The sequence below is a fragment of the Spinacia oleracea genome, chromosome 6, assembly GCF_020520425.1.
Source record: "Spinacia oleracea cultivar Varoflay chromosome 6, BTI_SOV_V1, whole genome shotgun sequence".
Taxonomy (NCBI): Eukaryota; Viridiplantae; Streptophyta; class Magnoliopsida; order Caryophyllales; family Amaranthaceae; genus Spinacia; species Spinacia oleracea.
Window position 1 is genome coordinate 83473411 of NC_079492.1, and position 72089 is coordinate 83545499.

A 72089-nucleotide genomic window follows, 5' to 3' on the forward strand; every position below is an offset into this window, starting at 1 on the left:
GCATCTAAAACTTCATCCTAAATCGAGCAACTGATAAGTAATCTTCAAGTCTTACAGCCAACAGCCCAAGTGAAAGATTTCGGATCCGATATAATAAAAAGAGACGGTTGACCTCAAATTTATACCGAACCATACGACCGCATTGTCATGCGACCTCATTGTCAAATGACTTCCTTTAAAACTAATATTCTCAATATGCTTTTAAATATGGACTCTACTTCTTGTTTACTGTTTTCAAAACCTTTTCGAAAAAAACACAGTTGGATATGAACTCTATCTTAGTAAGTTCGTTCATGTCCTTGTTAAGCGATCAAGTCTGGACACACCTTCCCATAATTTAAAAGAAGAAAATCCTTTGCTCTTCTTTATACTGGAGGCTAGCTTAGCTACACAACCATTTTCTTCCTTGACAACTGATCGAACATAAAAGAATTTTCTGTTGCGAATAATTTGGAATTAAACCCGTAAGTTCTAACTGATATCTTTCTACAGACATAAAACCGCTAAATCTGCAAAAAAACAAAAGACGTTGTCGACCCTAAACCTAAATTATGCATGCTGTCATTTTATATCTGTTTCTTCAAGTACATGTTAGGAGTTTCCTCACTCTGACTAAAAAAGAGTCACCCGAGCCTTGGTCCGGGCAGACTTCAGCTTATTTACCACCTTGACCATGGCTCTGTTGCCTAATACGACATGTACAAAGAAAAACAAGTAGAAATTACTACTTGTTCCTTGGACATACCTTGCATTAAACAAGTATGTTTCAAGCTATTCATGAACTCGGTAGCCAGATGATTTATGTTCATCCTGGACATCACGAACATGCAAAACATATGCCAAGCATCATAGCACGAAGGAAATCCCGTAGTTATGCTTGGGGGCTTGAAGAAAGCACCTCAAAAATGCTCTGAATATCGATTTTATTGCAAATTCTCGATACTAATGCTACACATATGTCATAGGGAGAATATCCTAGTGTTCAGTTGAATAAAATGAACCTTAATTTTCTAATCTCTCATCGCAGCTCTAAGCAAGGTTAACTTCTTAGAACTTAAAAGTCGATCCAAACTAATAGGGCAATAAAAAATCGCGAGATTATGAGAACTTCGATCATCCAGCTGCAACAAACACGCATGATAATCACTCTGCACGTATCTGTTTGTACAGTTTAACCGTTGCTTCAGAGGACTCTGAAAAGCCATAAGAAAACTTCTACCATAAGAAAAGAAAGCAATGGTAAACACTCGGGGGCTGAAACCCTAAGTTCTTCTACAAAAACGGGGTACACACGGCAAGTTCTTTCCGCAAATTAACCCCAAGTACCCACGAGGCATACCCCTCATAACGCTACATCTTACAGACGCTCTTCGCATCTACAACATTGAACAAAAGACAAAAATGGACAGTCAAAATGTCGCATAAAACGAGACGATACAAAGTAAGCAAATCATTACTCTTACCTGAGTAGGACTCATAGTCCCGAATATCTCATGCAACACCAATAGGTTAAGCGGCCTCTTCAGTCGTGGACTAATTGTGTAATTGGAAGTAGTGAAAGAATTTAGGTGGTTATTGTTTAATATGTTGATAGGGGTTATTATATGTAGTTACTCTTAGTATTATTTGTATGTTATTACCTCAGGTTCATGCGTCCTATGTCTTTGGGTTTGATAGGTAATATATTTAGTCTTTTATGTGGTCAATTGATAGTTATTCTAGTGTCCTGGACTGAAAGTAGCTTACAGAGAAGAGTATTTGTAATTTGTGCCATTGGTAGTATAATGGCTATTTGGACTGCTGTCTTGAGTGTCTTCACATAATGAGTAGCTTGGGGATTGGGCCCTGGGTACAGGTTCTAGGTTAGGATAAAATTACGTTGTTGAGGAAGATTAGTATTTGGAAGCCAGAATTATCTCGTTGCCTCCCTTAATGCAACCCAAAATATAATATTTGGTGATTGGAACATGTTATCAGTTCTTCCATGGTTCTTAGAGTTCTCACCAGTTTTCCCATAATATTCTTCCAAATGAACAAGAAGTTGCTAATATATTTTTTCTGGACCAGGGGGTTTGGAAAACACTGTTCATGGTTCATATTCAAGTACTTATATATAAAAGGAGTGTCTCCAACATGCAGGCTCATCAGAAATTATCATACGCTCTGGCTCATTGCCATCTTGACCACGCAGCCAATATAAGGTTTTGTTTGCATACCCTTTGCAATATCTTTAGTCTTGATAACTTGTGTCACTTGTGAATTAATTTGTACCAATAGTTCAAGAGATATTCCTTTTTCTGCAAGCATAAGGCATATTTATTTTTTATTGTGCTTAAAATGATTGGCATGGTTCTGTATGCATATTAAGATTAAAACGGTATAGGCAAATTCTGTATTTTGTTGTTTTCTTATCACGACAAATTTGTAACTCGCGCTTATGCAAATTAATTTGTTTATATATTGACCTTTATGCCAAGATTATTGAGATTCAAGTTCCCCTGCTCTCTATCTAGCACTTAAATTATTCTATTGCGCAGAAGGAATTCCTTCTTTCTATTATGTATTTGGGAAATTCTCATGTCAACGCTCCATTTTTACTTATTTTGGTGATTGAAAAGAGAGTTGGTTTTTTTACAGTGTGGTTGCTCTATTATCTGGCTAATTTTATCATTATTAAACCGGTCTGGGTTCTGGTTCTTTTGCGGCAGGGAAAGTTTCCATTTAGTTATTTATCATTTTCTTGCATTATTTTTATATGCTTCTTTTTCTTATTTATATTGGTTTCATGAATATAAAAGGATGATCCTGAATTATTTGATACTTGTATAGCTTTCAATAGGAATCTTGCCTGGAGAATTATTGTTAGATAAGTACAATCTTCTTGAGGTGAAACACATTTTGGTTTCTTGCCTTTTTCTTTTTGTTGCTATTTCAGTTCTTCAAATGCTCTCCATATTTAAAGGATACAATCTAGCAAAGAGTATTTAATATGTAACTTGTGCCTGCAAGTTTATGAAAAGAAAGGCATACTCCATACTTGGTCAAATATGCTAACATAATGCACCAATTGAAGTTCATATTATTGTTGACATATCTGATATGCATGATTGTTACTCTTCTGTCATACATTCTGATGTGGCATTTGCATTTTGCAGTATAGGCATACTCCATTATTTGATTTCAAATAATCTGTTTTTTAGTTTCATTAAGTTGGAGAAATTTTCATAAACTCTTTGAATTTCTTAAACTGGAAGTGCTACAAGCATGCATGAAGCTTCTGATTCCTTGATTCTTTTCTAACTCCTCTCTGGTTTTCCACATACATTCAAATGGAGAGATATTGGTGTGGCCAACCTGGCTGGTGTGATACCCCTTGCATCTGGCATATTGATGTGGGTGACCTTCCTGGAGTAAGGAAGTGGACTCCATCTGTGTAATATTTGGTGCAATATGGGGCTCAAATTCATCAGTGTACTAGTCACTGATTCTTTTATAGAAAATTTAATATCATCAAATCAATTATGGCTTCCAATTAATTTTCAATTTAGTAGTTAATTTTCTCCTAATCCTAATAAGTCCGTGAAGAATAATTTGTTGTACGACCACCTATTTTGGTACACTCTTTATCCTTATAAATGCTTGGCGATTAGTGTTTTGGCATACTTTTTCCCAAAATAAAGTTTGGAAGGTTGACTCATTAAGAGTTGCACATTTTATTTAATTTGCACTGTATAGTGCGTATTATATAAATGTGCAACAAGGTTTTTAATAAAAAATGAAGTCATTTGTGTCGCATTTTAATAAAAATGCGAGGCAAATGACTTTAATTATTTTAAAAAAAGTCATTTACGTCGCACTTTTATTAACGCAAATGTACCTAAATGTGCGAGGCAAATGAGCAGTTTTCTACTAGTGGATTCTTTCCTAATATATCATTAACCGCATCATTATCTAAGCCAAACAACTTCCTTATTGTAGCACAACCCTCTTCAGCCGTGGCAGGTGTGACAGGAATAGCCTTAACAGGGTAACCAAGTATCGCAGTAAACTCATCAGGCAGAGGCATTATCTCATTACTTCTAAAAACAAAGATATGGTGATTAGAAGCCCAGAAATTCAAAGCAGCATGGAGAAAACTAAAGTCAATTTTTATCTGTTGCAATCCTAAAAACGAATCTAGATTATATTCCTTTAGCAGAGATTTCTCATTGGGACTAAGTGCACGTAACCACTTCCCTACAACAGATTTCAGAGACATGGCGAGGCAGACATGATGAAAAAACAACTGGGGGCATAAGATTACTCAAATAAACACAGCAAGGAAAACAAACAAGCAAAGGTGAAGAGCAAGGAGCACAACAAGGCGATATTTAAACAGTCGAGCAAAGTACGTCCTAAACCAAATAAAGAAAAAAAAATCCGAATCCACGAAAATTGAAATTATCAGTTTCTCTATGGTCGAAATGACCGGCGGCGAAGAAGACTTGTACGGATTCCAAATGGACGAAACAGTACAAGTCATCAAAGAATATGATCCAGCATTCCTGGACCCATATGTATCTCAGATCATTCCGAACATACTATTATCTAAGGGGTATTTCCCGGGGATGCCGCTAGGCCTAAGGGAGAAGGATTGCTCTTACCTCCCTCTACCTAGCGTATCAACTTCCTTTGGTTTGGGTTATAAGCCAACAAAAAATGATATAATCAACGCTAATCTCAAATGCGCCCTGAAAGGGCAAAGCTAGGAACGGACACGAAACTCTTTTTCCACCTTACCAACAGACTCTAAACGGTATGTTTGTGCTCGAAGGAGAAAACCACACGATGAGTGAAATTTATGTCACTCTTAGGGGGTAGTTTTTAGGTATTTTTCTAGGTTATTTTTATTATATATTTAACTAATTGTTATCATTTTTAGCCTTTATTTATTTTATTTTATATTTTGTAGCTTAATTAGCGTAAATACTAATTTTTCTTTGTTTTTAACTTTTAATTTCGTAATTTTTTTATTTTATTGTTTTGTTAATTGTATAATCTAATTAGTTATTTTTAAATTTATTCCTATTTTTATTTCCTTTTAGTTAGTCATATTTTTATTATTTAATTTTCGTTTTATTTTATATTTCCATTTCTCTCCTTGTCTTTGTTTATTTTGTGTAGTTAAGAATCAAGGTCCAAATCGAGTTTCAAAGGCCGAGTTGTTTGGGCGGTAAAATAACGTCCCCGTGACGTGGCAAGGGAGACCCATTCAAAGGGTCATATGACAGCCATCAAGACAGTAATAAAGGCTATGGGCGTTGACCAAGGGAAATGCCTGAAGTAAATGAACGGTTACAAGCGATTGAATGATATGGGAGTTATACCCAATTACTCCTTGATTAAATGCAGCGGTTACGAACCATTGATAAGCAAGCCATCATTACTCATTTAATGCCTAATTATGTACAATTAAGTGTGAACGTTACACTCTTATTGTGAAAAGCCTATAAAATGGCTTAGCTTGAAGGAAATAGTGCCCTTGGTCCAAGTATGCATTCTATGTTAAGTCTAATAAGTGCGGTTCAGTATTAATTAACAAGTTAATAATTCAGTGAGATCAAGTGAGCTGAATGCCTAGCTAGAGGCCGCTTCAGTTCAAGTGGAATTAATTATATTAATCCACAGCTTACTCTTGACTGAACCCGTAGGGTCACACAAATAGTACGTAAACGGAACAATTATTTAATGACATTAAATACTCCATCTATGGATATTCGGAATCGACGGATCTTGGTTTCAGTGGGAGCTGAGACCGTCATAAGCAAGAAATGAATACTCCGGAAACGATGATATTGCCGGAAACGGAAATATGGATCGTATCGGAAATATGAATATTATCCAAGTCGTAGATGATGCCGGAAACGGAAACATGGTACGTATCGGAAAATATTATTGGAAATGGAAATATTGCCGGAATCGGAAATATTGCCAGAAACGGAAATATTGTCTGAATCGGAAATATTATCGGAATCGGAAAATAATTCCGGAAACGAAAATTTTAAATATTTGTTCGAAACGGAAATTAATTCCGGAATCGGAAATATTAAATATTGGTCGTATCGGAAATGAATTCCGGAACCGGGAATTTAATCGGAAGCGCATCGTACGAATTAGCATCGGACGAGGCTTGCCAGACGAAGGCCCAGCACGAAGCCAGGCCCGCGCCCAGCAAGCCGAGCGCCCAACACGAAGGCCACATCCTCGCCAGGCCCAGCGCAAGGCCAGGCCCAACAAGGTCGTAGGCGCGCGCGCTGGAGCGTGTGCTCGTGGGATGCGAGGCAGCGCCCACTCGTGTGGGCCGCAAGGCCTGCGCGGGTTCGTGCGTCCCTCGTAGTCGTGCGACACTCGTGTTCGTAACGAATCCTAATCCTATCGGAATTCGTGCAATGATTAAATTCTAATCCTAATAGATTAAATTTATTATTTAGAGTTCAAATAGGATTCTAATTAATAAATCCATATCCTAGTAGGATTATAATTCCTTTTCATAAACTCTATAAATATAGGCCTAGGTGTGGGAGTATATGGATATCATTAATTCCTAAATTAGTTATATCTAATTTAAGAATGCTAAGAAATGTGAAACAACGAGAGAAACATAAGGAGATAATAGAATGTAGTTTCTATTTTTATTGTTTAGTTAATTATAGGAAACAAGATTGTCGGTGAAACAATGTAAACCATTGTTTAATTAGTTTTCTAATTCATCATAAATGTGTAGAAGTGTAATGTAAAATTTATTCAATACAATTCAATAATTCACATCATTAAAGCTTAGTTTAAGAAAAGATTATTTTTCTTACGTAACTTTATTATTTCCTTCATAAAGGGTTGTTTGTTTATTCACAAAATATTATTTATTTGTGAGGTATCGATTTCATATTATCTAGTAAAAGACAAATTTCCGCTGCGAGCTCTAACAATTGGTATCAGAGCCAACGTCAAAATTTTAAGTGGTTAAATTTTTTATTTTGAAAATATTTTTATAATGGCTTGTACTAGTGGAACGGTAAAAGTTGGGAAATATGAAATTGAAAAGTTCAATGGGAAAAATGATTTTTCCTATTGGAGGATGCAAATGAAAAATTTGCTAATTTCGCAAAAGCTACACAAAGCGCTAGCGGGAAAAGAACAAAAACCCGGAGATATGAAGGATGAGGATTGGGAAGAGTTAGATCTTGAAGCACGAGCAGCCATAATCTGGTGCCTTGAGAGGGATGTTGCATTCTTGGTAAATGAAGAAGCAACGACTGTTGGCGTGTGGGCAAAGCTAGAGACAAATTTCATGACGAAAACTCTAACGAACAGGATCTATCTAAAATCCAAATTGTATACATGCAAGATGGAAGAAGGCACCTCAATTCGGGAGTATATCAATAAGTTTGATAGGATTATATCAGACTTAAAGGATATAGATGTGAAGATAGAAGAGGAAGACCAAGCGCTCATGTTATTACTTTCATTACCAAAGTCCTATGAAAATCTAGTTCAAACATTGATGCTTGTGGGTGATACTCTAACCATGGATGAAACTAGAACATCACTTTTAGCGGATGATCTTCGAAAGGTTGCTATAAGTGGGATGATGTCTAGAAGTGGAGGAGAATATAGGGAACAAGCTCAGGGATTGTTTACAACTAGAGGAAGGACTAATGAAAGAGGAAGAGGCAAGGGAGGAAAGTCTAGACCAAAATCTAGACCTCTTGCGGAAAGACCATGTTTCAAATGTGGTGAGCTTGGTCATTTTAAAGTAAATTGTCCAGATAAGAGGGCTACATTCAAGAGGTCGGACAACAACAACAATTCCACAGGAAAACAACAAGAAAAACAAGAGGCAAGTTTTGTCTCAAATGACGAGGAAGATTATTGTTACTCCGTATCAGAACAATGCACTGAAATATCTGGTAAGTGGATGCTTGATTCAGGAGCATCACACCATATGTGCCCAAACAGAAAGTGGTTTACAACTTATCAAAGTTTGGACGGTGGCACGGTTTTGATGGGAAATGATCATGCTTGCAAGACTGTCGGGTTAGGTACTATCCGAATCAAGATGCATGATGGAACAATAATAACCTTGAAGGATGTGAGACACATCCCAGATTTACGGAAAAATCTTATTTCTCTTGGGTAATTAGAGAAAATGGTTGCAAAATATCCATGGAAAATGGAGTATTAAAAGTTGTTCGTGGTTCCTTGGTAGTGATGAAGGGGATTCGTCACGGTAATCTTTATCCTCTTTTGGGCACAACTGTTACAGGTGATTTAGCAGTTGGAATCAGTGGAAGTAAAGACCAAACAGAATGCACTAGGATATGGCACATGCGCCTTGGGCATATGTCGGAAAAAGGTCTATCATTGCTTTGCGGACAAGGTTTATTGAAGAACATGAAGAAACCACAAATGGAATTTTGTGAACATTGTGTGTATGGAAAAACACACAGGGTAAAGTTCTCTACAAGCAAGCACAAAAGTAGAGGGTTGTTAGACTATGTGCATACGGATGTTTGGGGTCCGGCTAAAGTCTTTTCCAAGGGTGGTTCCAGGTACTTTGTTACATTTGTTGATGATTATTATAGATATGCTTGGATTTATTTTCTGAAGCATAAGAATGAGGTATTCGACATTTTCAAGCGGTGGAGAGCAATGGTTGAGAACAGAACGGGTCGAAAGCTAAAAACTGTACGGTCTGATAACGGTACATAGTACACAGAGGGAGCTTTCAAGGAGCTTTGTGATCAGGAAGGCATTGTAAGACACTGGACAGTTAAAGACACACCACAACAGAATGGAGTCGCGGAAAGACTGAATCGTACACTACTTGAGAAGGCTAGGTGTATGCGCTCTAATTCTGGTTTAGGCAAGGAATGGTGGGTAGAGTCGGTTGCTACAGCTTTTTATATAGTGAATCGATCACCACATTCTTATTTAGATGGAGACACACCTCATAGGGTGTGGTCAGGGGAACATGCAGATTACAAGAGACTTAGAGTCTTTGGGTCCACAGCTTATTATCATGTCAAAAATAACAAGCTTGATGAAAGAGCCAAGAAAGCAATATTCTTGGGGTATCCCAAAGGCGTTAATGGCTATCGTCTTTGGAGTATAGAGGATTCTAAATTTGTAATCAGCAGGGATGTGACATTTGATGAAAGATCTATGATAGCTTTACCCAAAGTTATGGTGTCAAATAATGGTGATGTCGGGACTACTTCAAATAATCAAGTGGTGGAGATAGAATCTAGAGACCAAACAGATTCTAGTCATGTTCAGGTGGAGCATCCTAGTGTTAATCAAAATGATGAGGAGGATGATCTTGAACATGAGGAGATTCAACGGGAAAATGTACATGTGTTACAACAACAGCAGAAGGAATCTTTGGCAACCACTAGGCCAAAGAGAAATTATAAATTAGTTCAGAAGTTTGGGTCAGACAAACCTCTGAGGCATTACGGGCAGGTTAACTTGGTAGAATATTCACTCTCGGTGGAGGATGATGAGCCGATCACCTTCAAACAAGCTATCAAAGACAAGGATAGAGAGAGTTGGTTGGTTGCTATGGAGGAAGAGATGCAATCTCTTCATAAAAACAAGACATGGGAGGTAGTCTCAATGCCCGTGGGAAAGACTGCTATTGGTTGTAAGTGGGTGTATAAAAGAAAAGAGGATCCTTCCAAGACCGATGGTATAAGATATAAGGCTAGGCTAGTGGCCAAGGGATTTGCACAGAAAGAAGGTGTTGATTACAATGAGATATTTTCTCCGGTGGTAAAACATACTTCTATTCGGGTGCTATTAAGTCTCGTTGCTCATGGTGATCTTGAGCTGGAACAACTTGATGTGAAGACAGCCTTCTTACACGGTGATTTGGATGAGGAAATCTATATGTATCAACCCGAGGGATACATGGTTGAAGGTAAAGAGAGTCAGGTATGTCGCTTGAGGAAATCACTTTATGGATTGAAGCAATCTCCTCGGCAGTGGTACAAGCGATTTAATTCCTTTATGTTAAAGCAAAGGTTTTCTAGAAGTAATTATGATTGTTGTGTATACATTCGTAAACTTCATGGAGGTGATTATATTTATCTTCTATTGTATGTCGACGACATGCTTATTGCTTCAAAAAGAAAGGTGGAGATAAATATTTTAAAAACTCAACTTGGTGAAGAGTTTGAAACAAAAGATTTGGGCGCTGCAAAGAAAATACTAGGTATAGAGATTAGAAGAGAGAGATCAAATCGAAAATTGTTCTTGAGCCAGAAAAGCTACATTGAGCGGGTTATTGAAAGGTTTGGGATGAAAAGTGCTAAGTAAGTGGTAAATCCATTGGCTCCACATTTTAGACTCTCTAGTAAACAATCTCCCACTATAACGGAAGATAAGGCATACATGGATAATGTACCTTATGCTAGTGTAGTTGGCAGTTTAATGTACGCCATGGTGTGTACACGTCCAGATATTTCACATGCGGTTAGTGTTATCAGTACATTCATGGCGAATCCAGGAAAGGCACATTTGGAAGCTGTGAAATGGGTTTTAAGGTACTTAAAAGGTACTGTTGACACGGGTTTGTGCTTTGGTGGAGATATATGTCAGGTAAATGGTTTTGTGGATTCTGATTATGCCGGTAATCTAGATAATCGACGATCTACTACTGGTTACGTGTTTAAAATATATGGTGCTCTAGTTAGTTGGCGATCAATGTTACAGGCCACGGTGGCTCTATCTACTACAGAGGCCGAATACATGGCTTTGGCAAAAGGAGCCAAGGAAGCATTATGGTTATGGGGACTTCTAAATGATTTGGGGTTGAAGCAGGAATGTGTGAATCTGAGTTGTGACAGCCAAAGTGCAATTCATTTAGCAAAGAATCAGGTTCATCATGCTCGTACCAAACATATAGCTGTGAGATATCATTTTGTTCGAGATGTCATAGAGGAAGGTAGTATTTCTCTTATGAAGGTGCATACAAATGAGAACCCCGCAGATATGTTAACCAAAGTTGTGTCAGGAAGCAAGTTCCAACATTGCTTGGAATTACTAAACATTGTCCCATGTTAGGCATTACATGGAAAGATAAAAGGAACTACGATTGGTTTGATCCCGGTCGAGGGTACGTAGGCAATCATTGTCAAAATGGTGCAACCGGATACGATACTACAATTTGTTCATCCAAAATTTGAATGTTTTCAAATTATGGACGAGGTGGAGAATTGTGGGAGTATATGGATATCATTAATTCCTAAATTAATTATATCTAATTTAAGAATGGTAAGAAATGTGAAACAACGAGAGAAACATAAGGAGATAATAGAATGTAGTTTCTATTTTTATTGTTTAGTTAATTATAGGAAACAAGATTGTCGGTGAAACAATGTAAACCATTGTTTAATTAGTTTTCTAATTCATTATAAATGTGTCGAAGTGTAATGTAAAATTTATTCAATACAATTCAACAATTCAAATCATTAAAGCTTAGTTTAAGAAAAGATTATTTTTCTTACGTAACTTTATTATTTCCTTCATAAAGGGTTGTTTGTTTATTCACAAAATATTATTTATTTGTGAGTTATCGATTTCATATTATCTAGTAAAAGACAAATTTCCGCTATGAGCTCTAACACTAGGGTCACATATTTAACAGACGATTATTGAAGTATTCAAGGTAAGATTTTTAAGCAAAAATCAGACAAACACTTGCACCCACATAGCCGAAAATCTAAGGAACCTTAAGGGCGATTCTAGTTGGTCAAGCTTAAGGCGGATCCGGACGTGCTGTGGACTATCTACGGAGGGACGACACATGGAGTCCTAAAGACTTGTTCTTGTTCGGTTCGGGCGCAGCTAGGGAGGGCACGCTACAAAGTGTATGCATCTGAATTATGCTAAATGATTATGTGTAAATAATATGTTTCCTGGCTTTATGGTTTTTCCGCATGATTTATATTTATTCATATGTATCATAACCTAACATACACAACCAGCTTATCCTACACTCCACCTTATCCCTATCCTAAACCACACTGCCATCTCATCTCCCTCCACTTCTCTGCCACAGCAACGCAGCAACACCAACGACAATGACGGCCCTCCTTCTTCAACTCGCACCACCACCACCTGACCTCTAACACCAACAGCCATGGCTGTCGCCACGTACTTCGCTGCTCCCACCCCAGCACCGCCACCATCACTTCTCGCAGCCAGCCTACCACCTTCTCGCCTCACCAACACCTCCCACATGCATAACCACCAAAATCACACAGCAACCACCAATTCGCACCACCAGCAACACCAAAACAACACCAAAATGCCCAAAAATCGCAGCCAAGGAAATAGAGAAAACAGAGGAATTTGAGTTTGGTCAAACCCGTATTAAGTTCGACCGAACCGAAAATTTAGTGTTCCTGCAAGTCTAGGGTTCGGCCGAACCTCCATTGAGTTTGGTCGAAAAATTGGGCGCAGATTATTGGTACGGAATTAATGAAGCTCGACGGCTACGATTTGATCAATGATTCGTTGGCTGCGATTAATCGTTAGTGACTTTATTCGACGGTGATGATGAGCGATAGAAAGTGATGGTGGATGATGATCGTTGATGATTAAATTCATTGATGATGATAGATGATGGACGGTGATGATGACGCTGATGAGATGAAGCGAGAAGGAGGAGCTACGAAAGAAATTGGGGGCAGCGAAGGAGAAGAAAAGGACGAAGGAAGGAGGAGCAGAAGATGGTTGATTTCTTTTTTTGAGGGAGGGGGTAAACAACTAAACACGGGGCTGACTACTTTGATTTGGGGGTTTTATTCTCCTTGTTTTTCTTTCCCTTTTTTATTTATTTATTTATTTATTTAATTTCCTTCTTTAAGTTTTAGATTTTCTTTTCTCCTTTTAATTCCCTTTCTTTTGTTTTAATTCTTTTTTATTATTATTTTTCTCTTTTTTTTTTTAAAGGGAATAGGAAAATTATCATTAATAAATCGCCATATGGCATCTACAATAATAATTAGCCCTAAATAAAATATAATCTAAAACATCAATAGGAAAATTTTCAACCAATTTACTAGTATGCACGCTTCGGAACCGCTTCTTTGATATAGTAGTATTCCAACCATATCCGACTTTCGATGACTCAACATCTTTAATGCCTGATGTTAGCAATTGAAATCTGATCTTCGTCTTGATGTTCTTGATCTTCAACCATTAATGTTTTTCTGTCATACACACGGATCTACGAAATAACCTAAAAACAAATTTCCCTGAAGGAAAAGAAAAGCCCTATTTTTCAAGGGAGAAAGGTCCTCACACAAGGAGGCACGTTATTATAACCTAAAAACAAGAAGAATTAAATGAATAATCAACGAAAGAACAAAGATTGGGGTTTCCACCGATAAAAATCGATGGAAGCCCCTACAATATTCGCTAAGGAGGCTAGGGTTTGATTTAGAGAGAGGGGGAGGCGTGAGGCAAGTCTCAAACTTTATATTATGTTTTTTTTTTTTCTCTTTTAATTCTTCTTTTATTAGGATGTAGTATAAATGCCCCATATTTGGGGGAAGCCAAAACTTACCATGTACATAATTAGTCTCATTTTCTAGGGTTTTAGTTTTAGGGAGAGAAAAGTGAGAAAATCAATTGGGTTAAAATTGGATTTTGAAGAAACAAAGATGGGGAACTTGATGATTTGGAGATTTCCATCATTTAATCAATGAGATTTTCTTCACTCTTCACTCTTCTCTCTTCATTTATTGTTTTATTTATTGTTTTATATGTTTCTTTGATTAGATTAGTTTCATGTTTCGTTTTATAATTTAATCTTCAAATTAGTTGTTGTTTTTGCTTAGTATCATGCTATTAGTTATTAAAGTCTTTAAATTTATTATTTTTATGTTGATTGAGTAGTGTTGTTGGTTAGGGTTTGGGTGAAAACCTAACAATGATTGATTTGGGTAAATGAGTTTGAATTTGATGATGTTGCATGATTAAATTATTGTTTGTTTGAGCATACTCAAACGTTGTTGTATGCAAATTAGCTACTTGTGTATGACTTAGATTTTGGGGTAGTTGCCTTAAGAAAATCGAGGGATCGTGACCTAAGTTGACTATTGTTTGGTTTGTGCTTAACCGTAACCTAAGGGTAGTTGTGTGTAGGACGGGAGTTCGCATTTGACCATTCTGAGAATTGATTTAAGGCGGGAGTCATTTGGGGATCTATTTCTAACCAATGCATCATTCATACTTTGCTTGTGCATCATCATTCTTAATTGTTGCTTGTATACTTGTTTCATTATCATTGGTGTTTGATCTCATTCCTTGACCATGTTTGTCCTTTGGTAGTTAATTAGTTTAGTTTTAGTTGGTTAGTTGACTTTTTCAACTCGTTTTGACCTAGCTTGTTGTTCGATTAGCATAAATTAGCGCACCTTAGTCCTTGTGGGTTCCGACCCTTGCTTACTGCTTTACTTGTGTTTAGTGGTTAGTTTAGATTTTTGTTTGATTAGGAGAGACTAGTAACGACCTAGTTTTCCCTTTATCAAAATGGTGCGGTTGTCGGGGACTACGGTTTGCATTAGTTTGTGTTAGTTAGATGAGTCTAGGTCATTGTGTATAGTTATTTTTGTTTTTCTTATTTATTTTTTTCATTTTGAAAATTAGAAAAATGCCAAGTTTCTCGTTTCCTCAATTTGAGCATGAACTGTTTTGGAGGTATTTTTTGAAAGACTTGAGGAATCTCTTGGAAGTGATCATAGGTTTGACTTGTGGGAGTTATGTGAAATGATTTATGATGGTCTTAATGAGCTTACTAGGGGAATGGTTGAGAATATGTTTCATGGTGGGTTTCGGGCTAAATCATTGGATGAAGCTTGGAATTTTTACAATTGGTTAGCTAGAGATACTTATGATTGGGAAATGACTAATCATGGGACATGTGTTAGGGATTTTCATGTTTCTAATGTTGATTCTAGTTTTTGCATGAATTCTCTTGAAATGCCGCATAATTTCAATAGCGAGCCAAATATGCATGATTCTAACCCCCTTTCCCTTTATTCTCATGTTGATGAGTTGCATTCTAATGTAAATGTTTTTTATGCTTCTTATCAAAGTCCTTCAATTATTTGCAAGAATTCGCATGATCTCCCTCATATGCTTGATTGTGACTCTTTTTCCCTTGTTGATTTTCAAAATTCTATGCATTCGGAATCCACGGAACCTAACTTAGAGCTTCTTCTTAAGAATTGCATCAAAGAGTTTAATTCTAGGGCCAACCAAATAACCGATCACATGACCTTTCTTGAGGCTAAAATCAATGCTATTCGGAAACCCATAGATCATTTTGCTATTATTGATGATGATGATTTGATGAATGTTAAAAATGAAAATCAATTGGGAAAGAGTAGTCTAAATCTTGTTGATAATTGTTTTGATAATGAAGATGAGGAGTATGAAATTGAGGAGAGTGAGGTAGCCTCTTTTGGTGATTGGTTAGTTAATGGTGTAGAGAATAATGAGCCTTTGTTGATCGATTATCCAATTTTTTAGTCTCTTATTCCTAACTCAAGTGACCTTAATTTCAATCCCTTTCCGCTATCTTTAGAGCACCCATCCTCTCGTATCCCCCCTTCCTTGAGTGAATTCTTTGGTCAATGTGTAATTAAGACATCTCATTTGGTGGTTGAGGATGATTTTGAGGCGAATGATGGTGATTTGGATGAAATATCCTTGATTGAGGACCCTTTGGTCGAAAAAGCTTACGTTTTGAAGTCTTGTGATGCGGGAGAAGTTGCTTGTGAAGCCCTTGTTTCTACCCCTTCCCCTTATGTCCCATTTCCAAGAAAGCTTGGCCTAATTCCCTCATTTCCCATCTCATACCCTTTTTCTTTTCCAAACCACCTCCATTAGATGATAATCTTGCCTCCATTGTTCTCGAAGTTCCCAATTCGATCATGTTTAAGGAAAAGAGTGAGATTGCCCCCCAAAAAGAGTTTGTTGAGGAGAGTTTGCCGATTATTTCTTCTTTTTCTAATTCTTTTGATTTTTCTTCTTATTATTTTCTAATTTTCCCTTTAGATCCTACTTCTTTTTGGCATCCTTTTCCTTGTTGGCTTAGAATGACACTAATCTTTGTACATGTTTTTCTTTTAAGCATTGCATATGTTTTACTCCTTGAAATGTGTGCCGATGCATTTGACAAACTCTTGCGTTCTTTGTCGGGTTATTTACTAGAAAGGTCGTGCTTGGGACCTTAAACAAGCCTTTCTCGGGAAGTAACCCGTGCTTTATTGCTTTCATTTTCTTTATTTTTGTTCTTACTTATGTTTCTTTTCAATTTTTTTTAGGTACTTAAGTGGAATAAACGTTCATTCTCGATAGCTTATGGAAACAAAGCACGATTTTGGTGAAAGTTGATTTCAAATGGAGAAATTGGATCATTTGCGGGTATTTACACCCACCTACTATCTGGTAGTGTCCTTCCTCTCCTTCTTTTCGTTACTCCATTGGTTGATTGGGCGTATGAATTGATGAGGAATGAGGTTAGATGGTTTAAAATGTTGATTTGGTTGCCTCTATTTCTCTTTCTCTAATGTGTTGTGATTCGCGGAACTATGTATATTGGTTGAATGCATGTTTTCTTTCCCCCCCCCCCTCCCTTCCCACCCCAGCACCGCCACCATCACTTCTCGCAGCCAGCCTACCACCTTCTCGCCTCACCAACACCTCCCACATGCATAACCACCAACATCACACAACAACCACCAATTCGCACCACCAGCAACACCAAAACAACACCAAAATGCCCAAAAATCGCAGCCAAGGAAATAGAGAAAACAGAGTAATTTGAGTTTGGTCGAACCCGTATTAAGTTCGACCGAACCGAAAATTTAGTGTTCCTGCAAGTCTAGGGTCCGGCCGAACCTCCACTTAGTTTGGTCGAACAATTGGGCGCAGATTATTGGTACGGAATTAATGAAGCTCGACGGCTACGATTTGATCAATGATTCGTTGGCTGCGATTAATCGTTGGTGACTTTATTCGACGGTGATGATGAGCGATAGAAAGTGATGGTGGATGATGATCGTTGATGATTAAATTCATTGATGATGATAGATGATGGACGGTGATGATGACGCTGATGAGATGAAGCGAGAAGGAGGAGCTGCGAAAGAAATTGGGGGCAGCGAAGGAGAAGAAAAGGACGAAGGAAGGAGGAGCAGAAGATGGTTGATTTCTTTTTTTGAGGGAGGGGGTAAACAACTAAACACGGGGCTGACTACTTTGATTTGGGGGTTTATTCTCCTTGTTTTTCTTTCCCTTTTTTATTTATTTATTTATTTATTTAATTTACTTTTTTAAGTTTTAGATTTTCTTTTCTCCTTTTAATTCCCTTTCTTTTGTTTTAATTCTTTTTTATTATTATTTTTCTCTTTTAATTCTTCTTTTATTAGGATGTAGTATAAATGCCCAATATTTGGGGGAAGCCAAAACTTACCATGTACATAATTAGTCTCATTTTCTAGGGTTTTAGTTTTAGGGAGAGAAAAGGGAGAAAATTAAATGGGTTATAATTGGATTTTGAAGAAACAAAGATGGGGAACTTGATGATTTGGAGATTTCCATCATTTAATCAATGAGATTTTCTTTACTCTTCTCTCTTCATTTATTGTCTTATTTATTATTTTATATGTTTCTTTGATTAGACTAGTTTCATGTTTAGTTTTATAATTTAATCTTCAAATTAGTTGTTGTTTTTGCTTAGCATCATGCTATTAGTTATTAAAGTCTTTAAATTTATTATTTTTATGTTGATTGAGTAGTGTTGTTGGTTAGGGTTTGGGTGAAAACCTAACAATGATTGATTTGGGTAAATGAGTTTGAATTTGGTGATGTTGCATGATTAAATTATTGTTGGTTTGAGCATACTCAAACTTTGTTGTATGCAAATTAGCTACTTGTGTATGACTGAGATTTTGGGGTAGTTGACTTTAGGAAAATCGAGGGATCGTGACCTAAGTTGACTATTGTTTGGTTTGCGCTTAATGTAACCTAAGGGTAGGTGTTTGTAGGAAGGGAGTTCGCATTTGACTATTCTAAGAATTGATCCAAGGCGGAAGTCATTTGGGGATCTATTTCTAACCAACGCATAATTCATACTTTGCATGTGCATCATCATTCTTAATTGTGGCTTGTATACTTGTTTTATTATCGTTGGTGTTTGATCTCATTCCTTGACCATGTTTGTCCTTTGGTAGTTAATTAGTTTAGTTTTAGTTGGTTAGTTGACTTTTTCAACCCGTTTCGACCTAGCTTGTTGTTCGATTAGCATAAATTAGCGCACCTTAGTCCTTGTGGATTCTGACCCTTGCTTACCGCTTTACTTGTGTTTAGTGGTTAGTTTAGGTTTTTGTTTGATTAGGAGAGACTAGTAACGACCTAGTTTTCCCTTTATCACCACCCTTGCTATAGCTTTCCTGAGTCGCTCATTCAGGAAGGCATACGAAAGCCAGGGTTTGAGGTTTTCTATGACTGTAATATGTTGGACGAGGCACCTCTCCTTACCAACACTAAATCTGCCACCGATGAAGCTTTGGATGGCCAATCTTTACGGTTACTTTTCAAAGAATTGAGGCCAATAGGAGATGAAGTTGTTGTCGCCACCCTAGCCCTGAAAGACGAAGGATTGGATCCAACCTAGCTAATCGTCCCGTCACCCACTATGGTGAAAGAAGTCAAGAACAGATGGTACAAATAATTTCAGTGGATCAACGCAAGAGGGATCGAGTTCAAGATGGCCACCGGAGAAGGACAAAAAATCTTCAAGAAACAACCCAAAGTCAAAGTTCAAGTCTAGGGTAGCTATTATATAAGACCCGTTCCTTTATTGTTTTATCAATAGGCCCGAGTCTATCATCCGGATAGTTTTAAGTTTTCCTTTGTCAATGTAGTTTTTTTTATTAAAAATAAAGTCAACAATTCGAGTCCACACTATTTTCATTAACCAATGATAATTTAAACATGCTCGTGAGGTAAGAAAAATAATTATGGGTCCACTCTAGGCCCGCCAAACGGAGATTCATTCAGTCATCCGAAGTGATTTAAGATGGTAAAATAAACCTCATCCTTGTCATTAACCAAAATAAAGAGAGCCAAAAAAATAGCCAAAAGAAGAAAAGAAGCAAAAAAAAGGGGAGACAAAGAAAGCATAAAAACCATAACCCTAACTCGTACCGCCCTTAAAAGTACGGAGAGAACCAAAATGACAAAAAGCATCAAAAAGGGAAGCCCAACATTACACCCATACAAAAAAAAACAATTCAAAAAGGCAATCGAATGTATTGGACCACAAAAATAAAAAAATACTAAACACAATGGAAACAAGGGACATCGCGTCTACCCAATACCTATACAAAGAGAACCATATCCTATCCTTACAAATTTCGCCCACAAAACTGTCTTAAGTCACAAATAGAAAATTATGTACGGACAATTAAACATTTCACACTTAAGGTCCAAAAAGCTTCGCAGAGCATCTAAAATATCGTTCAAAAGTCTATAGTGCACGACCATATTTGCAAATTAAATTATACAAAACAACACGGAAAACAAAAAGGAACAACGCGCAGTATCAACCAGAGCGTGAGAAATTTCTTAATCAGACATCAGGGCGCGAGAATTTTCTCACACCTAACCACTGGTGCGAGAAATGTTTAACGCATGTGCTTAAAGTGTTCAAAAAATTTCTGCACACTTACGGAAAAATTGTGAACACTTGGGGGGTACGTATATATGCGAGTTCAATGATTTTCGTGTAACTTTAACCAAATTTAAAAATAATGTTTCATTCAAACTTATATGTTTAAAAATTCGGCACCTAGAAATCCTTTCTAGCTAGAACTACGACAACCTGATTCCAAATTAAGTTTATTTAAGGCGGATCCGTAGGAAATCCAACCCGGATTCTGTCTAAATAATTTGCAAAAATTTTATAAGTCTGCAAGCAATGAAAAAAATAAAATAAAGTTCTACAAGTCTGCAAGGAATGACTAAAAAATAAAATTAATGCCTTTATTGAAATTTATTAAGTTTGCAAACCAAACAAAAAAAACTAAGTGCAAAAGAAAAAATAACAATAGCCAACATCAAAAAATTTAAAGGGCACATACACCCTACAAGCGCCTAGAATTACACTACTCTAATTCGTTGGCGTTAGAAAACAAAGTCTTGTAGAAGTCGCCTCAGCTGGCTTCTCCATCGCTCCTACATCAATGTCCATGGAAATGATAGGCTCTTTTGTACTTACTTCCATCGCCGCCAAGGCCTCAGTCACACTAGAAGCTTGAAGACCTGTCTCAAACTCAGTCTCAGAAACAGGGGCAGCAACTGAAACAGGTGCAACCACGATCGAATTCTCAACCACCTTAGCAACAGGAGCTTGAGCCTTCTTCGCCCACGCCTGTTTCTTATTTTTCTCACGACGGCGACTTATAGCAGAATCTACCACATCCTTCTTAGGCGCAGCTACGACACGCTCGGCGCCCTTTGGGGCCTAGATTCAGAACGTTGATGGACACCCTCATGCTTACGGCCAGAATGCCTCATTGGAGGCCTAGAGTTAGCCTCTCGAGGCCTAGACATACCAACATGATCATACTTTGGTCTGCCCCTTAAGGAAAGTAACTCAGCCGTTTCAACATTATGAGCTTTATTCCTCTCAGCAACATCATCATAACTCATCCATATCTGGTAGCTCTTAGAAAGAGAAGAATTCCCATCTACGGTAACAGTCCAACGGGGTAAGTCATTATAATACTTTGCCCACGCAAGGATACATTTCTGTGGGAAAACCAATGTAATTGGTGGTGTAGTATCCAAAAACGTTATAGTCTACCTCATATCGTACTGTCTCAAGGCTCGATACGAAAAAATATAGGTAGGATGTGTCAACCCGAGCAGTCTGTTGAAAACAATGGTCTCCAAACCGCCTACCATAGATCGCAGATTCCACTACGGTATCACCCACTTAATGGAGCAAAGGCCATCGGTAAAATAAGAAGTCCAGTCGGTCTCATTTTCCCCTTGGTGCAACCATTTCCTACCGCCAAGAGCCTTAGGAAAGTAAACTTGGGGATTCGCGCAAACCTCCAACAGTCTCAAATGCTCCATGAGCCATATCTGGAAAATATACAAGAATCAATCACATTGTTCGCAAAGTTCGTAAAATTAAATAGAAAGAAAACGAAAAAAGGAAGCGACGCGGGGCAAGGCGAGACAATATTCTCTCGCACAAAAGTGAGCGCAAGAAATTTCTCGCGCATAAAAGCATACTCGAAAATACTGTCGCGCTTGTTTTTGAAGTTATTAGTTCCAGGATATACGGGATACGCGCAATAAATTTTTTGTGCCCAGTTTCAGGCGAGATAAAATTGTTGTGCGTACAAAAAAAAGAAAGAAAAAAATATTCGACGCAAAAATAAACGTATATTAAGAGATTGATTACCTGCAACAGTAGGAGGCTTCCTCCAAAACCTTCAGATTTGGAGTCCTTTTTCGATGCATCTGCATGAAGTATGGTTTCAACAACAACCATAGTCATTATAAAGTGACGACTCTCCATCTGGCTAACAAACGGGATCAGTTTGATGTCTCCCCACATACTATCATTATTGTGAAATAAAAATAAGTTTAGTAAACAAAAGCAGAGAGCCCGTACATTAAATTTCCGATTGGTTATGTTATTTGTGGAGACACTACAACATTTAATGAGTTTAGTGAGATTAACATTCGTCTCTCCTAATATGTCATTGACCGCGTCATCATCTTGACCCAACAATTTCCCTAATGTAGCCCTACCCTCTTCAGCAGTAGCAGGTGTGACATGAATAGCATTAACAAGGTAACTTAGCATTGTAGCAAATTCGTCAGGCAAAGGGACATCCTCATTATTTCTAAAAACAAAGACATAGTGATTAGGATCCCAAAAATTCAGAGCAACATGGAGAAAACTAAAGTCTATTTTTATCCGTTGTAGACATAAGAATGCATCTAGATTATATTCTTTTAGCAGAGACTTCTCAATGAGACTAAGTGCACGTAACCACTTCCCTACAACAGACCAAGGAGACATGGTAGGAGTAGACATGATGAAACTAAAAACCGGGGGTTTGGGATTACTCAAACAATAAAGCAATACAAGTAAGAAAGAAAAGTGAAGGATAATAAGCACATCAGGCCGCTATTTATATTAGTGAGGCAAAGCACATCGTAAACCAATCTGAAGTTTGCGGAAATTAAAACACCGGCGCGAAAATTTACTCTTGCCTGGCAATATGCGCAAGAAATTTCTCACGCGGGCAAAGCTGCGCGAGAATACTTCTTACGCCCATAAACCGTTTCCGCCCAGGATTCAAAGGATGAAGCCGCGATTATTTGGAACGTTTTTAATTCGTCTCCAATATTAACTCTTATGCAATTCGACTTATTTAGGACAACTCAGATTTTCTACATGTTTTTCGCCATTTCTGAATTAATAAAATAAATCGTTGACTTTAAAACTTTAATGCGCATTGTCATTTTTTTATTTTTCTAGTAAGGTGAGTCAAGGTACCTCCAACTAAATAAGGCGATTTAAGGCCCACGAAAATAGGCCTATGTTTTCGCATAATTATGATCTCAGTTAGACAAAATACAAGTACAAAAAAGTAAAAAGACTATTGCATACATATATATCTGGCAAGCGAACACATATACAAAAATGTAAAATACAAAATACACTCCACGGGCACAACTAAGTCCAGGAAGCCAAGTATTGAGTGCCGCAAGTTTCTAAATACTCCGATCACTCTACTACATCGAACATGCTTCACAATAAGTCTTCATATGTCTATTTGCACAGTTTGATCATTGCTCTAAAAGAGAATGAAGGGAGAAAACAAACCCGAGCAAAGAAGCCACAGGAAATGACGAGAATTCAAACGCAAAAGAATCCTTGCGTCCGCAAAGTAAGCTGGAAAATGCTCTTGCACATAACTGTTAAGCCTTGAAAACTCTTGCACTGCAGGATTCGCTGAAAAATCAGGCCACCTAACCTACATCCAACTGCAAGTCAACCGCAATACTTCCTTCCCGCCGAAAAAGTAACAGTTTTTCAAAAATTATTATTTTATTTAAAAAAATGAAATAATAAATATATTTGGCCCACCAACAAGCCACAACCTCTCGGGAAATAATCGTGATCCACTAACCAGTCACGACCCCAATCATTTTCATCATAATTTCTTATTAAAAAATATATAAATAATAAAATACTAAGTTATTTTCAAATAAAAATCAAAAGTTTTCTCAAAAATAAGGAGTTAAATTTGAAAGTTTCCATTTTATAAGAAAACGAGAGTTAAATTTAAATCTATGTTTTCCCTGTTCCAAAAAGAAGAATTAAATCTAAAACTTTCTATTTCCAAAAATAAAGTTCAAAGTTTAAAGTTTTTAAGTTTTCCGTTTTCTAAAAAACGTGAGCCAAGTTTTCTGCTTCTAAAAAGCGAGAGTCAAGTTTCCGTTTCTAAAGGTGAGAGTCAAACCAAAATTTCCACTTCTAAAAGCGAGAGTCAAGTTTCCGCTTCTAAAAACGAGGGTTAAAACCAAATTTCCGCTTGGAAAAAGAGAGAGTCAAGTTTCCGCTTCTAAGAACGAGGGTTAAAACCAAATTTCCGCTTCTATAAAGCGAGACTAAAGTTTTCCGCTTCTAAAAAGCGAGAGTTATGTCAAGTTTTTCTATTTTCATTCAGTTTTCAACGATCCTGGGGAAAAATGACAAAATCTGGTTGTTGTGATACGGGAGTAGCAACTTTTAAGCTCAAGCTCACGTATTTGACCATAACGGCCTTAAGTTCCCTTGTGATCCCTAATGTGGAGATCACTCAACATACATCCAGCAGAGTAGAGATTGAGGGTTCGGGGGCCATTTACTAATACGCAGAGTGCCCAGCATTATCCCATGAAGCGGTCATTACTAGTTCAATGCGTTATACTACTTACTAATCTGCATTGATTTTAATGCACAAATATTAACTAACAGATGTCAAAAATATGATTTAGATTGATTTAAGGTACATAACAAGAATCCGGATTGTGCAAAGAATATATTTTTAGACGTTATAAATAATCAGATCAATGTTGACATATTTATAATGATAATTAAAGAAATAAAATAGATTATGACACGTTACAATATAGTTTTAGGCTATTTTGCGGTTCTTAGAAAACTAACCACTTGTCTTTACTATTTTCCTCTTACGCAACAAACATTCCTTGACTTGACTAGACACTTAGGTAAGATCCCGACTTAGTTTAAGTGCTTATACAGGGAGAGTTTCTCTTAAGAAGAGTTAATACGGCGGAACTACAGAGTATAGAGAATGATTATAGGGACGTGTAAAGGGTTAGGCTTAGGCTTAACTTATGTATAATATAGAGAATCTGATTTGGGGCCTTTTACTCGGCTGGTTTAAGGCCCTATTTATAGGAAAAGAGTGCCGTGAAAGATAGAGATGTTCGTAGTTTGAGAACAACTAAAAGGCTTTTGTGGGCAAAAAAATCTCGCGCACAGCACCTTGGCGTGAAAATTTTCTCATGCACAAGTGCAGGCGTCAGATTTAGCTTCATAATTTGTATTTAAGTTATATTGAAATAAGGGCGTGGATTTTAGTGCGAATAACATTTAGGGAAGGGCCCTGTGCGCAAGAAAATTCTTGCGGAAGTTTTATTTTCCACGCGTTTTATCCAGTTTAATCCGGTTTTATTTCCGGATTAGATCTCTTTTTTACGCTTTTCATCCTTATTTCAAGTCATTCCTAACTAAAACTCTGTTTTTCAATATTTTTCTTTAGGGGTTTAGTTGGAATGAGACTAAAACTCCGTTTATTGCTTTTTTTTTTATCTCCCTTAGGAATTTAATTGGAATGCAACTAAAATTCTCCTTTTTCAATCTCTTTTAGGGATTGAGTTGGAGTGCAACTCTGTCCCTTCGATGTAAAATCTATCTTGGACGGTTTACTATATTTGGAAAATACTTGGAATGACAGCTACTATAAATAACAGTTACTATAAATAGAAATATGGGTTTCGCGAAAGAGCCAGTCAGTCTTAGAACGTTCGTTGCTTGACTAGGAATATGTTTGACAAGTGGAAGTTTTGTTTCATCACTGAACGTATCGCTTCTAGCCTGGGGTCAACTGTAGGCATCTACAGTTAGCCCCCACTTTGATTGATTCTGATTAAGATGAAGATCAAAGTATTTGTATACGGAGTGCGTCTAACGAATCTAATTTTGGGAAACTGATTCGGGTGCGAGGGTCTTACGAGCCCCCGAGTGATAACATTTGACTTAAGGGTCATCACTAGGAATGTCAACATTTCTCCTGCTAGTCATTGGAAATTTGTGGACTGAACTTATACCTCCTCGCAATGTCATTAAAGGTGTTCATAGAGGCAGAAATTTTTCGAAAACAATTATGTTTGGAACTTGTTTAAAGTTAGAGGAGTTGAAAATTTGATGGTCCTGCTTTTTACTTAATTTTTTGTGTGACAAAATCTCTCTAAATGTAAACTAAATAACAATGAAACATCAATTGTTTTCTCTTAAATGTTTTGTGAAAACCTATTAGCTCAACTGGTAGAGCACTATGCAGATGCATAGGGGATGTAGGTTCGATTCCTACATAGGTTGTTTCTTAGAGTAAACTTTAAAAAAAAAATCATAAGTAAATACAAGAAACTAAAAAGTAAATTGAATTACCTCAAAAGTAAATCATAATAACTAAAAAGTAAATCAAAATATATCTAAACTACACATGCAATTATTACTTTTGTTGAATTTAAGAGTAAATAAACAACTCGTTGAAGTAGTTATAACTGATTCAAAAGTAAAATAATTATCAAATAGGAGAGTTCACATCATATTCGGAGTACTAACTATTGCCTATGTAGGATTTGAACCTACATCATTGTGCAATGAACAAAGCTCTACCAATTGAGCTAATAGGCTACAATAAGAAAACTATGTGGTGATTAAGGTGGTGTGTTGACACAAACAGATTGAGGGAAAGTAAACTAAATATCTCCAAAAGTAGACTAAATCCCTCTAAATGTAAAAAAAATAATAATGAAACTTCAATTGTAATTTTTTTCTTAAATATTTTCTTAAAAACTAATAGCTCAAATTGACCATAAACTGCTAAGAAGCAGACCACAGGAAGCAGAAAAAATAAACATGTACCGACATGCTATAAAATTACCAGCTTTTATTTGCATTATCGTATCCAACTAATGATCAATTTACCAGATAAACATCTTTCATTAACAGTATTTTGTGCTAGCTATTAAAATTTTATATTCAGAATAGTCATTATCCCTGAATGGGGATATGTCCGCAATGACTGCAAATAAAACAACAACAACAACAAAGCCTTAGTCCCAAAATGATTTGGGGTCGGCTAACATGAATAGTCGTAGGAGATCGTCATTGTCACCAATCAAACAAAAAAGGAGCAAGAAGTAATAAGAAAAACAAGGAAGAGAAAGTGGAATTAATGAAAGTAAGATAAGAGAAAATGTATATATATTATAGAAGATATATTGTAAGAGATAATAAAAAATAAGTAAAGTTTAAAATAAATGAATAAGTAAAATAAGAATATTTCAAAATGCAATGACTGCAAATGATTGTAGAAAATAAAACACTGCTTAATCTCAGGAAGTCTCTAATCTTCAAAGCTGGATTGATCTAAGGTTCATTAAGTTAGATCAAGCTAGACCTGAAATTTTCGAGACGGGAGTCTGCAATCACACAAAATTGTCCATAAGTCACACAAAATTGTTTATCTTATTCTGTGTCCAAGCATCAAAACAACCTAACCAAACATGCTCTTAAAGTAAATAACCATGGCACAATAACGAGGTTAACAGTCCTTGACACACAAGCACGAATATCCATTGTAGCTTAGATAGAACACAAATCCATTACTTACCTTGATAATGACTCTATAACTATCAGGCCACTGTACTCTATCATATACATAACATCATATGTACTTGTTAACCAACATTCACCATATCTCTAATAATCTGGAAACCACTTGCTACCAGTACACTCCCTTCTTGACTTCACGCATCAACAAGAGCCCTATACAAATCTACTTGCAATCTAATCTTCATTAGTCATTGGTCGTCCACTTTTCAATGACCTGAATTAGGGATCCTTTGTGACTTCATTATTCAAGTTCACTTATGGGTGTTTCTTTGTCGAAGAATTCATCTTGACATCCCATTTGAATGTTTTGAATCACATGGACTTTTCATTTAATACTAAACCAAATTAAATGAATATGAAATAAGAAATTTCATAAATATGAAATGGTTAAACCAATTGTTTTAAACACAGATCTAACAGATGTTCTAAAACAAAACTTAGAAAATCAAAGCCATTCTCCAATATGCTTGATTCCCATGGTTGCTACATGTGCGTTGTGCTTCACTTGTGGCAACGGTTTAGTCAATGGATCCGTGACGTTGTCGTCAGTTCCAACCTTTCAAATCTCGATTTCCTTCCTTTCAACGATTCTCGAAGTATGTGAAATCGCCGCAGTACGTGCTAGGACTTCTAGTGGCTCCTAGGCTCCTTTGCTTGGGCAATGGTTCCGCTATTATCGTAATACTAAGCCATTGGTCCTTTAATGGAGGGGGAAAACCCCAAGTTCTTCGATGAAATTCCGAATCCAAACAGCTTCCTTTGTTGCTTCTGAGGCTGCAATGTACTCGGCTTCAGTTGTAGAATCTGCAATAGTGCTTTTCATAGCACTTTTCCAGCTTACTGCTCCGCCATTGAGGTAGAAACAAAACCAGACTGTGATCTGAAATCATATATGTCGATTTGAAAGCTTGCGTCCGTATAGACTTTAACAATCAACTCATCTGTACCACCATAGACCAGAAACTGATCCTTAGTCCTTTTCAGGTACTTTAGGATATTCTTGGCAGCAGCCCAATGCGCTTCACCTCGGTCTGACTGGTACTTGCTCGTTGCACAGAGTGCAAATGAAACATCCGGCCTTGTACAAATTATAGCATACATGATGGATTCAATAGCCAAAGCGTATGGAATTCTACTCATCTTTCTATGCTCATCAGATGTCTTGGGACACTGAGTCTTGGTTGGATATGTGCCATGTGTCATGGGTAGATGGCCTCTCTTGAAGGAAATAATTCCCTTGGTCCAAGTATGCATTCAATGATAAGTCTAATATATGCGGTTCAGTATTAATTAAACAAGTTAATAATTCAGTGAGATCAAGTGAGCTGAATGCCTAGCTAGAGGCCGCTTCAGTTCAAGTGGAATTAATGATATTAATCCACAGCTTACTCTTGACTGAACCCGTAGGGTCACACAAATAGTACGTAAACGGATCAAGTATTTAATGGCATTAAATACTCCATCTATGGATATTCGGAATCGACGGATCTTGGTTTCAGTGGGAGCTGAGATCGTCACAGGCAAGAAATGAATGCTCCGGAAACGATGATATTGCCGGAAACGGAAATATGGATCGTATCGGAAATATAAATATTATCCAAGTCGTAGATGTTGCCGGAAACGGAAACATGGTACGTATCGGAAAATATTATCGGAAATGGAAATATTACCAGAATCGGAAATATTGCCGGAAACGGAAATATTGTCAGAATCGGAAATATTATCGGAATCGGAAAATAATTCCGGAAACGGAAATATTAAATATTTGTTCGAAACGGAAATTGATTCCGGAATCGGAAATATTAAATATTGTTCGTATCGGAAATGAATTCCGGAATCGGGAATTTAATCGGAAGCGTATCGTACGAATTAGCATCGGACGAGGCCCGCTAGACGAAGGCCCGGCACGAAGCCAGGCCATCGCCCAGCGAGCCAACACGCACCATCGCATGCCAAGCCTCGACCAGGCCCAGCGCAAGGCCAGGCCCAGCCAAGGCCTGGGGCGCGCGCGCGAGAGCACAGCAGTGGGCCGAGCGCTGTGCGCCTAGCGTGGGCCGCAAGGCTTGCGCGGGTGTACGGTGCTCATGCAATGCTTGTGCGGGAATCCTAAAGCAATCGGGATTCGAAATATGATTAAATCCTAAAACTATTAGATAATGATTATTTAATTAGAGTCTTAGTAGGATTATAATTAAATAAATTAGTATCCTAATAGGATTCCAAAACCTTTTCCATAACTCTATAAATAGGTGCCTAGGGTCACATATTTACATAGATTATTCGAGTATTCAAAGTGAGTTTTTGAGAGAAAAATTCAGTCACATACCTTGCCTAAAAGTGCCGAAATTATTAGTACCTTAAGGGCGATTCTAGTTGGTCAATCTTAAGGCGGATCCGGACGTGCTGTGGACTATCTACGGAGGGACGACACTTGGAGTCCTAAAGACTTGTTCTTGTTCGGTTCGGGCGCAGCTAGGGAAGGCACGCAACAAAGAGTATGCATCTAAACTATGCTATATGATTATGTGTAAATAATATGTATTCCTGGCTAAATGGTTTTTCCGCATGATTTATGAATTGTCATATGTATCCTAACCTAACATGGTTAAATATTACAAATTTGCAAGAATTAAAAGGGGTGATTAATTTTCGTAATTGTTAATTAATTGCAAATTGCGTTTATTTAATTATACGTACGCAGTTTTTCGGCAGTTTCTTCGTTACTCATCCAAATCGAGTGATTTTTGTGTCAATTCCGCATGTAAAAGGCATTCTAAAATTTTGACAAAAAAAATACTTTTCTGCCGAACCCAGAATTCTCAAATTCGAAGCCTAACTATGACTTTTCGAAGGTTTTAGTTTTTCGAATGCAAAATTTCGTAAATTTAAGATGTTAAATTAAATATTTGCGATTCTTGTTGATAAATCTTGAATTTTTGATTGACCTACTGTATATGTTTAACAAGTTTGAATGCCTAGCCTTGTTAATTATGCAATCTAATTTGTAATTATGATTAATTTGTTGAAAATTAGAATAATTTAGAATTAATTTGATTTTCATAATTAATTATAATTTAATTAGATACCTATGATTAAAAACCACCATAAAAATTGTAAATTTATGTTAAATTTTAAATTTTTATGACCTAGACTTGAATCCATGTTAATCAGAAATCAATTGAATAATAAATTTTCGATTTTTTCGCCCTAAAATTATGAAATTAATATTATTTATTAATTTGTCATTAATTTTAAATATAAATTTTTTAAATTTTATGCGATTCGTTCATATAACTTGCACGCACAAAGCAATGGACGCTACGTGTTACCCTTAAGGGGTGTTGTATAGTGCGGGCATGTGACGACGTGCAAGGGAGCTCGTCGCCCATGCGGCACGAATGCAATGAGCAAGGGCATGGTGCACGAGCACAAGGCAGCAGCCCTGCCTTGTGTCGTGGGCTATGAGCAATGGACGAATGGGCATGGGCGAAGGCAAGGCACGACAGTCGCGTGTGGGCAGCAAGCGAGCTGCGCCACAACGCGCACTGCCTCGCGCAAGCGCGCGCAGCCTCGCGCGCAGCGAGCGCAAGCTCGCGTGCCACGAGTGCTGCGCCCAGCGTCGATGCCGCGCGCAGCGAGCGCTGGCTCGCACCAAGCGAGCGCTAGCGAGTGCGCACAGCATGCGCTGGCAAGTGCACGAAGCGAGCGCTGGCCCGCGTGCATCGAGCGCTAGCGCGCGCGCAGCGAGCACATGCTCGCGTGCATCGAGCGCTGGCGCGCGCGCAGCGAGCACCGGCTCGCGCGATGGCTTGCGAAGGGTAGAAGCAGCAGCTATGCGACGCAGCGCATGGGCTGCGCGCACATGGCCAGCGATGGCTGTGTGCGTGTGGCCCATGGGTGTGTGATGCGTGAGGTGTTTGCGTTGCGATTAGATCGTTTTGAAATTTTAATTTGAAATTTTCAGTTTACGTAATTTTAATTAATTTTAAAATTAATAATTTAAATTATTTTCTTGGATTTTAATTTTGAATATTGTAATTATAATAAATTTTATTTATTCTAATTATTTTACTAAAATTAAAATCATGAATTAAATTAAATACGACTGAAATTAAATTAAACTTTTTGGATTCAATTATAAATTTATATGAGCTTTAAATTTTAATTAAATTTGTATGTTTCCGGTTAGACTAGAAATACATTTTTATGTTTAAAATTAGTAAAGCATATGAATTTATTGGTTTAAGTGGGAGCCCTTTTAGTCATAAACTCTTGATTAGGTCTACAAATCCTTAAGATTAAAACAATTTGATTAGAATTAATAAGGACTGAATAATTGGTAGATTATTGGTGCCCTTGATTAATTGCTGCAAATGTTTACGTGATGCATAATGTGTTTTACTAACCAGCTATGTGGGCCATTCATGATAATGAATGGGTGAATGGTATATATTGTATATGTACTGTTTTGCAGGTTATGAAGTGACTAGTATGGCCCAAATAGGATAGAAAATATGGTCTGCGTACCATTAATTTGAATGTAATTGGTCTAAAGTACCAAAGTTGTTTTTCAATTCAAATATGGTCTGCGTACCATCAAATAGTTGTAATTAGTTTTAATTATAGCTTATCCTATTTGAAGAAAATGGTGCCTCCCACGGAGATTTTCAAGACGGACTTTGAAGTTAAAGCTTCAAGATGAAGTCGGGCCATACTAGATCACATTTATCTTATGCATGTTTTAAGTTATTTATTGCTTTTAAATATGTCTTAAAATGCATGAGATCAAAAGCTTGATTATGTTGCATGATTAAGGATTTTAGTTCACTTAAAATCCAACCAACATAGTAAGAGCCTTAAGTTCCAAACTTAAAAATTGAGTTAAAAGGTGCCATGCCAAAATATACACTTGCTTGGATATCCTTTACATCAATCTAGTAATAGTTTTCGCTCAGCGAGGTGTTACTTATTGGTCCTAAAGGGGCAAGGTACACAAATAATTGTGAGTACATGTTAGTTTTGGTGGAACTCAACGATATAAGTAAGGAGTCCTTTTATGTCGTGGCAAAATCGATAGGTTTACCTAATAAGTTCTTAGACGTACCTATCAACCAAGAATAGTTTCTAGACTATTAGCAAAAGGCTTTTGCTTACCTAAGATGTTTTAGGATTAAGTCGACAAACTGTGCTTAGTTCTTCAATGATTTTAGGATCTTGGAATCATTTTATTCACACCTGCCGGAACACATAACTTGAATAAAATGCTTAATAAACATTAAATGATGCATGTATGCTAGAATTTAAGTTTATTAAGAGAAACTGTGAATGGTTATTTATTTGTTTATTCTTTTCAATTGTAGTTTTTAATATGGCAAACAACAATTCATTCAACATTCGATCAATTCTCGAAAAGGAGAAGTTGAACGGGAAAAACTTCCTTGACTGGCAAAGGAACTTGCAAATAGTTCTTATGCAGGAAGAAAAGGAGTATGTCCTAGAAGAGGCGATGCCCGAAGCCGCAGGCGACGGGGTCACTCAGGCAGCCCTCAATCGTTGGATTGATGCCAACAAGGATGTGAAATGTCTAATGCTCGCCACCATGAGTGCGGATCTGCAGAAAACGTTCATCAACTCAGATGCTTTCACAATCATCAGTGAGTTGAAGAACATGTTCCAAGATCTGGCTCGAGTCGAAAGATTCGAGACTCATAGGCAAATTCTTGAGACCAAGCTTAAGAAAGGCGAGCCCGTAAGTCCACATGTTCTCAAAATGATTGGACTCATTGAGAATATGAGTCGGCTGGATCAGCAATTTTCTCAGGAAATGGCTATAGACACCATCCTCCATTCTCTTCATAGCGGGTATGATCAGTTCAAACTGAACTACAGTATGAATAGTCTGGACAAAACGCTCACTGAGCTTCACGGTATGCTGAAGACCGCTGAAAAGGCGCTCAAAAGTGATAAGCAGGATGTGCTTATGGTGCGTGGGGGCAAGTTCAAGAAATCTGGAAAGAAGAGGAATGCTAAGAAAGGTGGCAACAAGGCCAGCCCAACTAAGCAAACTGGCGCCAAATCTGTAAAGAGGAAGGTCAGTCAACCCACTTCTGAATCCGAATGCTTCTACTGCAAGAAGAAGGGGCATTGGAAGAGAGATTGCTTGAAGCTAAAGGAAGATCAGAAGAACGGAACAGTCGTTCCATCTTCAGGTATTTTCGTTATAGACTGTATACTTGCTAATTCAACTTTTTGGGTATTAGATACAGGTTGTGGCTCACACTTATGTTCCAATCCACAGGGACTAAGAAGAAGTAGAAAGTTAAGCAAGGGTGAAGTCGACCTACGAGTGGGAAATGGAGCACGGATTGCTGCATTAGCTGTAGGAACTTACTATTTGTCGTTGCCCTCCGGGCTAGTTTTGGAACTGGAAGAATGTTTCCATGTTCCAAGTCTTACTAAAAACATCATTTCAGTTTCTTGCTTAGATGCTAAGGGATTTTAGTTTTTAATAAAAGACAATAGTTGTTCGTTTTATTTTAAAGAGATGTTTTATGGATCTGCTAGATTAGTCAATGGACTCTATTTATTAGATCACGACAAACAAGTATATAACATAAATACCAAAAAGGCCAAAAAGGATGATTCAGATCTCACTTATCTATGGCATTGTCGATTAGGCCATATAAACTTGAAACGCTTAGAAATACTTCAAAAGGAAGGAATTCTAGAACCATTTGACTTAGAGGATTATGGTAAATGCGAATCATGTTTACTTGGCAAAATGACAAAGCAACCTTTCTCTAAAGTTGGAGAAAGAGCAAATGAACTATTGGGTTTAATCCATACAGATGTATGTGGACCAATGAGTACAAATGCTAGAGGTGGTTTCAGCTACTTTATCACTTTCACTGATGACTTCAGTAGGTATGGTTATGTCTACCTAATGAAGTATAAGTCTGAATCCTTTGACAAATTCAAGGAATTTCAGAGTGAAGTAGAGAATCAATTAGGCAAGAAGATTAAGGCACTGCGGTCTGATAGAGGCGGTGAATATCTGAGCTATGAATTTGATGACCATCTGAAAGAATGTGGAATTCTATCAGAATTGACTCCTCCTGGAACACCACAATGGAACGGTGTGTCGGAACGGAGGAACAGAACCTTGCTAGACATGGTCAGGTCAATGATGGGTCAGGCCAAACTTCCATTAGAATTTTGGGGACATGCACTAAATACAGCTGCACTCACTATAAATAGAGCTCCGTCTAAAGCTGTCATTTGGAGATGTGAAGTATACGTCAAACGATTAATTTCAGACAAACTTCATCCAAAATCTGACAAATGTATCCTTGTGGGCTATCCAAAGGAAACAAAGGGGTATTACTTCTACAATACATCTGAGAACAAGGTGTTTGTTGCTCGAGATGGTGTCTTTTTGGAGAAAGATCACATTTCCAAAATGACAAGTGGGAGAAAAGTAGACCTCGAAGAAATTCGAGTCGAACAACAAACTCTAGAGAATGCTCAAGATGACATTCAGGATGAAACTCAGAGATCTTTAGAAGAATCTGGTGAGAATCATGGTCAATCTAGAAATGTTACCCCGCGTAGATCGCAAAGATATAGATCTCAACCGGAAAGGTACTTAGGTATTTTGACGAACGAGAGCTATGACGTTCTATTACTTGAAAGTGATGAACCTGCGACTTACAAACAAGCTATGACGAGCCCTAGCTCCAAGCAATGGCAAGAAGCCATGCAATCTGAATTAGACTCCATGTCTGAAAACCAAGTATGGGATTTGGTCGATTTGCCAGATGGCTACCAAGCCATTGGAAGCAAATGGGTTTTCAAACTGAAAAAGGACAAGGATGGGAAACTTGAAGTTTTCAAAGCTAGATTGGTTGCAAAAGGTTACAGGCAAGTCCACGGTGTGGATTACGATGAAACCTTTTCACCAGTTGCAATGCTGAAGTCTATTCGGATAATGTTAGCAATCGCTGCATATTACGATTACGAAATATGGCAGATGGATGTCAAAACTGCTTTCTTAAACGGCGTTTTAACAGAAACTGTGTTTATGACACAGCCTGAAGGTTTTGAGGATCCAAAGAATGCTAAAAAGGTATGCAAGCTAAAGAAGTCAATCTACGGATTGAAGCAGGCATCTAGGAGCTGGAATATACGTTTTGATGAAGCAGTCAGTGACTTTGGTTTCATCAAGAACGCAGACGAATCTTGTGTATGCAAGAAGGTCAGTGGGAGCAAAATTTCTTTCCTAGTATTATATGTCGACGACATATTACTTATCGGAAATGACATTCCTATGTTGAACTCTGTCAAGATTTGGCTTGGGAAATGTTTTTCGATGAAAGATCTAGGAGAAGCACAGTACATATTGGGCATCAAGATTTACAGAGATAGATCTAAAAAGATGATTGGACTTAGTCAAAGCACTTATATCAATAAGGTGCTTGATAGGTTCAAGATGACGGACTCCAAGCGAGGCTACCTACCCATGTCTCATGGAATGACTCCAAGCAAGAATCAGTGCCCAAAAACACTTGATGAGCGTAGACGAATGAATGGGATTCCATATGCATCATTGATTGGTTCAATCATGTATGCTATGATATGTACACGCCCGGATGTTGCGTACGCACTCAGTGCTACGAGCAGATACCAGTCAGACCCAGGAGAGGCGCATTGGACTGCTGCCAAGAATATTCTGAAGTACCTGAAAAGGCACAAAGATGACTTCCTGGTCTATGGTGGAGATGATGAATTAATTGTTAAAGGCTATACGGACGCAAGTTTCCAAACCGACAAAGATGATTTCAGATCACAGTCTGGGTTTGTCTTCTGCCTCAACGGAGGAGCAGTAAGCTGGAAAAGTGCTAAGCAAAGCACCATTGCGGATTCTACAACTGAAGCGGAGTACATTGCTGCACATGAAGCAGCAAAGGAAGCTATATGGCTAAGGAAGTTCATAGGTGAACTTGGTGTAGTCCCCTCCATTAAAGGACCAATAGCCCTGTATTGTGATAATAACGGAGCTATTGCACAGGCAAAGGAGCCTAGACACCACCAGAGAGTCAAGCATGTACTTCGTAGATTTCACCTTCTACGAGAGTTCGTTGAAAGAAAAGAAGTCGAGATAAGCAAAATTGGAACTGATGACAACATATCAGATCCATTGACTAAACCTCTGCCGCAGGCGAAGCACAACTCGCACACTGCAGCTATGGGAATCAAGCATATTGGAGAATGGCTTTGATATCCCTGTTTAATGTTTTAAAGTTTTAGAGTTTAAATCTTTGTAAAACATTATTGGTTAATCATTCACAATAAATGAAGAGAATTCATTTTTCCATTTAATTTGTGGTTTATTAAATGATGAGTCCCTTCAATTTGACGATATATTCAAGATAGACTGTCAGGACCAGTCCTGTGACTAAGAAATGTCTATCAAGTGAACTTGAATGTCAAAGTTTGAAAATGGTCCCTAGTCGGAGTTTTCTATAAAATTGGACGCATAGAAAACGTTAGACGATTAGAATGCAAGATGACTAGTAGTTCTGTTTCTTGAACTATGTGGACATGGCAATGTCATAATCATTTGCATAGATACTTACTTTGTGAAGACTAGTATCGGACAAGACATATGAAACTTTACTGTAAGAGAAGAAAATCTGTCATAAGTAAATTTCATTAAAATTATTAGACACTAAATCCTCAATACCTGAGTGATTTGAGATTACTTGTTTGAGAACTGGTTGCTTTGACGTTGACCAACCGTCGCACCGTAAAAGGAGGCTATAAAGGCAACGCTCAGGTAATCACCTATCAAACGAAGTCTAATCTCAATATCGCAAGATTGGGATTGTCCTCCCATAAATCGGGATGAGATGCTTAAAAGTTGTACAAGGCCACTCGGAGAGCTAGAAACTGTGAAATGCATGGCCGTGCTCGGATGAATCATAGGCTATGATTATCTGTTTATTTGATCAGTTGAACTCTGAAACCGAGAAACACCTCTGGACATAATAAGGATGACAACTCTTACCTTATGTTCAAGAGCAAGCATCGAGCGACAAAGGAATTAGGAAATGCACACTTGTCCCTAAGGAAATAATGCCCTTGGTCCAAGTATGCATTCAATGATAAGTCTAATATATGCGGTTCAGTATTAATTAAACAAGTTAATAATTCAGTGAGATCAAGTGAGCTGAATGCCTAGCTAGAGGCCGCTTCAGTTCAAGTGGAATTAATGATATTAATCCACAGCTTACTCTTGACTGAACCCGTAGGGTCACACAAATAGTACGTAAACGGATCAAGTATTTAATGGCATTAAATACTCCATCTATGGATATTCGGAATCGACGGATCTTGGTTTCAGTGGGAGCTAAGATCGTCACAGGCAAGAAATGAATGCTCCGGAAACGATGATATTGCCGGAAACGGAAATATGGATCGTATCGGAAATATAAATATTATTCAAGTCGTAGATGTTGCCGGAAACGGAAACATGGTACGTATCGGAAAATATTATCGGAAATGGAAATATTACCAGAATCGGAAATATTGCCGGAAACGGAAATATTGTCAGAATCGGAAATATCATCGGAATCGGAAAATAATTCCGGAAACGGAAATATTAAATATTTGTTCGAAACGGAAATTGATTCCGGAATCGGAAATATTAAATATTGTTCGTATCGGAAATGAATTCCGGAATCGGGAATTTAATCGGAAGCGTATCGTACCAATTAGCATCGGACGAGGCCCGCTAGACGAAGGCCCAGCACGAAGCCAAGCCATCGCCCAGCGAGCCAACACGCACCATCGCATGCCAAGCCTCGACCAGGCCCAGCGCAAGGCCAGGCCCAGCCAAGGCCTGGGGCGCGCGCGCGAGAGCACAGCAGTGGGCCGAGCGCTGTGCGCCTAGCGTGGGCCGCAAGGCTTGCGCGGGTGTACGGTGCTCATGCAATGCTTGTGCGGGAATCCTAAAGCAATCGGGATTCGAAATATGATTAAATCCTAAAACTATTAGATAATGATTATTTAATTAGAGTCCTTAGTAGGATTATAATTAAATAAATTAGTATCCTAATAGGATTCCAAAACCTTTTCCATAACTCTATAAATAGGTGCCTAGGGTCACATATTTACATAGATTATTCGAGTATTCAAAGTGAGTTTTTGAGAGAAAAATTCAGTCACATACCTTGCCTGAAAGTGCCGAAATTATTAGTACCTTAAGGGCGATTCTAGTTGGTCAATCTTAAGGCGGATCCGGACGTGCTGTGGACTATCTATGGAGGGACGACACTTGGAGTCCTAAAGACTTGTTCTTGTTCGGTTCGGGCGCAGCTAGGGAAGGCACGCAACAAAGAGTATGCATCTAAACTATGCTATATGATTATGTGTCAATAATATGTATTCCTGGCTAAATGGTTTTTCCGCATGATTTATGAATTGTCATATGTATCATAACCTAACATCTCTTAGCTTCCATCATATTGAACCTAGCTAGCACTCTGTCAATGTAAGTGCTTTGGCTTAGTCAAATCATCCTCTTAGATCTATCCTTATAGATCTTGATACCCAATATGTATTGTGCCTCTCCTAAGTCCTTCATTGAAAAACACTTTCCAAGCCAAGTCTTCACAAAATCCGGCAGAAGAATGTCGTTTCCAATAAGTAGTATGTTATCTACATACAAGACTATGAATACAATTCTACTCCCACTGACCTTCTTGTATACACAAGATTCGTCCCGATTCTTGATGAAGCCAAACTTATTGACTGCTTCATCAAATCGTTTATTCCAGCTCCTTGATGCCTGTTTTAATACGTAGATGGATTTCTTAAGCTTGCATACCATTCCTTGATTCTTTTAATCGAAAAAACCCTACGGTTGTGTCATAAACACAGTCTCTTCAAGAAAACCATTCAAGAAGGCAGTTTTGACATCCATTTGCCACATTTCATAGTCATGAAATGCGACAATCGCAGGGACGAATAGGCTTAAGCATAGTGACTGGAGAAAAGGTTTCATTGTAGTCAACGTCGTGAACTTGCCTGTAACCTTTTGATACCAATCTAGCCTTGTATATGTATAAAATTCCATCCTTGTCTTTCTTCAATTTGAAGACCCATTTGCATCCTACAGGTGTAAACCCATTCGGCAAATCTACCAAATCCCAGACTTAATTTTCAGACATGGATTCTATCTCAGATTTCATAGCCTCTAACCATTTAGTGGATCTTGGGCTTGTCATAGCTTTCTTGTAAGTCATAGGTTCATCACTATCTAATATGAGAACATCTAAGTTTTCAGTCAAGAGGACGCCTGTCCATCTGCCCGGCTGAACCTTAGTTCTATGTGACCTACGAGGGGCAACAACGTCTTGAGGAACTACTCCCACTGGCTCTCCTAAAGGCCTTGTAGGTTCTTCACCTTGAACTGCTTCTAAAGAGTTCTTGGTTCGTTGTTTGTCTCGAATCTCTTCGAGGTCTATTATTCTCTCACTTGTCAATTTGGAAATATGATTTCTTTCCAAAAAGACACCGTCACGAGCAACGAATAATTTGTTCTCTGACTTGTTGTAGAAGTAATACCCCTTTGTTTCTTTTGGATACCCAACGGAGAAACATTTTTCAGATTTTGGTTCTAGCTTGTCCGAAATTAATCGCTTGACATATGCTTCGTAACCCCAAATCTTTAGAAAAGACAACATTGGAAGTTTCCCAGTCCATAATTCGTATGGAGTCTTTTCAACATCTTTTGACGGAGCATGATTCAGTGTGAGTACTGCTTTTTGCAACGCATGTCCCCAAAATTGTAGAGGAAGTTTGGCTTGACCCATCATTGACCTGACCATATCGAGTAAGGTCCTGTTTCTCCGTTCCGACACTCCATTCCATTGAGGTGTCCCCGGAGCAGTCAATTCAGATAGAATACCGCATTCTTTTAGATGGACATCAAACTCGTGGCTAAGATATTCACCTTCTCGATCTGATCTCAGAGCTTTGATTTTCTTTCCATGTTGATTCTCTACTTCATTTTGAAATTCTTGGAATTTCTCAAACGATTCAGACTTGTGTTTCATTAAGTAAATATAGCCATATCTACTGAAATCGTCCGTAAACGTTTTGAAATAGTTGAAATCACCTCTAGCTTTCGTACGCATAGGCCCACATACGTCCGTATGTATTACCCCTAGTAGTTCGCTTGCTCTTTCTCCCACCTTTCAGAAAGGTCGCTTTGTCATTTTGCCAAGTAAACAAGATTCGTATTGATCAATCTTCTCTAAGTCGAATGATTCTAGAATGCCCTTCTTTTAAGTCTTTCCATGCGTTTTGTGTTTATATGGCCTAATCGACAATGCCATAGATATGTGAAATCGGAATCACCAGTTTTAGCCTTTTTGGTATTTATGTTATAAATGTGTTTGCTCGTATCTAGCACATATAGACCATTTTCGTGTTGTGCTGAACCATAAAACATTTCATTCAAAGAAAAAGAACAACTATTGTCTTTAAATTGAAAAATAAAACCTTTAGAATCCAAAATTGAAACGGAAATAATGTTCCTGGTGATACTAGGAACATAGTAACAGTTTTCTAGTTCCAAAAACAAACCACTAGGCAAAGAAATAAAATAAGATCCTACGGCTAATGCAGCAACCTGTGCTCCATTTCTCACGCGTAGATCCATCTCGCCTTTATCAAGCTTTCTACTTCTCCTTAGTCCCTACAAATTGGATCATAAGTGTGAGCTGCTACAACCAGTATCTAATACCCAAGAAGTAGAATTAGCGAGATTACAATGTATAACATACATACCTGAAGGAGAAGCGACGTTTCCATCTTCTTTTCTTCCTTTAGTTTAGGGCAATCTCTTTTGTAATGACCGATTTTATTACAATTGAAGCATTGCGATCTAGATGGAGAACGACCCTTCTACAATTTCCTCTTGGAGGGCGCCACTTGCCCTCCTGGAGTAGATGGAGATGCACCCTTGCTTTGGATCTTCCCCGTAACCTTTTTCTTGATTTTCTTACTATTAGCAAATAGATTATCTCACTAACAGTGTTCTCCCTTTTCTTGGAAAAATATAGTAGCTTGAATTTATTATAACCAGGGGAAGAGAGTTTAAAATTATTCCCGCAGCTACATAATCTGGGAATGGCTCACCAAGTAGCTCAAGGCGGTTGAGAAGCCCTACCATTTTCTTTGTATGAGCCTTAATTGGTGTTCCATCTGTCATTTTAATATCAATGACCCTTTCCCTTGCCTTTTGTCTTTCGACGTTAAAGCAACAACCCAGTGGAGCATTAAGCTTTAGATCCCCAAATGAATGTACCCATTCAAAGACATTTTGGTCAACATGTTGACCACCATGTTGGAATCTACCACGACATATATCCCTAAGATGCCTTAGGAGTGCCCATGGCTCATATGCAATGAACCTTGCACTCCAATCCTTGGGGATTGAGCCAAGAATAAGATCCATCACTAGCGACATGTGGTTCGCCCACGCACAGTGCTTTTCTGGAGTCATATCCTTTGAGTAATAGCTGGGGATGGTATTTTCAACAACATATTCAATATTGTTCCACCGGAGGACTTGCCGAAGCTTCCTCTCCCAATCAAGAAAGTTTGATAGGTTCAATTTTACATCCAGAATTTCGGTTACTTTGAGTGTTTATTTGTTTGCGGCCATTTGATTACTACATTTGAAAATAATGTTGAATAAATAACCATTCATAGTTAAAGCTATTAAACATTTCATTCATGCAAAAGAAAAACATGGTCCAAAAATGAATGAAACGATTCCAATACCCTAAAAGTACTAAATCCTTAAGCAGCTTTGGCATGTCTTAACTCTTTTAAGATTCTAGGTAAGCAAAACCTATTGCTAGTAATCTCCAAATTACTCTTGGTTAATAAATAAATACCATAATTTATCCCATTGCCACAACATATGTTGTTAGGTTATGAATAATATAAATAATATAATTCATGCGGAAAAACCATAAAGCCATGAATCCAAATTAATTGCCACATAGTCAATTATCATAATTTAGTATACATACAATGTGATGCGTGCCTTCCCTAGCTGCTCCCGAACCGCACAAGAACAAGTACAGGACTCCAAATGTCTCCCCTCCGTTGATAGTCCACAACACGTTCGGATCCACCTTAGATTCAACCAACTAGAATATTCTCTACGGTTTTATGTGCACTCGGGAAACTCACAATGGTGATAGGCAAGTATTAAATTCTCCCTTGTATTTAATGTGTTGGACTAGGTTATTAAATTATGATCATGAATCACATATTTATAGGGTGGAAATAAGGAGTTGCAATCCTACTAGGAATCGATTAACTAAATACATTAGGACTCTAGTTAATTAATAATATTATAATTCTAAGGACAATCAAACACTAAGTATTTCAGATTTACCCTTAATAGCTAATTTTAGTAGATTTAGAAATACTATAACTTGTGGCCCAAACTACTTGTCGTGCAAGTAGCTTGGCACATAATCTTTCTTAGTTTGCAAGCAACCGGTCGGCCAAGGCCTTGGAGCGTGTGGCCTAAGCCCACGTTGCTGCGCTGTGCTTGGCGTCCATCAACAGCACGCGGCCCATGAGCTGGGCGCAGCTGACTTACTGGGCCCACGCGTGCTTGGCGTCCAGCAACAGCACGCGGCCCATGCGTTGGGCGCTGCTGACTTGCTCGGCCCAAGCGTGTTTCCTCCGCCCGGGCTTTCTTGGCGTTGGACCTGGCGCTTGCGCTGGGCCTTGCTTCTCGAAAGCTTGTTCGTCGAGCATTCGCACGTCGCGCTTTCGATTCGTTTTCCGATTCCAGAATTTATTTTCGATTCGGACAAATATTTACGTTTCTGTTAATATTTCCGATTCCGGAAATAATTTCCTTTTCCGACAATATTTCCGATTCCGGTAATATTCCCGTTTCCGGCAATATTTTCGATTCCGGCAATATTTCTATTTCCGATAATATTTTCCGATACGAGCCATGTTCCGTTTCCGGCAACATCTACGATTTGGATAATATTTATATTTCCATCATGATCCATTTTTCCGTTTCCGGCAATATCATCATTTCCGGAGTATTCTTTATTTTGCCTTTTGACGATTTCAGCTCCCACTGGAACCGAGATCCGTCGTTTCCGAATGTTCATAAATGGAGTACTTAATGAATAATATATTTACTTAAATACTTGATTTGTTCACATACTATTTGTGTGACCCTATGGGTTCAGTCAAGAGTAAGTTGTGGATTCATATTATTAATTCCACTTGAATTGAAGCGGCCTCTAGCTAGGCATTCAGCTCATTTGATCTCACTGAATTTATTAACTTGTTTAATTAATACTGAACCGCATTTATTAGACTTAGCATTGAATGCATACTTGGACCAAGGGCATTATTTCCTTCAGTCTCCTACTTGTCCCTAGGGACAAGTGTGCATTACCTAATTCCTTTGTCGCTTGATGCTTGCTCATGAACATAAGGTAAGAGTAGTCATCCTTATTATGTCCAAAGGTATTTCTTGGTTTCAGAGTTCAACTAATAAAATAAACAGATAATCATAGCCTATGATTCATCTGAGCACGGCCATGCATTTTTCAGTTTCTAACTCTCCGAGTGGCTTTGTAACACTTTCAGCATCTCATCCCAATTTATGGGAGGATAATCCCAATCTTGTGATCTTGAGGTTAGACTTCGTTTGATAGGTGATTACCTGAGCGTTGTCGTTATAGTCTCCTTATACGGTGGGACACTTGACAACGTCAAAGTAACTTGTTCTCAAACAAGTAATCTCAAATCACTCAGGTATCGAGGATTAGTGTCTAATAATGTAATGAAATTTACTTATGACAGATTTTCATCTCTTACATTATAGTTTCATAGGTCTGTCCGATACTAATATTTTCAAGTAAGTATCTATGCAAATGATTGCGACATTGCCATGTCCACATAGATCAAGAAACAGAACTACTAGTCATCTTGCATTCTAGTCGTCTAACGTTTTCTATGCGTCCACCTTTATAGAAAACTTCCGACCAGGGACCTTTTCAACTTTTGACATTCAAGTTCACTTGATAGACATTTCTTAGTCACAGGACTGGTCCTGACAGTCTATCTTGAATATATCGTCAAATTGAAAGGACTCATCATTTAATAAACCACAAAATTAAATGGAAAAATTAATTCTATTCATTTATATGAATGGTTAACCAAAACGTTTTACAAAGTATTAAACTCTAAAACTTTAAAACATTTATTAAGGACATCAAATAATTCTCCAACATGCTTGATTCCCATAGCTGCAGTGTGCGAGTTGTGCTTCGCTTGCGGCAGAGGTTTTTTTAATGGATCTGAGATATTATCGTCAGTTCAAATCTTGCTTATCTCGACTTCTTCTCTTTCAACGAACTCTCGTAGAACATGCTTGACTCTCTGGTGGTGTCTAGGCTTCTTTGCCTGTGCAATAGCTCCATTATTATCACAATATAGAGCTATTTTTCCTTTAGTGGAGGGGACTACACCAAGTTCACCTATGAACTTCCTTAGCCAAATATCTTCATTTGCTGCTTCATGTGAAGCAATGTACTCCGCTTCAGTTGTAGAATCCGCAATGGTGCTCTGTTTAGCACTTTTCCAGCTTACTACACATCCGTTGAGGAAGAAGACAAACCCAGACTGTGATCTGAAATCATCTTTGTTGGTTTGGAAACTTGCGTCCGTATAGCCTTTAACAATTAATTCATCATCTCCACCATAGACCAGGAAATCATCTTTGTGCCTTTTCAGGTACTTCATAATATTCTTGGCAGCAGTCCAATGTGCCTCTCCTGGGTTTGACTGGTATCTGATCGTAGCACTGAGTGCGTACGCAACATCCGGGCGTGTACATATCATATCATACATTATTGAACCAATCAATGATGCATATGGAATCCCACTCATTCGTCTACGCTCATCTAGTGTTTTTGGGCACTGAGTCTTGCTTAGAGTCATTCCATGAGACATGGGTAGGTAGCCTAGCTTGGAGTCTGCCATCTTGAACCTTTCAAGAACCTTATTGATATAAGTGCTTTGACTAAGTCCAGTCATCCTTTTAGATCTATCTTTGTAGATCTTGATGCCTAGTATGTATTGTGCTTCTCCTAGATCCTTCATCGAAAAACATTTCCCAAGCCAAATCTTGACAGAGTTCAACATAGGAATGTCATTTCCGATAAGTAATATGTCGTCAACATATAATATTAGAAAAGCAGTTTTGCTCCCACTGACCTTCTTGTATACACAAGATTCGTCTGCGTTCTTGACGAAGCCAAAGTCACTGACTGCTTCATCAAAACGTATATTCCAGCTCCTTAATGCTTGCTTTAATCCATAAATGGATTTTTTAAGCTTGCATACCTTTTTAGCATTCTTTGGATGCTCAAAACCCTCAGGTTGTGTCATAAACACAGTTTCTGTTAAAACGCTGTTTAGAAAAGCGCTTTTGACATCGATCTGCCATATTTCGTAATCGTAATATGCAGCGATTGCTAACATTATCCGAATAGACTTTATCATTGCACCTGGTGAAAAGGTTTCATCGTAATCCACACCGTGGACTCGCCTGTATCCTTTTGCAACCAATCTAGCTTTGAAAACTTCTAGTTTCCCATCCTTGTCCTTTTTCAGTTTGAAAACCCATTTTCTTCTTATGGCTTGGTAGCCATCTGACAAATCGACCAAATCACAAACTTGGTTTTTAGACATGGAGTCTAATTCAGATTGCATGGCTTCTTTCCACTGATTGGAGCTAGGGCTCGTCATAGCTCGTTTGTAAGTCTCAGGTTCAACGCTTTCCAGCAATAGAATTTCATGACTCTCGTTCGTCAAAACTCCTATGTATCTAAAGACACCTACTTTTTTCCCCATTCCCGAAAGGGAAGGTTCGATGATGAGAACATAAATCTCCACTTGGAAACGCATCTCCTATAAAATGACGAATCTCGATCACCCTTTTCATTTCACCCGAACCTGCTATTTATAGAAACCTGCTAAAAATAGTAACCGCCGTAACAGGTAGTTGCTAAAAGTGGCAAGACATAAAAGATAGAAACCTGTCAGAATTAGGTGTTGCACTCCGACATAAATCCTAAAACAGATAGAATTTGCAAGAGGAATCTTATTCCTAGTATAATTCGAAAATAAGAGTTACGTATTAATTAAAATCCTAACGAGCCTAGAGTTCGTAACGGGCCCAGATGCATTCCGTCATAAAGTTAATACGCACTAAAAGACTCGGATAAGTCTCAAAGACTCTGTATTCCACGAGTCCAAATCTGAAAAGGAAATACGGCCCAGACCCTATTTTCAACGCCTGGCTCTGGGCGCCGAAATCTTCGGCGCGCAGCCCTGGGCGCTGAAATTATCTGGATAACGTATTCTCTCCTACTTCTTCTTGGATTAGAGCTCTAGAATTCTATCTTCCCACGAACTCTTCCCTATAAATACGCCCCAAATTCGACGTGAAAAGGACACACAACACACAATTCATATTCTGAGTATTGACTCCAACCCCTAACCCTAAGCCTCACGCTGCGAAATTGATCCCGCGTTCTGTCGCAATCGATCCAAAAATCGAACAGAACGTATCCTGTCCCTTGTAGCCGAAAAATTAAGCCTCAATCTCTACCTTGCGGGTGTACGTTGAGAGATCCCCACACCAGGGATCACAAGGGAACCTATGGCCGTCGTGGTCAAACATAATTGCACTCCCTTTATGTCAAGATAACCGGGTTTTGTCAGTTTTTCTCATTGTCGTTAAAAACTGAATGGCGACTCCTATATTACTAGTCAATTGGGTGTAAACTCACAGGAAATCCAATTACACTTGATTTGACAAAAAGAAACGTCACGCCCACGAGGGACGAGGTCACGCATTAGCCTCGTGCTTTTTCGACCCCCTCACAGTGGCGACTTTGCTGGGGATAGTGAAGGAAATACTCGTGCTCGTAGGTAATCAGAATAGCCGAAGGGTGAAACGATCCTACCCCGCGTTTATTTCCCCATCAAGTTGGGACGACCTGAAAATCAGCATATTAATGTGAACGGACAGAACCGCATAACGAATCTTGCCTCCCTTGGACGTTTCATCTCGGGAGTTGGGACTAAGGATACCCATCGCCAACCGGGGGGTGCATACGCTTCGAATGTTGTCCACTCGACACTTTCTCTAGTAGTACACCCGTCCCAAACCCAATCGCTCGCCCATTAGGTCCCTCTCATTGGTGCATGCCCCCTTACATCGTGATTGGCCTCTTGGGCGAAATTCGTCTGTTGAAGGCACTACCTCGACCGGGGCATGTGTTGGATCTGCGATAGAAGCGGTACCAAGCCGGCGCAAATACTACCCATAGAAGCCTATCATAAACTACATGACATATTATTATTTTTCCTCATGATGTAATGTTAGTTATGTATAGCGAATTATATGATTGTGCGTGACAAATAATGCTAGAAAACCAACGACCTTAAAGAATTGCCCAAACATTCATAAACCAATCGGCCAAAGAGTTATACCAAAATACGTGTTCCGCAAACCCGGACGATCGCCACAAAAATAAGCGACGCTCGGGATGACCGTAACGAATCCCACAACGCTGCACAACGCGTAAAGGACGTTATTAGGCAAGCACGCAAAATTAAGTCGCATATACAAAAAATTATACACGGACAAAATACGAGTACCAGTCAGGGACGCATTTTCAGCACCCCTGGCTGGGCGCAAATATTTCTCACGCCCTTCGCTGGGCGCTGAAGTTTCTGCCTGGCCTTTTGGTCACGCCTAGCAGCCTCGGTGCCCGCGCGTAAAGAAAATACGTAGCAAAAAAAAAATATTTCGTAAAAAAAAATTTGCTGCGAGGGCGTATGAAAAGGCACTCGATTCTAAAAGCGACTAAAAAATAATAAATAACTCTTTGTGTCGTTGTTAGGCCTCCTACGACGACAATGTTCGGCACCAAAATCGAGCATGCTAATAGCTATGAATGTCACACGGGCAAGTGTTTCGAAAATCGAAAGAATGACCAAGGAAAAAACCAAAGAGTATACCAATAAAAGAGAGAATAAAGGAAAAAAACCAATAGAGAAGAGTCAAAAGGCTAGACTAAGTAATGCTTAAAACTTTGGGGCCTAAAGTTTAGCTTATCTTATGCATAGGGCTGGTCCTGCCACTTGGTGCCGATCTGAAAATCAAAGGTTAGTGCGTCTCGAAGATACATCACCAACGCAAGGTTTAGTAACTCCAAGCTCCGTCCTTCATTCCCCCTTTCAAGGATCTCCGCTTCCCCAACCTCGATTCGCACCCCCAAACATGTCCATCGAAGAATTGCGAGACCGGATGGTCCAAATGACCCAACTCATGAGCCAACTGAAAATGGAAAACGAAGCCTTAGCAGGCGCGCAAGCCAAAAACGACCTCGATAACGAGAAGAGGATCGAAAAAATGGTTCTACAGCAAACCATGGGGAGCAAGTACTTCTCCCTCGATCTTGAACCTTTTCCTGGCAAACTACCAGAAAGTTTAGTTTATCTGACTTACCGAAATTCAAAGCCACGGACCATCCCCGTGATCATCTCTTGAGCTTCGTGAATGCCATGAACTTGAAAGGCGTGGACAAGTCCATGTATTTACCTGCCTTTTCGTTGTCCTTGGAACCCGTGCCGCTCAAATGGTACTACCACCAGGACCCTAAGATCTTCCCTACTTGGGAGGACTTTGTCAATGTCTTCATCAAGCAATACTCGTCGAACATGGATTTTCAAGTCACCATGCGCGAGCTGGAAGTCCTCTTCCAAAAGAAAAATGAAGGTTTCACAACCTACTTTGCTAGATGGAGGGACCAAGCGGCCCAACTAATCAATAGGCCTCCCGAAACAGAATTGGTCCAAAAATTCATTGACAACCTAGACCCGGCTTACAGACAACACCTTAGGTACCTGGGCCTTGACACTTTCAAAAGAGTTTATGATGTGGGAATAAAGATCGAGGATGATCTCGCGAAAACAATACAAAGTAAGCCCGCATACAAAAGTAACACCTACAACAGGGGCCACACATCCCAAGCCCAAGAAGTCCATGCCGTAGAGGAGACCCCAGCCCGGAGAAGCCCTGGAAGATGGGTCTGAGATCGAAAGTTTGCCCCACTCGGGTCGACTTTGGTACAAGCCTTCGAAAGACTAACCAATCAAGGAAAGTTGAGGCCTATAGGCCCCACCCGTGACCCTCCTGCCAAAAGTAAGTATTGGGTCGAGGGTACTTACTGCAAATTCCATCAAGGAAATGGGCATGACACTGAAAACTGCTGGAATCTAAAAAACACGATCCAGGACATGATAGAGGATGAAGTAATACCTCTCCCTAACGTTGGCAAACCCAACAACAACAAGAGCCCAATCCACTCTTGTCACATCTCTCTCGACCAACCAGAAAATAAGAACTTCGACCCTAAGGTGTACATTACACCTTAAGGTGCACCACTCGCTGTGGTCCCTATGGATCGAATCGAGAGAAAAGTGTGCGGTGTGTGGGATGATGATGCTGAAGATGTCTACCTATCTCAAGTATCGGGCCAGGACCTCTTTACCGAAACTTGGCCTGGATATGCTCTCATTGACACCACCCCTCAGGAGCCTGAATTCGACAATCTCACCCGATCCGGAAGGATATACCAACCGGATATTCGCCCACCTCCCATGGACGACATCCCAGTCAGACAAACTCCTGAGAATGGACGGCACACCACCGTCGCAGAAGTCATTGAAAATCCTCTCTTGAAGCAACTAAAAAAAACTAAGGCCGAGATTACCATCTGGGATCTCATGTGTACTTCAAAGGAGCATCGCGAAAAACTTATTCGCTCACTTGACCTCATCTCAGTCCCTACGGACATCACACCTGACTCGTTGGTTAGCCACGTCATGAGAGATGTTGAGGAAAAAGCAATAGTTTTTACTGACAAAGACTTACCTAAAGAAGGAGGCGCCCACAATAAGGCTCTCTATCTAGTGGTTGGATGCAAAGGACAAAACATCCCCCTAGCGCTCGTAGATAACGGTTTGGCAGTTAACGTTTTCCCATTGCGAACCGCCCATTGCTTGGGGCTAGGAAACGATGACTTCGAAACCTCCACGCAAGGAGTACGAGCTTATGATAACTCTCGAAGGCCTGTGTTGGGAAAAACCAACCTTACAATACAAACCGGGCCTGTGGCACGCACCACGAAGTTTCAAATTATCGACATCAAGCCCACTTTCAACCTCCTCTTGGGGCGACCTTGGCTCCATGACTTAGGAGGTGTAGCTTCTACCTTGCACCAAATGGTTAAACTTAACCATAACAGGGTAATTCTGGAAATCCGCGCCCCTCCTCTCGACATCAGTTGTACTATGGTTGGAACGGCCGAAACTGCAGACGACCTTTACGGTTTTCAAATGGATGAAGCCATCCAGTTCATCGAGGACTATGATTCAGCATTCCTAGACCCGCGTGTATCCCGAGTCATCCCTAAAATGTTGTTAGCTCAAGGTTATTTCCCAGGAACCCCATTGGGCATAAGGAAGAAGGAATGCACGTTCCGTCCTCTACCCAACAAATCTACTCCATTTCGCCTAGGCTATGAACCAACGGAGGAAGATATTGCTGACAGCTTGTCTAGGCTACGCCTTAACCCAGCTAAGGCCAAACAAACCACCCTTCTTCCCCCGTATCAAAGAACTCTTAACGGAATGTTCGTTCGGGAAGGAGAAGAACACCCATGTTGTGATTTCCCTGAACCCTTCGTTCAGGATGGCTTGCTAAAACCCGGATTTGAAATTTTCCATGACTGCCATACCTTGGATGAGGCACCTCACCTCACCAAGACCAAAACAGCTGAAATATTGGACAACCAGGCTCTATGGACATTGTGTAACGAATCGAGGCCTATGGAGGACGAGACTATGATGACTACCCTAGCTTTACAAGATGAAGGTTTCGATCCAACTCGGTTAATCTCTCCTGCATCAACACTAGAAGAAGCCGAGAACGGATGGGTGAAGACATGTCAGTGGGTCAACACAAAGGGAATAGAATTCAAGATGAGTACCGGCGAAGGACCAAAGTTTTATGAGACTAAACCCAAGGCTTGAGCCATATAGAGAACCTTAGTAAAAAAGCGCCTAGTAGTTCTTTAGATTGACAGAAAAAAAATAAAGGCTTTAGATGGTCCTAAGACCCCTTAGACTATAGGCTAATTTTGTTTCAGTGTGTTTTCCTTACTTTCCAAATTAATAAAGGCGTAAAGATTTCTCCTAAAAACTTTTATTCTAACACTAAATAAGCACCAAACGCACTTGCAAACACAAAAACAAAGAAGCGGCCCACTCTAGGCCCAATAAGCAAGGCCTACTCGGTCTTGAAATCGTGACATCGAAATCAATACCCTAAAACCCACAAAGTGAACCACACTATGATATTGCCAAAACATAAGGGTCTAACCCATGCAACCCAAAGAAATCAAAAGGAAATCAAACCCAAACATTGCAAATGTTGCTTAAAAAAAATTCATAAAATAATAAACACCGCCCCCCATGTCAACGCGCACCTCGGCCCACTCAAAATCCTACACAAAGATCTTCATATCTTCCGCACACTAACCCCATTCTCAAAACCGCTTCGAGTCATGAATAGAAAAAATTAATCCGGACAATAATGCGTCTCACGCTAACAGTCAAAAAAGCCTCCGAAATAGCGTCAAAATTGATTCCAATACGAGTAAAAAAGTAAAACAAGAAAAAAAAATTATAAATGCAAGAACATGTGAAGCAAAGCGTCGAAAAAAGACCGCCCAGAAATCATTTTCAACGCCCAGGGCTGGGCGCCTAAATCTTTGACGCCCCAGCCTGGGCATTGAAACTCTCTGCCTGCCTAATTTTTCCAGAAGTGCTCGTCATTTTATCCGCACATAACGGAAAAATAACGAACACTTGGGGGGTACAGCACGTATTCAGATATGCGTACCGAAAAATAGTCGTACAAAAAAAAAAAAAAACACATGGAATTTCGTGTGCAGATACACGGCTTACGGCAAAAACAGCAGATTAAAATAATGATAATACTTCACTCATTTCACCGATTAAATAATATGTTTTCACCTCAGAGCATATCTATTAAAATTCGGCATCCTAGAATTTATTCTAGCTAGAACTACACGCGACCTGATTCTAAGTTAAAATTATTTAACAAAGATACGTAGGCAATCCTATTTGTGGATTCGGTCCAATCAAGTAAAAAATATACACGTTGTGCAAAAGTGTTAGACATGAGCAAATATATACAAAAATAAAAAATGAGGAGAAGCAAAAAATGAAAGTAAAAATAAAATACGCCTTTATTAAAAAATGATAAGAAGGAAAACAAAAGTTCTAAGGAATGAAAAACAAACACAACTGAAATAAACAAAGGGCACCTACACCCTAGCAAGAACTACACTACTCTAGTTCTTCCGGATCATCAAATAAAGTCTTGTAGAGCGCAATGTTCGCGGGGTCCACCTCCACAGGTTTCTGCGCTGCCCCTATATCAATCTCCATAAGAACCGGCTCCTGGACACTAACTTCCAAAGATGCCAAGGCCTCAGAAACATTATCAGTTTGAACAGTTACAGCCCGCTCAGCCTCAAGGGCACAAACAATGGTGGGGGAAGGAGTATCAACATCAACTGGATTAGTCACAGGTTCTACTAGCGGCTGAGCTTTCCTAACCCATACATTGTTCCGGCGACGATCTCCGCGAGAGCTTGCATTTCTTTTAGCAACGGCAGGCCCCTCATGTTAGGCATCTTCTTAGGCCTAGAACTGGAACGGGGAGGAACTTCCTTTCGCTTTCGATCAGGACGAGCTTTCACAGTCTTAGTGCCATGGGTGCGAGGATTGGCAGAATCACGGCCCTCATACCTAACCCGAATACGAGGTATCAAAAGCTCAGCCGGCTCCCCATTTCGAGCCTCGGTCCTCACAGTTTTATCATCGGAACTCATCCACAACTTGTAGTTTTCAGAAAGACCCACAACGCCATTTGTAGCCACGGCCCAACGCGGGACACCATCATAATACTTAGCCCATGCTTGAACCCGTGCTTGTGAAAAGGCCGCTACTTTAGGTGGTACTGTATCAGAAAATGGGATGGTCTGCCTTAAGCCGTATTGACGCATGACTCTGTAAGAAAAGATATAAATGGGCCGAGATAGCCCCAGCAAAGATACATAAACCGACACATCAGAACCCCCTGTCATAGTAGTCAAACCCCACCACGGTACCACCCACTTAATAGAACAGATACCATGAGTAAAAAAGGAAGCCCACTCGGCCTCATCCTGGCCTCGGTGCAAATACTTTCGATTACCCAAGGCTATAGGGCGATAATGTTTAGGATCGGAAGGAGTTTCTAAAAGCCTAAGTCGTTCCATGAGCCAAATCCGCAGAAAGAATGGGTACGATCAGATCAAAAAATAATAAATAAACAAACGAAACCTGGGGCGCAGTTTCAACGCCCAGGACCAGGCGTCAAAAATTATAACGCCCAGCCCTGGGCGCTGAAAATCAGCTCCAGGCAGGACGAACGAAAAAATATAAAAAATATGTGTGCGCAGAAGAAAGTTCGATTACCTGCAGCAATAGGGGGCTCCCCTTAAAATATTCAGATTTGGCATTCTTCTTCAGCTCATCCGCACTCAACAAAGTCTCGGCAACAACCAACGGCATAATAGAATAACAACTTTCCATCTGGCTAATCAACGGGATCAACCTTATGTCACCGAACTCGCCATTGTTATTCGACAGCAAATAATGATTCAACAAACAAAATACAAGGGCTCGAATGTTCAATTTCTGTTCGGTCATATTTTTACTAGGTCTAAAGTGATGTTTTACAAGTTTCGCCAAATTAACCTCATCGCCCACAACAATCTAAGCAAGCATGTTAACATCTAGTCCTAGGAAAGCCCCTATGGTTGTTTTACCCTCTTCAATGGTGCCAGGGGTGGCAGGAGTAGCATTAGTAGGATAACCAAGGATCGTAGCAAATTCATCTGGCAAAGGACATATTTCATTGCCCCGAAAGACAAAAACATGGTGATCAGAATCCCAAAAGCTCAGGGCTGCACACAGAAAGTTATAATCAATATTAATTTGTTGTAAGCCTAAAAGTGCCTCTAAGTGGTATTCTTTCAACAAAGCCTTTTCTGTAGGAGTAAGGGCTCTTAGCCAACGCCTGACAGCTCGTTGGAGGGAGAAGGGAGGAATCGACATGACAAAAGCAAGGAAGAATTAAAGCTAAGTAATTACGAGAGAAAGGAAGATTGAGAGTGATGGAAAAGAAGGACGTATCTAACCCCTATATATACCTGAAGACATCAAGTGACATCCTGATCCCATTCGGAAACGCGTCGAGAAATCCGAAAACCAAAAATAGCCAGGATAAAACTTTCAGCGCCCACGGCTGGGCGCCGAAATGATTAACGCCTTGCCTTGGGCGCCGAAAATGCAGCCCAAGGCCCGGATCTCGCAAAACGCGGAACAGGAAAGTACTTAAAACCGTGTTGGTAGACACGAGGCCCTATTGAAATCTAGATCAAGCCCAAAAGCACCATTAGCACCCAAATAGTGAAAATGAATAAAACTTGTCGAAACTTAGACTCGTCTCGAGGAATATATATGTGTACATTTTTCAAAACAAATATAAGCAAAATAAATATCAAGGTCATTCTTCGAAACACCAAAAAATATTATTAAGTCGTTGTTTTCTCGAAATAAAAAATGTTTGTTTGTCAAAGGATTAATCCGGGCCAAGCTAAACCGGATATTATTGAAAAATTAACTCTGCCGCCCGGAAAACGAAGTCGCACTCCACGACTTCGTCAAAATAGCATACCACTATAAAGTTCGCTCGCACATACGAGCATGATCCCAAACATGATTAAAAGACGTTATAAAATACGTACCTTTCTTGACAAGAAATGACCGTCAAGCCCGAACGCTTGGGGGCTCGAAAGAAAATATATACTCCAATGAAGAGTGTGCGAAGTTAAAATCATATCCCTGGACTACGCTATACACAGTCCCGTGTTGGGATAAACTCAAAAAGAAAAACGGATTTCGACCTCAGAATAAAGGTCGCCGTTGATACTTGTACATGGTCCTCTGATCAAAAACCAAGTGGTGGCAAAATTGAGCCGTAAAGACTAGCTCAAAACAATGAAAGAAGATGACCACAAGACAATGGTCTGTCTAAACACGTTGTCAACCCACATTCAGGTTGCAACTAAATCCGAGCATCCCTCGAAAGAATTCGCTCCTGCAAGAATGATTAAGAAAAGAAATTCACAAAAGAAATCACAAACCGCGTAGGTCCTTATTTTCAAATTTCAAAATAGAGTCGTCCACTTCTATCGGACGGGGTGTCCACCCTTAGCGGACAGGCTCGCCATCTTTAGCCGGCGGGGTCTACGTCACAAACCGCGCAGGTCCTTAGTCGCTGCAGCGATAACTTTTTTCGGTTTTCCCTTTTTCCAAAAATTAAAGGATTGGTTTTCCGTTTTTCCAAAAAAAAGAACGATGTGCTGGATTTTCCTTCGTTTTACGTCCCATAAAAACAACGGGGTTTTCTCGTTTAGCTAACCCTGAAAATGAGAATCTTTAAAAACATTTTACCTCGTGATTGGGCTTGGCCAGGCCCAATTACACTTTATAGCTTTGATTTCGAAAACATCTGTAGCTACTTCCAATGACAAAGTGAGGGAGTTTCTACGCATCTTTAGATACTTTCAATGACAAAGTGAGGGAGTTTCTATACTACCAGTTGACAAATCCCAATGACACGTGAGGGATATGTCGACACCTCAAGTGATGACCCTTAAGTCAAATGTTATCACTCGGGGGCTCGTGAGACCCTCGCAAAACAGGTCACATACACTATGGCTTGTGTGACGCACTCCGTCCAGTACTTTGACCATCGTCGCATCCCGAGACTCAGTCAAAGTGGGGGCTAACTGTAGACACCTACTTTTGTCCCCATTCCCGAAAGGGAAGGTTCGATGATGAGAACATAATTCTCCACTTGGCAACGCATCTCCTATAAAATGACGAATCTCGATCACCCTTTTCATTTCACCCGAACCTGCTATTTATAGAAACCTGCTAAAAATAGTAACTGCCGTAACAGGTAGTTGCTAAAAGTGGCAAGACATAAAAGATAGAAACCTGTCAGAATTAGGTGTTGCACTCCGACATAAATCCTAAAAGAGATAGAATTTGCAAGAGGAATCCTATTCCTAGTATAATTCGAAATAAGAGTTACGTATTAATTAAAATCCTAACGAGCCTAGAGTTCGTAACGGGCCCAGATGCATTCCGTCATAAAGTTAATACGCACAAAAAGACTCGGATAAGTCTCAAAGACTCCGTATTCCACGAGTCCAAATCTGACAAGGAAATACGGCCCAGACCCTATTTTCAACGCCTGGCCCTGGGCGCTGAAAATACCTGGATAACGTATTCTCTCCTACTTCTTCTTGGATTAGAGCTCTAGAATTCTATCTTTCCACGAACTCTTCCTTATAAATACAGCCCCAAATTCGACGTGAAAAGGACACACAACACACAATTCATATTCTGAGTATTGACTCCAACCCCTAAGCCTAAGCCTCACGCTGCAAAATTGATCCCGCGTTCTGTCACAATCGATCCAAAAATCGAACATAACGTATCCTGTCCCTTGTAGCTGAAGAATTAAGCCCGGAAACTTGAGATTCGTTAAATAAAAGGAGAAATAGCAAAGCCAAAGTGGTTAGTTTTTTGAGAACCGTGACGCACCTCTCAAGGGTGCGTCGTAATGTGTCCCTTCGCATGATTTAATCGCTTTCCTCGCCCTTTTATAAAACTGTTAAACTATTAAATCTGATTGTTCTATCACGCCTAATAAAGATAATATATTGGGAAATTGAACTATCATGCTAGGTCCCTTAAATCAATCTAAACAAGATAATCACGATCGATCTAGTATTATGTGTTGCACATTGTTAAAATCAATTCAGATTAATTTAATAGTTAACGCATGTCCCTTCAATTATTTATGCTGAGCTAGTAAGGATATCCTGCCTCTGGAGTTATCGAAAAGCGAGTACTCCTCTCGGTAGTTACAGTACCCCGAACCCTCAATCTCTACCTTGCGGGTGTACGTTGAGAGATCCCCACACCAGGGATCACAAGGGAACCTACGACCGTCGTGGTCAAACATAATTGCACTCCCTTTATGTCACGATAACCGGGTTTTGTCAGTTTTTCTCATTGTCGTTAAAAACTGAATGGTGACTCCTATATTACTAGTCAATTGGGTGTAAACTCACAGGAAATCCAATTACACTTGATTTGACAAAAAGAAACGTCACGCCCACGAGGGACGAGGTCACGCATTAGCCTCGTGCTTTTTCGACCCCCTCATAGTGGCGACTCTGCTGGGGATAGTGAAGGAAATACACGTGCTCGTAGGTAATCAAAATAGCCGAAGGGTGAAACGATCCTACCCCGCGTTTATTTCCCCATCAAGTTGGGACGACCTGAAAATCAGCATATTAATGTGAACGGACAGAACCGCATAACGAATCTTGGCTCCCTTGGATGTTTCATCTCGGGAGTTGGGACTAAGGATACCATCGCCAACCGGGGGGTGCATACGCTTCGAATGTTGTCCACTCGACACTTTTGCTAGTAGTACACCCATCCCAAACCCAATCGCTCGCCCATTAGGTCCCTCTCATTGGTGCATGCCCCCTTGGCTTACATCGTGATTGGCCTCTTGGGCGAAATTCGTCTGTTGAAGGCACTACCTCGACCGGGGCATGTGTTGGATCTGTGATAGAAGCGGTACCAAGCCGGCGCAAATACTACCCATATAAGACTATCATAAACTACATGACATATTATTATTTTGCCTCATGATGTAATGTTAGTTATGCGTAGCGAATTATATGATTGAGCGTGACAAATAATGCTAGAAAATCAACGACCTTAAAGAATTGCCCAAACATTCATAAACCAATCGGCCAAAGAGTTATACCAAAATACGTGTTCCGCAAACCCGGACGATCGCCACAAAAATAAGCGACGCTCGGGATGACCGTAACGAATCCCACAACGCTGCACAACGCGTAAAGGACGTTATTAGGCAAGCACGCAAAATTAAGTCGCATATACAAAAAAATAGACGCGAACAGAATACGAGTACCAGTCAGGGACGCATTTTCAGCACACCTGGCTGGGCGCCAATATTTCTCACGCCCTTCGCTGGGCGCTGAAGTTGCTTCCTGGCCTTTTGGTCAGGCACAGCAGCCTCGATGCCCGCGCGTAAAGAAAATACGTAGCAAAAAAAAAAAAAAAAATCGTAAATTTTTTTTTCTGCGAGGGCGTATAGAAAGACACTCGATTCTAAAAGCGACTAAAAAATAATAAATAACTCTTTGTGTCGTTGTTAGGCCTCCTACGACGACAATATTCGGCACCAAAATCGAGCATGCTAATAGCTATGAATGTCACACGGGCAAGTGTTTCGAAAATCCAAAGAATGACCAAGGAAAAAACCAAAGAGTGTATCAACAAAAGAGAGAATAAAGGAAAAAAACCAATAGAGAAGAATCAAAAGTCTAGACTAAGTAATGCTTAAAACTTTGGGGCCTAAACTTTAGCTTATCTTATGCATAGGGCTGGTCCTGCCACTTGGTGCCGATCTGAAAATCAAAGGTTAGTGCGTCTCGAAGATACATAACCAACGCAAGGTTTAGTAACTCCAAGCTCCGTCCGTCATTCCCCCTTTCAAGGATCTCCGCTTCCCCAACCTCGATTCGCAACCCCAAACATGTCCATCGAAGAATTGTGAGACCGGATGGTCCAAATGACCCAACTCATGAGCCAACTGAAAATGGAAAATGAAGCCTTAGCAGCTGCGCAAGCCAAAAACGACCTCGATAACGAAAAGAGGATCGAAAAAATGGTTCTACAGCAAACCATGGGGAGCAAGTACTTCTCCCTCGATCCTGAACCTTTTCCTGGCAAACTACTAGAAAAGTTTAGTTCATCTGACTTACCGAAATTCAAAGCCACGGACAATCCCCGTGATCATCTCTTGAGCTTCGTGAATGCCATGAACTTGAAAGGCGTGGACAAGTCCATGTATTTACCTGCCTTTCCGTTATCCTTGGAACCCGTGCCGCTCAAATTTTACTACCTATGAGGGGGTCGAAAAATCACGAGGCTAATGCGTGACCTTGTCCCTCGTGGGTGTGACGTTTCTTTTTGTCAAATCAAGTGTAATTGGATTTCCTGTGAGTTTACACCCAATTGACTAGTAATATAGGAGTCGCCATTCAGTTGTTAACGACAATGAGAAAAACTGACAAAACCCGGTTATCGTGACATAAAGGGAGTGCAATTATGTTTGACCACGACGGCCGTAGGTTCCCTTGTGATCCTTGGTGTGGGGATCTCTCAACATACACCCGCAAGGTAGAGATTGAGGGTTCGGGGGACTGTAACTACCGAGAGGAGTACTCGCTCTTCGATAACTCCAGAGGCAGGATATCCTTACTAGCTCAGCATAAATAATTGAAGGGACATGCGTTAACTATTAAACTAATCTGAGTTGATTTTAACAATATGCAACATATAGTACTAGTTCGAACGCGATTATCTGATTTAGATTGTTTTAAGGGACCTAGCATGATAATCCAATTTCCCAACATATTATCTTTATTAGGCGTGATAGAACAATCAGATTTAATTAGTTTAGCAGTTCATAAAAGGGCGAGGAAAGCAATTAAACCATGCAAGAGGGACACATTACGATGCACCCTTGAGAGGTGCGTCACGGTTCTCAGAAAACTAACCACTTTGACTTTGCTATTTCTCCTTTTAACGAATCTCAAATTATAGGACAGGATACGTTATGTTCGATGTTTGGATCGATTGCGACAGAACGCGTGATCAGTTTTGCAGCGTGAGGCTTAGGCTTAGGGGTTTAGAGTCAATACTCAGAATAATAATTGTGTGTTGTTTTGTTCACGTCGAACTTAGGGCCCTATTTATAGAAAAGAGTTCGTGGAAAGATAGAATTGTAGAACTCTAATCCACGAGGAATTAGGAAAGAACACGTCCCAGGTATTTTCAGCGCCCAGGGCTGGGCGCCGAAGATTTCGGCGCCCAGAGCCAGGCGTTGAAAATAGGGTATGGGCCGTTTCTTTGTCAGATTAGGATTCTTAGAATCCGGTGTGTATGAGACTTTAATCGAGTCTTTTAGTGCGTATTAATTTTATGATGGAATGCATCTGGGCCCGTTACGAACTCTAGGCTCGTTAGGATGTTAATTAATACGTAACTCTTATTTTCGAATCGTATTAGGAATAGGATTCTCTCGCAATTTCTATCTCATTTAGGATTTATGTTGCAGTGCAACACCTAATTCTTACAGGTTTCTATCTTTTATGACTTGCCACTTTTAACAACTACCCATTACGGCAGTTACTATTTTTAGCAGGTTTCCATAAATAGCAGGTTTCTATAAATAGCAGGTTTCGGGTGAAATGAAAAGAGGAATTGAGATTCGTTATTTTATAGGAGATGCGTTGTCAAGTGGAGATTTAGGTTCTCATCATCGAACCTTCCCTTTCAGGAATGGGGACAAAAGTAGGTGTCTACAGTTAGCCCCCACTTTGACTGAGTCTTGGAGCAAGACGATGGTCAAAGTGTTAGACGGAGTGCGCCACACAATTCATGGTGACATGCTTTTGCGAGGGTCTCACGAGCCCCCGAGTGATAACATTTGACTTAAGGGTCATCACTTGAAGTGTCGACATATCCCTCATGTGTCATTGGGATTTGTCAACGGATAGTATAGAAACTCCCTCACTTTGTCATTGGAAGTATCTAAAGAGGCGTAGAAACTCCCTCACTTTGTCATTGGGAGTAGCTACAGATGTTTTTCGAAATCAAAGCTATAAAGTGTAATTGGGCCTGGCCAAGCCCAATCACGAGGTAAAAATGTTTTTAAAGATTCTCATTTTCAGGGCTAGCCAAACGAGAAAACCCCCTTGTTTTTACAGGACATAAAACGAAGGAAAATCCAGCACATCGCTCTTTTCTGGAAAAAACGGAAAACCAATCCTTTTAATTTTTGGAAAAGGGAAAACCAGAGAAAGTTATCGCTGCAGCGACTAAGGACTTGTGCGGCTTGTGACGTAGACCCCGCCGGCTAAAGATGGCGAGCCTGTCCGCTAGGGGTGGACGCCCCGTCCGAAAAAGTGGATGAATCTGTTTTTGAAATTTGAAAATAAGGACCTACGCGGCTTGTGATGTAGACCCCGCCGGCTAAAGATGGCGAACCTCTCCGCTAAGGGTGGACGCCCCGTCCGAAAGAAGTGGACGAATCTGTTTTTGAAATTTGAAAATAAGGACCTACGCGGCTTGTGACGTAGACCCCGCCGGCTAAAGATGGCGAACTTGTTTCATTTTATTTTTTTGAAGATTCTATTTTTCGAAAACTGAGGACCTGCCCGGCTAGTGACGCAGACCCCGCCCGCTGAGGGTGGGCGAGCCATGTCCGCTAAGGGTGGACGCCCCGCTCGCTGGAGGTGCGCGAACCTGAATTCGTCTTTTTGATTTGGGATTCGCGTGCCGGGGTCTTGCCTGATTGAGGTGGACAAGTTCCTATTTCATTTTTTTCTTGTGATTTCTCTTGAGAATTTCTTTTTTATTCATTCTTTGTAGGAGCGAATTCTTTCGAGGGATGCTTGGACTTAGTTGTAACCTGAATGTGGTTGACAACGGGTTTAGACGGACCTTTGTTTGGTGGTCATCTTCTTTCGTGGTTTTGAGCTAGTCTTTATGGCTCAATTTTTCCATTACCTGGGTCCTTGATTAGGGGACTATGTATAAGTATCAACGGCGACCTTTGTCTTGAGGTCATAATCCGGTTTTATTTTTTTTGAGACATCCAAACATGGGACTTCGTACAGCGTAGTCTGGGAATATTGTTTTAACTTTGCATAATATATATTTTCCTTCGAGCCCCCAAGCCCTCGTGCTTGACGGTCATCTCATTCCTTGGGGATAAGCATTTTGTAATGTCCTTGATCGTGTTTGGGATCGTGCTCGTAAGTGCGAGCGATCTTTGTAGTGGTGTGCTACTCTTAACAAAGCCGTAAGGTGCGACTTTCAGTAAAGAAATCGGCAATTTTGAGTCGAATGGATACGGCAGGGCCCTATAGAAGTCAGAGCTGTTTTTTATTGGGTCTGGGATCATTTTCGGCGCCCATGCCTGGGCGTTAAAGATTTCGGCGCCAAGCGCTGGGCACTGAAAATAATTTCTGGCGAGGTTTCTTGATGACACAGTTGGCCTCTTGTTCGTTCGTTTTCCCTTTTTTTTTCTTTTGAACGCGTTCGTAAATGTTCGATACTTAGAAAAGATGATATGTATGTGCGAACGAGCGTTCATAGAATGGCCGTTGTGTGCGGTCCATTAATCAGTTTGTTTGAATCATTTTTTTTGAGCAATGACCGATTTTGAATAGTTTGCTTAGAAGCTTGATAGGGTTAGGCCCATTCACGAGGTGGGCTCAAACATCGTGCCCTTTCGATTGTTCAAACATTTGCTTCGAGAGATTTTTTTTATTTTGCTATGGTTGTTTCGTAGCTTGGAGCCCCCAAGTATGCATGTTGGGATGCTTCCTTTTGGCGTACGATTTTTGTAGGTTCTTTTGAGAAAGATGCCCTAGGGTTCCGCTCGTGTAGGTGCGAGCTATCCCTGCCGTGGTAGGTAATATTTTGCTACCTTTAATCCTTAATGTAGAAGTCGTGTGGCTTGCATTTTGAATTTGGGCGATAAGTAGTCTTTGCCTTTTTTACACATGTTCTTGGTCGTGCCCGCGTTAGTGCAATATGCCTTACTCTCTTTTTTTAGACTTGTACCGTGGGATGGTTGAACTTATGGTGCAACGCAGGCTTAATTGTGTGGCCTAACGGTGTGTCTTAGAACATTCCTCCAGGTGTTGGGATATCATTATTATTTTTTGCATTAGAGTACTTCATCACGCCTCGTTCAGGTCCTCGAACAAGTGTAGCACCTTCTACGTGTGTGTGCACGGCTTATTACTTCGTTCGATGCGAGGATTCATAGATGATCCCCTTTTTTTTGTTTATCCTTGATTTTTCGTTCGCTTTTGCTTTGGAACGGCGTAGACTGTGTAACGGGCGCTTGTAGGGCGAGCGTTATGTGCAGTAGCTTGATCGGAGTTTTGGTGACTCGCGATTTTCAGTTACCCTTGTCAGTGGGGTGACTTTATATATTTCTAAGTAGTGCTTAGAATTTGGGAGGGGTTGTAGCCATTCTAAGGTTCATTTTACACGATTAAAGCTTAGGATTGTGCCCCCATGACGTGTGTATAGCATTAGCGTCGAGAATTTGCGATAAAATCGTCATTTCGAGCATTTTTAGAGTGTTTTTCTCAAGCCCCCAATTGTAGCTACGGGATTGTCTTGGTGCTATAATGCTTGACATACTTTTTTATGCATTCATGGTGACATGGATCATGAATAGTTTGAACCAGACTCGTTTAGTGCGAGGCACGTTCGAGTAGTGATGTGCTACTTCTCTTGTAAATGTCGTATTTGTGCGACATTGCCGTGGGCAAGGTAGTCAAATGTTGAAGTGTGCCTTGACCAAAAGCTAGGTGCCTTTCTTTACCCATAATCATATTTAGAAATATCTTTGACTCACTTACGACATCGAGATAAACGCACACTTAGCTTAAACCAACGACACTTTATTATGTTCGAAGAAGTCTTTGAAAATTATTTGAAGATTATTTGAAATCCGAGTCCTACTGTGTACAATGTGAGGTGTCCTAAGTAAGTTGACTTATAGAAGGGTTCGTACAGGATTACATGAGTGAATCAAAATACTGTTACGATTTTTGGAATGCTGTCTAAGGATTTGCTGGAAGCCAAGGTGCAGGCGTCAAGATATTACTTGTGCCCGTTTGGCATATACTTTAGGCTTTTAGGGCCATCTTTTCCAAAATTGCGGGAATATAAACCGTTTTCAAATTGACTTAGATTTACTTGGTGTGTGTCTGCACAAAAGGTCAAGGTATACTTAGTTCTTTCCCTAGCTCTTTCATTTCAATTTTTAGCCCCCAGTTGCTGTTATGTCTTCCCATTAATGATGCTTTCAGATTTCGATTTTAGATGCCCGTGTCATATGTCTGAGTAGGGTGAGCCTTGGTTAAGTGCCAAGTCCTATTGACAATGTCTGATTTTTTCAAAGGGGATTAGCAAGCATTCGAATTACCATGAACGGGAGCTCTGAGTTCGAGGGAACGATGGGGCGATGCCGTAGAACAATCCTCTTTATTGCAAGCTTACTGCCTTTACTACTTGTTGGCGATTATGACTGTATCTAGTGGTGAAAGAAGGAATTTAAGTGAGCGACTATGTATAGTGGTGAAAGAAGGTCTTTAAGTGAGCGACTATGTCTAGTGGTGAAAGAAGGTCTTTAAGTGAGTTAGTCCGCTTTAGGGAGGGTCAAGTCGAGTACTTTAGAGGTCATGGACGCTTGCGCTAGCCCCCATTCAATTGAGGCAAAGCGATCTTTTGAGTCTTGGCTAAGTGCCTAGGAGTGTGAGTGCTCCTTCTGGCAAGGGTACGTGCCCTTATTATTTTTCGATGTGTGCTTATTTTGGCATATTGATGGCTTGGATTCTTGCTTTGACTTAAATTTTTCTTTCGACTTGGGTTGCAAGTAATTAAATTTCAATAAGGGACTCTATTTCTTATTCTTGTTATTCTATAGGCTCTAACATTTTTGCAAATTGGTTCGACCGAATCATGGATTGCCTACGTATCCGCCTTAAATAGATTTAATTTGGAATCAGGTCTTGCGTAGTTCTTAGCCAGAAAATGGTTTCTTAGAATGCTGATTTTAAACAAGTACGTTCTGAGGTGGAATCGTAATGTTTGAAATAGGATGAGATAAGTGAAGTTGATTATTATTTTAATCTGCTGCTTTGCCGTAAGCCAAAATTTTGTTTTATTTGTTTTATTTTTTTGAGTACATGTATATTTTTTGGTGGTACGTATATCTGAATACGTGTTGTACCCCTCCAAGTGTTCGTTATTTTTCCGTGCATGTGCGGATAAAATGACGAGCACTTCTGGACAAAATTTGGCAAGCAGAGAGATTCAACGCCCAGGCTTGGGCGTTAAAGATTTCGGCGCCCAACTGTGGGCGCTGAAAATTATTTCTGGGCGGATCTTTTTTGGTACGCTAAATGCTTCTTTTTCTGTTTTAGACGAACTTTTAAAGGCGCTTTGCAAAGTTTTCTTTTTTATTATTTATTATTTTTTGTACTTTTCATTTGTCTTCCTTTTTTATTCGTGACTCAAGACGGTTTGAAAGATGGGTTGAATGAGATAGGATAAGTTGTATAGGTATTAGTCGAGCATGAGGATTACATCAACCAAGGCCAATAAATAGCATGGGGACGGCTCAAGGGTATATCAACAGGATGTATCCAAACAAGTTATATGGTCATTATGCTAATGGTGGTGTAAGAGCAGGTTTGGGCTTTGGAAATGATGGGAATGACGCACGTGTCAATGGTCGTACGTGGTTTGCAGTTGACAACAAGAACAAGAACAAGAGTCGAGGTAATGGTTTCTTGGGTTATGGCAATGAGAACATGGATGGGTTAAATGAGCTGAACAGGGGCCCCAGAGCGAAGGCGTCTAAGACCATAAGGATTGGAAAGGGTAGACATCGTAGAATTTTATGATTTGGATTGGTTGACTCAATTCTTTTCCTTCGTTTACTTGGGTAAATTTCGCACTTTCGGAGGTACGGGCTAAGTATTTCATGGCTCGCTCTTTTCGCTCTCCCTTTTCTCTTTCTTTTTAAGTATTTCATGGCTTACTCTTTTCGCTCTCCCTTTTCTCTTTCTATTTTTTCTTTTCGCTTGGGATTTCTTCCCAACATAAATCCTTAAATTTTTTTATTTGGGCTAAAAGGTAGATGGTTGTGGTCTTTGAGTCACGAGGCGAGACTGAGTGAGCCTCGTTTGGTAGGCCTATAGTGGACCTTTATTTTTAGTAGGCCTAGGGTGGACCTTTAAATTGCCTTACTTTGCAAGCGCATTTAGTCGTTTCTTAAAATGTGCAAATAGCGTAGATTCAAAATGTTGCTTCTACCTTACTGAAATTTAACGAAAGAACTACATCGAAAATAATTTTTTACAGTTTTCAGGATTTAATTGGAAGTTGTGATTTAGACTCGAACTTTCATTAATCTTTCTGATTATAACCCGTGTATGAATACAAGGAGGTGGCCTAGACTCAAAATAATGACGTGGCATAAGCCTATAATACTTGACCAAGCGACTCTCAGACTTAGGCTAATTGGACCATAACTTTCGTTGGTTGACACTTTAGATTTTAACCCTTGGGTGTCCATTTGTCATGCGCCATTTTGCTTAATGTTGGCAAGGTAGTTAATTGGGGAGATCGTATTTTTATTTTTGCAAGACTAGAATCATTAGTGCGGCTTCTGTCTTAGTGTGTATTGCTTTACCCCAATGGTAGCCTTATGGCATGCCGATTTGGGTATTTTCATGGTTTGTCATGTTGCATTTATTAAAAATCTTTTAGTCCGTACTTAGGAGTATTTCAAGGAGCGAGTGGCTCGAGAGGACTATGATAGTCGTGACCCAATGTGATCATAAGCCTTGAGGCCATTAATTTTTGCTAATGGTATTGACACCTTAGGTTCACTTTGGGGGTTGTGCGACTATGGGGGAATGATTTTCAGAATGTGACTGTTTCCATTTTGCAAATACTATAATATATTCTTTTTATTGGTGAGAGAGAGTATTGAGGCCGTGGATTCTTAGCAAGGGATGACAATTACATATGGGTGCTTATTGATTTAAATGTTAGGAGGGGAGACTCAATATGGTTTAACCTTTTAACTTGTAGAACGACACCAAACATTAGGACCGATTCTATGGATAAGACAACTAAGACTTAGGATTTGGATTTATTTATCCTTTATTTGAACATTTATTTTTTCTTGAAGACTTTATTCGAACATTATTTTTTGAATAATTTGCCCATGTGACATTCAAGGTCGTTTAATTAGCATGCTCGGTTTTTGTGCCAAGCATTGTCGTCGTAGGAGGCCTAACAAAGACACAAAGAGTTATTTATTTTTATTTTTTAGTCGCTTTTAGAATCGAGTGCCTTTTCATACGCCCTTGCAGCAATTTTTACGAAAAGTTTTTTTTTTGCTACGAAATTTTTTTTGCGCGGGCACCGAGGCTGCTGTGCCTGACCAAAAGGCCAGGCAGCAACTTCAGCGCCCAGCGTAGGGCGTGAGAAATTATGGCGCCCAGCCAGGGGCGCTGAAAATGCGTCCCTGGCTGGTTCTCGCTTCCTGTTTGCGTATACTTTGCGATTTTGATTTTGCGTGCTTGCCTAATAACGTCCTTTAAGCGTTGTGCAGCGTTTGTGGGATTCGTTACAGGCCATCCCGAGCGTCGCTTATTTTTGTGGCGATCGTTCGGGTTTGCGGAACACGTATTTAGGTATAACTCTTTGGCCAATTGGTTTATGAATGTTTGGGGCAATTTTTAAGGTCGTTGACTTTCTAACATTGTTTGTCACACACAATCATACATTTCGCTACACATAACTAACATTACATCATGAGGCAATAATAATATATCATGTAGTTTTATGATAGGCTTCTATGGGTAGTATTTGCGCCTGGCTTGGTACCGCTTCTATCACAGATCCAACACATGCCCCGGTCGAGGTAGTGCCTTCAACAGACGAATTTCGCCCAAGAGGCCAATCACGATGTAAGCCAAGGGGGCATGCACCAATGAGAGGGACCTAGTGGGCGAGCGATTGGGTTTGGGACGGGTGTACTACTAGCGAAAGTGCCGAGTGGACACCATTTGAAGCGTATGCACCCCCCGGTTGGCGATGGGTATCCTTAGTCCCAACTCCCGAGATGAAACATCCAAGGGAGCCAAGATTCGTTATGCGGTTCTGTCCGTTCACATTAATATGCTAATTTTCAGGTCGTCCCAACTTGATGGGGAAATAAACGCGGGGTAGGATCGTTTCACCCTTAGGCTATTTTGATTACCTACAAGCACGAGTATTTCCTTCACTATCCCCAGTGGAGTCGCCACTGTGAGGGGGTCGAAAAAGCACGAGGCTAATGCGTGACCTTGTCCCTCGTAGGTGTGATGTTTCTTTTTGTCAAATCAAGTGTAATTGTATTTCCTGTGAGTTTACACCCAATTGACTAGTAATATAGGAGTCGCCATTCAGTTGTTAACGACAATGAGAAAAACTGACAAAACCCGGTTATCGTGACATAAAGGGAGTGCAATTATGTTTGACCACGACGGTCGTAGGTTCCCTTGTGATCCCTGGTGTGGGGATCTCTCAACATACACTCGCAAGGTAGAGATTGAGGGTTCGGGGGACTGTAACTACCGAGAGGAGTACTCGCTCTTCGATAACTCCAGAGGCAGGATATCCTTACTAGCTCAGCATAAATAATTGAAGGGACATGCGTTAACTATTAAACTAATCTGAGTTGATTTAACAATATGCAACATATAGTACTAGATCGAACGCGATTATCTGATTTAGATTGTTTTAAGGGACCTAGCATGATAATCCAATTTCCCAACATATTATCTTTATTAGGCGTGATAGAACAATCAGATTTAATTAGTTTAATAGTTCATAAAAGGGCGAGGAAAGCAATTAAACCATGGAAGAGGGACACATTACGACGCACCCTAGAGAGGTGCGTCACGGTTCTCAGAAAACTAACCACTTTGACTTTTCTATTTCTCCTTTTAACGAATCTCAAATTATAGGACATGATACGTTCTGTTCGATGTTTGGATCGATTGCGATAGAACGCGTGATCAGTTTTGCAGCGTGAGGCTTAGGCTTAGGGGTTTAGAGTCAATACTCAGAATAATAATTGTGTGTTGTTTTTTTCACGTCGAACTTAGGGCCCTATTTATAGAAAAGAGTTCGTGGAAAGATAGAATTGTAGAACTCTAATCCACGAGGAATTAGGAAAGAACACGTCCCAGGTATTTTCAGCGCCCAGAGCCAGGCGTTGAAAATAGGGTCTCGGCCCTTTCTTTGTCAGATTAGGATTCTTAGAATCCGGAGTGTATGAGACTTTAATCGAGTCTTTTAGTGCGTATTAATTTTATGATGGAATGTATCTGGGCCCGTTACGAACTCTAGGCTCGTTAGGATTTTAATTAATACGTAACTCTTATTTTCGAATCGTATTAGGAATAGGATTCTCTCGCAATTTCTATCTCATTTAGGATTTATGTTGGAGTGCAACACCTAATTCTGACAGGTTTCTATCTTTTATGACTTGTCACTTTTAACAACTACCCATTACGGCAGTTACTATTTTTAGCAGGTTTCCATAAATAGCAGGTTTCTATAAATAGCAGGTTTCGGGTGAAATGAAAAGGGGAATTGAGATTCGTTATTTTATAGGAGATGCGTTGTCAAGTGGAGATTTATGTTCTCATCATCGAACCTTCCCTTTCGGGAATGGGGACAAAAGTAGGTGTCTACACTACCACCAGGACCCTAAGCTCTTCCCCACTTGGGAGGACTTTGTCAATGTCTTCATCAAGCAATACTCGCCGAACATGGATTTTCAAGTCACCATGCTGGAAGTCCTGTTCCAAAAGAAAAATGAAGGTTTCACAACCTACTTTGCTAGATGGAGGGACCAAGCGGCCCAACTAATCAATAGGCCTCCCGAAACAGAATTGGTCCAAAAATTCATTGACAACCTAGACCCGGCTTACAGACAACACCTTAGGTACCTAGGCCTTGACACTTTCAAAAGAGTTTATGATGTGGGAATAATCTCGCAAAAACAATACAAAGTAAGCCCGCATACAAAAGTAACACCTACAACAGGGGCCACACATCCCAAGCCCAAGAAGTCCATGCCGTAGAGGAGACCCCAACCCGGAGAAGCCCTGGAAGATGGGTCCGAGATCGAAAGTTTGCCCCACTCGGGTCGACTTTGGTACAAGCCTTCGAAAGATAAACCAATCAAGGAAAGTTGAGGCCTATAGGCCCCACCCGTGACCCTCCTGCCAAAAGTAAGTATTGGGTCGAGGGTACTTACTGCAAATTCCATCAAGGAAATGGGCATGACACTGAAAACTGCTGGAATCTAAATAACACGATCCAGGACATGATAGAGGATGAAGTAATACCTCTCCCTAACGTTGGCAAACCCAACAACAACAAGAGCCCAATCGGCTCTTGTCACATCTCTCTCGACCAACCAGAAAATAAGAACTTCGACCCTACGGTGTACATTACACCTCAAGGTGCACCACTCGCTGTGGTCCCTATGGATCGAATCGAGAGAGAAGTGTGCGGTGTGTGGGATGATGATGCTAAAGATGTCTACCTTTCTAAAGTATCGGGCCAGGACCTCTTTACCGAAACTTGGTCCGGATATGCTCTCATTGACACCACCCCTCAGGAGCCTGAATTCGACAATCTCACCCGATCCGGAAGGATATACCAACCGGATATTCGCCCACCTCCCATGGACGACATCCCAGTCAGACAAACTCCTGAGAATGGACGGCACACCACCGTCGCAGAAGTCATTGAAAATCCTCTCTTGAAGCAACTAAAAAGAACTAAGGCCGAGATTACCATCTGGGATCTCATGTGTACTTCAAAGGAGCATCGCGAAAAACTTATTCTCTCACTTGACCTCATCTCAGTCCCTACGGACATCACACCTGACTCGTTGGTTAGCCACGTCACGAGAGATGTTGAGGAAAAAGCAATAGTTTTTACTGACAAAGACTTACCTAAAGAAGGAGGCGCCCACAATAAGGATCTCTATCTAGTGGTTGGATGCAAAGGACAAAACATCCCCCTAGCGCTCGTAGATAACGGTTCGGCAGTTAACGTTTTCCCATTGCGAACCGCCCATTTCTTGGGGCTAGGAAACGATGACTTCCAAACCTCCACGCAAGGAGTACGAGCTTATGATAACTCTCGAAGGCCTGTGTTGGGAAAAATTAACCTTACAATACAAACTGGGCCTGTGGCACGCACCACGGAGTTTCAAATTATCGACATCAAGCCCACTTTCAACCTCCTCTTGGGGCGACCTTGGCTCCATGACTTAAGAGGTGTGGCTTCTACCTTGCACCAAATGGTTAAACTTAACCATAACGGGGTAATTCTGGAAATCCGCGCCCCTCCTCTCGACATCAGTTGTACTATGGTTGGAACGGCCGAAACTGCAGACGACCTTTACGGTTATCAAATGGATGAAGCCATCCAGTTCATCGAGGACTATGATTCCGCATTCCTAGACCCGCGCGCATCCCGAGACATCCCTAAAATGCTGTTAGCTCAAGGTTATTTCCCAGGAACCCCATTGGGCATAAGGAAGAAGGAATGCACGTTCCGTCCTCTACCCAACAAATCTACTCCCTTTCGCCTAGGCTATGAACCAACGGAGGAAGATATTGCTGACAGCTTGTCTAGGCTACGCCTTAACCCAGCTAAGGCCAAACAAACCACCCTTCTTCCCCCGTATCAAAGAACTCTTAACGGAATGTTCGTTCGGGAAGGAGAAGAACACCCATGCTGTGATTTCCTTGAACCCTTCGTTCAGGATGGCTTGCTAAAACCCGGATTTGAAATTTTCCATGACTGTCATACCTTGGATGAGGCACCTCACCTCACCAAGACCAAAACAGCTGAAATATTGGACAACCAGGCTCTATGGACATTGTTT